The sequence below is a fragment of the Eublepharis macularius genome, chromosome 3 (assembly GCF_028583425.1).
Source record: "Eublepharis macularius isolate TG4126 chromosome 3, MPM_Emac_v1.0, whole genome shotgun sequence".
In the NCBI taxonomy this organism is placed as follows: domain Eukaryota; kingdom Metazoa; phylum Chordata; class Lepidosauria; order Squamata; family Eublepharidae; genus Eublepharis; species Eublepharis macularius.
The window spans coordinates 172316934-172388803 of record NC_072792.1 but is presented as its reverse complement, the minus strand read 5'-3'; the positions used below and the strand labels follow the sequence as shown (position 1 = coordinate 172388803).

Here is a 71870-nt window from a genome sequence, read left to right as displayed (position 1 = left end):
TTCATTGTTTGATAATGATTTCATAATGTCGCCATTTTCAAGTCCTATTTCATTATTTTTTTTACTTTTCCCTGCTGCATAGAGTGTAATGCACATTTGTCTAAGCCAAATTTCATTTAAATATCATCACTGTATATTTTCACTGTATTAAGCAATGATTCAAGTTCAATGGGACTCTTTGCATACAATTTCAAATCATCCATGTACAGGAGATGGTTTATTTTCTCAGCCTGATCAGAAATATAATAACCCATTTTTGTTTTCTCTAGGACCATTGTCAAGGGGATTAATGAGATGTTTAATAAAGGCGACAAGGCATCCCCTTGAAATATACCTCTTTTGATACAAACTTCCTCAGTTTCTTCACCATAGGCCATTAACATGGTTTCCCATTTTTGCATATTTTCCTTAAAGAACAGCTTGATGTTTTCACTAATTCCAAAAATTTCCAGGCAGGCATTAATCCAACTGTGTGGCAGTGAATCAAATGTGTTTGATTCTCAAACACATTTGTATACTCAATTCATGCCATATTCAAATTTGTCTTTCTTCTTGATTTTTTCAGTACCATTTTGTCTATTTGCAGTTGATTTTTAGTGCCTCTTGACTTTTTAAAATTGCCTTTCTGTTCAATAGGGTATATATTGTTTTCCATTAAATAATCGTGTACTGATGTTGCTAACATCCTTGTGAAAAGTTTGAATGCTGTTGGAAGGTATGTGACTTGGCAGTAACTGCCAGGCTCATTGCTCTTTCCTTCATCCTTCACAATCAGACATGTGCGGCCTTTTGTGAACCATTCTTCACTGGTAGAATTTGAAGATTTCATTGAACTTCTCTGCCATAAGTTGATGAAAACTTGTTAGATGTTTTAGCCTAAACTCATGTAATTCATCTGGCCCAGATGCAGTTCCTCACATTCTTTGCTTGCCTGGAAACCATTTCAGTTGTTATTACCACATCATTCATCCGTTTCCCTTTAAATTCTTTATTAATGTCTTTAATCCATAGGGTGTTTTTGTTCTGCTCTACTGAACTTTCCCAAATTTCTTGCCAAAATTTCAGGGCATCTTCTTTACATGGGATGATGTTCTTCTGCACTGTATTTTCTCTCAGTGACTATAGTATAATTGCTGATTACTTCGAAATTGCAAATTGTCTTTATACTGCTTTATTTACTCATCATAGCTTTCTATTTCCTTTGCTGTTGCTGTTACCGTTGTTTTAATTCTTCCATGGTTTCAGCAATTGTTTTCCATTCCAAATCATACTTTCAGCATAGGCCATCTTTTATCCTCTCATTTTTCAATTTTCCATCTTTCAGGTATTTCAGGTTTCTGATATCTCCACATAGTTTTTTAATCTTCTTTTCCAGTCGGATTTTCCATTTTGGTCTGCCAGGCTTTTTCTTTTTTGGCAGTTTGTAGCCATGTTCTGCTGTTATTGTGGCAGCTGTAGTATACATGAGTTGATTTGTTTCTTTTAATGTGTTGGTTGGACTTGTATCGATTACGTCATTGGCTACATTCTGTAAAGTTTTCACTTGTTTTCTTTGTATTTGGCAAATTATAGGCAGCCTTTGTCGTTCACTGTCTTGGTTGACATGACTCAATTTTTTTTCTTTCAGAACTCTTTGCTGTTCATTCTAATCATTATTATCAGGCTGATCCATAGCTTGCATTACAAATGTTGTTGCTATTGTTGTTATTGTTGTTGTTGTAGCCATTACCACTCTTGATGCCATCAGCAAATACCTAAATAGTTCATGTAGTGTTCTGTCAACATTATCTGGTGTTATTTCCAACAACATATAGTTTTATCTATATATTAACTTTAATAAATACATTCTAGACCCTGACCATAGCAGACTGTTCAGCGAGGACTTAGCCTGATAAACCTGTCTTTCTGTGTTTGATGTTGATCAGTAAATAATGTTTAAAACAGTACTAATGCAACCCACAGTGTTATATGTGTAGGGGCCAGGCATGTGCTGTGAGACTTGGAGTACATGGGGACAGCACTGCACAATATCATGCAACTCTGCCACATCACTTCTGGTCACAGACTGCAAGTGATGTCATCTCATCAGCCACGGAAAGAGGGGAATTCAAATAATCACTGGACACAATACAATTACTTGCAGTTTACAAATGGATTTAACAATGGTGTTGGCCCACAGCATTATGACCTGGCTCTCTCATGCTGAGAGAGATCAGTCATGCTCACAGAACACTGTACAATACATTTCCCTATAGCTCTTTGTGGCTTTAATCTCTGATCACATAGTGAGAACATATACAGAAACTGATGCTCATTCTATTTTTGCTGCATTAATAATAACATTCGATTTTTACAACACCTTTCAGGACAACTTAATGCCCACTCAAAATGGTTTACAAAGTGTGTTATTATTATCTTCATGACAATCACCCTGTGAGGTGGGTGAGGCTGAGAGAGCTACGAAGAAGTGTGACTGACCCACAGTCACCCAGCTGACTTAAAGTGGAGGAATGAGGAATCAAAACCAGGTCCCTAGATTAGATTCCTGCCACTCTTAACCATTACACCAAACAGCCTCCTTGTAGATGTATAGAGACATGGGCATGAACCAAAAAATTTTAACGAACCAGCGGTTTGCGGTTCAGTGCTGATGACGATCCTGAGATTGCGAACCACAACTGTTATGACCCTTACTTTCTCTTGTGTAGATTTTTCTTTTAATCTTTCCCTTAACACCCTCTGGGTAGTTTGCTGCCACCAGGAATATTATATTCCAAGATATTTTATTTAAGTTTTCTCTTTTGTAACGTGCCTAAGCGTCAGGCTCCTTCGTGGTTCTATGTGACACTGAGGATAGGAATGGGATATAGCAATGACAGCTACTCTGGGATATAACAAAACAAAATAAACTTTTATTTAGTCAAGAAGCATATCGGTTTCATAAACATAGTTCTCGGTTCTTAAAGTTACTTCCTATAAACTCATTCACACAGATCTCTTCTAAGGCTTCACACACAGTTTCTCAAACTCAATATTTCTCTCACAGAAATGCTTAAAACTCCTCAGGCAGCACACAGCTAGCCTTTCTTTCTCTGACTCTCATTCACAGAAGTATTAAACCTGCTCAGGCAGCACACAGCTGGCCTCGCTTTCCCTGACTGAGTGTTCTTTCAAAAACATGCTCAGTTCAGGTTCCACACAGGTTATATTTCTCTCATGAATATTTCAATATACTCAGGCAGCACACAGCTAGCCTGCTTTCTTCTGACTGAAACTTTTCTGTCTCCACTCTCAGGGCCAAGCTACACATGACGAATGACACTTGAACAGCAAGTGTATTTCTCCCTGTTCACTTGCCCTCCACTCAATCCACTTGCCGTTCAAGTGTCATTCGTCATGTGTAGCTTGGCCCTCAGTCTAAACTGCCTTCACTCTGCCCACACTCTCAGTCATCAACCAATCATATCACTCACTCATCCCTCTCTTTCACCCCCACGCTTCACCTATATCACACCAAGCCTTTAAAGACACATGCACCCATTTACTTGAAATCATTACAAATCCCCACCCCCACCCCCCGTCCTTAAGCGGAACACATCTCTTTTTCAGAAGAGTTCCCTCTGGCTTAGGGAATGTTTTACTATCTCTGCAGTTCCAGTTAGGTCCATTTCTCACTCTTCTGTGGTTTTTGTTTTAAAGTCTTGGATTTCTTTATCCTGTGTTCCTCCTCTGCTGGGGTGTCATCTTCCTCTCTGGGATGTTCCACTGCTGGGCTGAGGTCATCTTGGCTTTGGCCTTCTCTACTGGGTCGTTGTTGGCTTCTTCTGGTTGCTTATCAATATTCTGTTCTTTTCTAAACAGTCTATTTCTTTCTTGCGAACAGAGTTTGAGCTCAGTTCTTTACACACTGTCTACATGTTTGATGCACTGGGTGACTCATTTAGAAGGCTAGCATCCTTCAAGGAGTTTCCTTACTCTTTATACTGTTTTTTTTTGCACATGCTGAGCTTTTCTAGTACTTTACATTTGTCTTCAACCAAGTCAGCAACTTTACTAGCAAGTTGCTTCTCTCCTCCAATATAAAGTCTATTTCTAATTGACTGATAGCTTCTGTACATTAGTAGAAAGATCATTAAAAAGGCAACAATGGCAAAATAAATCACCATTTCTAAATGCTGTATCTTTTTGTTGCTGTTTTCTAGGGCTTTCTGCAGCCTTTGGTTTTCTATATCCAAACCTTCGTAACTGACTTCTAAACGTTCACCTGTCTTAAAAGATGTTTTCATATGCTCTAGACTTTTCTGAAGCTGTTGTTTCTCACTTTCCAGTTCTTTGTTTTCTAATTATAACTGAGCCATCTTGAGGTTCATACTCTTCAAAGATTCAACTGTTCTGAGTTCTAAATTCTCTTCATCAATTTGTGTATTCTGTTTCTCTAAGGACTCTAGCTGAAATCTGGGGTTTGTCTGGCTAGCAAGAGTCTTTTTCGGCGTTCTATTTTCTATGTTCAGATAAGAGTTTTCTTTCTCTGACATATCTATTTTTTCACAAATTAGCTTTAGGTTAGTAACCCTTTTCTGAAACAACTCATTTTCCCTTGCAAAAATGTCTGTTTCTGCATTCATCTCATTCTGCCTGGCCTCCTCTCTTATGTCCTTTAACTCAGGATCCTTCATAATTTCTTTTTAAACTCCTCAGAGTTTTTATTTATGCCTTCTCCTTTCTCTTGGGACATTTCAGCAGTAATACTATTGACAAAAGTTTGTGTCTCTCTTTTCCCCTCCGTAATGTAACAAATGTGTCTGTTGCTAAGATACCTAGAGGCTTGTCTTCTGCTCCAAAAAAGGCTTCTGCCTTTAAGGGGCGGGGGGTCTGGCTGCTCGCCAGTGGCACCCCCCATGGAAGGATTGGAGGGAGAGGAGATGTCGTTTGGAGGGGTCGGAGTGCTCCAGAGAGGGACAGGTTGAAAGAGGGTCTGTGTAGTCAGAAGATCCTAACAGTCACATGGCCTCCTCCGAGGATCCCACTGAGGAACTCTGTGGCAGCAGCCAGCATCAACCACCTTCTTGCCTTTGAGGAAAGGATGGAATAGGAAAGGACCAGAGAGGTCGTTGGGAGGGTATTGAGTGTTCTGCAGAGGGCGAGGTGAGAAGAGGGACCATGTACTTGTGTGGGAGAGGAGGGCCGAGCCCGAGGCTTCCTGGCCGCATTGTGCAGCAGAACCGAGATGGAGGGATCCCACATCCATCCTGAAGCAGTGCGCAGACTGTTGTGGCAGAGGCTTGTCCACTCCCTCTGTGTCACAGTGGGCTGTCACCAGGATCACTCACCTTCCTGCCTTCGTGGAAAGCACGTGACTGGTCGTGGCAGCATTACCTATTCACCCCACTGTGAATGGCCTCTGTGATATGCAATGTTATGCACAGCAGCAGTTAATCTGTCCCTCGTGGCCCAATGGCAAAGCATCATACAGCACCTACCATCCAGCCTTCACGGAAAGGGTGTGAGGGTGAGGAACCCATTCCCCCCTGCTCAGAGGGAGCAGCAGGTGACCACGGAAAGAGGGGTGACCATGCAGCACCACACTAACACCAGCAACAGCTCCTTAGCTGCCACTCGTGCCCAAAAGCAGCAGCAGCGGACCTCAACCACCTTCCTGCCTTCGCGGGAAGGACACATGATTGGTCTTGGGTCCCATTCCCCCCATGCACAGAGAGGACAGCAGGTACACATGGATAGGGGTGCACCATGTAGCTCAAACCTGTCAAGCTTGGCAAAAGCTTCTGAGCTGCCCCTTCGGGTCCAAAGTGGCGGCAGCAGAAAGCACCCAACTTCCGGCCTTCGTGGAAAGGGTGGGACCCATTCCCCCCTGCTCAGTGGGGACACCAGGTGCCATGGAAGGGGGGGTACTGTATGGTGCCACTCTCAAATTGGCTACAGCAGCAGAGCTGTTCCTCATGCCTTAAAGTGGCATCAGATGGCAGCACCACACCCTCCTGCCTTTGTGGAAAGGATGGGGTGGGAAAGAAAGAAGAGGTTGGGAGGCATCTGAGCAGATCCAGAGAGGGAGATCTGTCCCTCTTCCTTCCAAAGAGGGAACAGGAACTTGTCTGGGAGAGGAGGGCAAAGGGTCACCAGCCACAGAAGTGGCCTCGAGAACTGAGGGAGGCTTGAGCCCGCTGTGGATGAGCTGGGCTGGCTACAACCCCAGGGTGGCTCAGAGCCTGGGTAGGTCCAGGTCCATGGGAGGGTGCCCCAGTTGGTTGAGGTTCACCTTGATGAACGTCAACATGTCCACTAGGTCTGGGTGCAGACGTGTGTGGTGGGGATGGAGAAGGTCTCCCGGGTGGGAGAACACCTGCTCGCTCTGCACGCTGGTGGGAGGGCAGGACAGGACGTTTGTTGCTACAATGGACAGATCCAGCCATCGGACCAATTTCCTTGCCCAATACTGCAACGGGTTGACATGGGGGGGGCTCGGTGGGCTCAGAAAGGTACTCGCGCACCATGGCCCCTGCCGAATCCTCCACTGAGACGGATGCGCCCGCTGTGCAGCGGCCAACCATGCAGCCCACTGACGAGGCCCAGAGATCGAATGTGTCCATTGGGGTGGCTCTTCCCTGGCCTGGATCTCTTCCCACCTCCTCCCCTCCCCCTCCTCCTCCACTGCCTGCTCCTCACTGCTGCCCGGTTCCTTCTCTCCTGCCCTCTGTCTCTGGAAACGGAGCACCGCTCTGCAGAGCTCCTTTTTCCAGTGCTGCATCTGACCTGCCTGCGTGACGATGCTGCCCTTGATGTGAGGGTCACAGAGAGAGGCCAGTTGGTATGGCTTCTCGCAGCATAGAGGATGCAGGCATTCAGCGACGCAGGCCTGGATCCTCTGGACAAAGTCCTGGACACTGGGGAGCAGCTCTTGCCCTTGTTGGAGCTCCTAGGCCAGAAACTGGTCGAGGCCATGGAACAGAGGGAGGACTTGACCCAGGCTGGCCTAGTAGGAGCACAAGAGCTCAGTGGCATCCTTGAAGGGTTTCAGGATCTGGGACATCTGGGCAAGGACTCTGCAGTCCATGGAGCTGAGGTTCAACTCCTCTCCCCTCCTCAAGCACATCCAAAGAGGACAGGATGTCTTCCAACGTGCCCTTCTGCTCCACCAGACGACATATGTCGTTAGTGGAGTTCCATCAGGTGGGCAGGTCCTGGAAGAGTTGGTGCTCAGGGTGTCTCCTGCCTCCCCCTGCCTCTGTAACAGCTCGCGGGAAGACTATATGCTGCGGGAGAAGTGGGAAGCAATGCAACAGTAGCTGTTCAGTAGATTGTGCGTCCGCAAGGTTCCCTCGTCCCAGCTGTCCCCCGGCTTGCTCCCCAGCCCGAGCATGTCCCGCATCACGAGGTGCAGCTTGTGTGCCATGCACACCAGGCCCATGAGGGATCCCTCTTTCAGGGCTGCCAACATGTTGGCTCTTGTGTCCGTGACCATGAAGCCATAGACAAACCCTTCCACCTCGGATGTCCACTCCCTCAGAGCCGCCTTGATGGTGGTGGCAATGTTCTTCCCAGTGTGGACCTCATCCATCCCTTGGGCCTGAAGAAGAACCACCCTGTAGCCCGGTGTCAAGCTGGGCCCCTTTTTACGGCTGCCAGATCTTGGCCTGGGAAGGCGGAGGTCCTCTGGTTGCCACCAGTGGGCGGTGATGGCAAGGTACCCATGATGGCAGCTGCTTTACAGGTCAGCTGTGAAGTGGACTGTTCTGCCTTGGGCGGCCAGCAGGTCTCTGCGCACCATGTCTCGCACTGCCTCGTACAGGGCAGGCACGACTCGATGCCCAACGGTGCACCGTGATGGCATGGAGAAGCATGGGGCAAAGTTCTGAAACAGCAATTGGAAGCCCATGCCCTCCATGACCAATAGGGGGAAGCCTTGCAGTGTAATTGTCTGCACCACCACACAAATGCCTGCCTCCTTAGCCCTTTACCTCACCCTTTTCTGTGGAGCCACCCCTGATGCCAATGGAACAACTTCCCCCAGGGCGGCCTGCCTGACCCTTCCACTCCGACCAGCTGCACCCTCGAGGCAAGGCTTCTTGCTAGGGGTGCATTCCAGAGACTCTCCCATCGATCCCAGATCAGACGAACTGGTGGCCCTCGATCTCCCCCCAACGGATGTTACGCTGGCCGAGGACAGAGACCACAGGCTCGGGTGGTGCCTCTTCAGGTGCCAAGTCAGGGTCGTCGATGTCAGGTGCTTTGGGTCATTGCCCCTGCACACCAGGCCCTCACACACACAGCACCACACCACACGGGGGTCAGTAGGAGGGGACCGAAAGTGCATCCAAACATTGAGGTTGAACCATGGCCCACTAACGATTCCAGGGGAGGGAGGACGAAGGGATGCTGCTGGATGTGACATGGAGCTGCCAATGGAAGACGGAGTGATGGGTGGACTGCAAGCAGGGACAGCACCACCAGTAGTTTGGGATGGGGATGGGCTGGATGTTTCCTTGAACCCCAACGGATCCCTCCACCTCCTCCCCCCAAATTTTCAGGAGTTCCTCTTCTGCCGCCGGCAAAACCTCTTCAGCCTCCTCCACAGCTGCAACTGATGATTTTGGGGGAGTGGGAGTCCCTGCTGCTCCAGAGTCCTGCACAGCACTGTTTCCTGTGCTGCAACTGGGACAATCTCTGCACTTCCCCCCATGACCACGCTTGTCCTCCACACGAAGCCTCATTGTGCCAGCAAACAACAATTGAGAAGAAGAACGGAGATGACTCTGTGAACCCTCAGCCAAGGTGCCCAATGAGCTTGGCCCCAGGGCCTGGCAGCAGCCCTGGCAGCAGAGGGAGGGAGGCACTAGTGCCCTAGCCCACCACTCCCACTGACCTGAATGGATTAGGCACTAATGTGAGCCCTCAGCCGAGGTACCCACCAAGCTTAACCCCAGGGCCTGCCAGCAGCCCTGGCACCAGAGTGAGGGAGGGACTAGAGCCCTAGCCCACCACTCCCACAGACCTGAACAGATCAAGCACTAATGTGAGCCCTCAGCTGAGGTACCCACTGAGCTTGGCCCCAGGGCCTGGCAGCAGCCCTGGCAGCAGAGAGAAGGAGGGACTAGAGCCCTAGCCCACCACTCCCACAGACATAAACAGATCAGGCACTAATGTGAGCCTTCAGCCAAGGTATCCACCGAGCTTGGCCCCAGGGCCTGGCAGCAGCCCTGGCAGCAGAGGGAAGGGCAGCAGCCCTGGCAGCAGAGGGAAGGGCAGCAGCCCTACCCCACCACTTCCACAAACCTGACCCGATCAGGCACTGATCAATAATCAATGTGAGCCCTCAGCCAAGGTGCCCACTAAGCTTGGCCCCAGAGCCCAGGCAGCAGCCCTGGAACCAGAGGAGATAGATCCCTATCTTCCAAATCCAAGCTGAATTAGTCTCTCTCCCCAAAGGCTAGCAGTTGGCAAGCAAGACCTCCATCCCACTCCACTGCTCACTGAAAGTGAAACCTAGCCTGGGAGCCCATGGCTATTTATAAGCACAGGTCCCATTGAGCAACGCAGGAGTTCTGAGTTTGGCCGTCAGAGCTGCCTATCAGGGTTTGCAGGGATGAGATTGGAGTGCCCATGGCTACAGGACAGCCCCTCCCCTTCCCTCCCCTGGGTGTCTTCTCCCAACTTATAACCGCTTTGCAACTCTGTGGTTGGAAGGAAGACCTGCCGATCAAGGTAAGCTTCCATTCAGGTTTCCAGGGTGACAGAAGGAGCGCAGACAGAGTTCAGGCATTCCCCCGGCTTCATTGCCAGGGGAATTGATTGCTGGCGCCTGAGTGTCTGCCTTCCCAAACCGTGGCTGAACGCACCGAACCAGGCTTTTACTGACCGCTGGTTCGTTGGCCGTGGCCGATAACGAACCGCTGGATTGTGATCACGCGATCGCCATTTTTGTGGGTTTTTGAAGTTTGTATTGTGGTTCATGCCCATCTCTAGATTTATACACTGATGTATGTAGGCATTGTCTGGGGCCATACCAAGGATCAAAAGCTTCTCTGTGGCCATATAAAAAGGAGCTGTATTCTAATTAAAACCATAGCATTATAAAAATGGATTCTGTAATATCACAAAGGACATAGCTGGCATATCAGCCAAAGATGAGAAAAGGTGCTACGTGTGACCAGGAAGACCTAAGCCTCAGACCAGGATCCAGCTGCACCCCCAAACTGTAAATCTGTTCCTTCATGCGAAGTCTATCCCCCTCCAGGACACGCTAATTCTGTATTCCTCATACAGCTTTCCCACTGACTAATACCACCTCAGACTTGTCTGAGCTCAGCTTCAATTCGCTATCCTTCATCCATCCCATTACCATTTCCAGGCACCTTTTTATAAATTCCATCGTCTTACTTGAGAAATTGTATTGGGCATCATACGTGTCTTGGTGACACTTCATCCACAATAAAGTAGGTTAATATTATATATGTATATATTCATACAACTGGTTGTAATGTTGCAGATTATAAAAATCTTAAGTTTCCTAGACCCTTAAAAAGTTGCCTGCCTCCTCTTCTTTGACCTTTCTACAGTATAACTCCCATATTTATCAGAAGCAACTGGAAATTCCAGCAAAGGGATGGAGGGCCTTCTTCATTCAGGTAGGTGCTGTCTCCTCCTTTCCCCACTGTCCAGATGCAAGGCTTGCTCCTAACATGTGGGTACATGAATGTTTGTGTCCTCGAATTATTGAAAAGCTCTTAACAGTGTACTAAATACATCACCTTGAATCTATGTAACCACAGAGTACTATCTGTTTGCATAATTCCATCTCTTTTTCATGTATAACACCCAAATTTGCCATCAAGCCTAGAGTCTGTCATGGTTTTCATATTCTAAAATGAATTCCATACTTGCAAGATGCCTGGTCAAAATTGGTTTCTGAGCCCTTAGTCCAGGGGTCCTCAAAGTGGTGCACACGGACACAATTGTGCCTGTCAACACCTGTCCTAGTGCCCACCAAGTGTTTTTAAAAAGTGGATGAGGCCAGGTGGAGCTTTTGCCAAGTATGGCAAAAGCTTGGAGTATTGATTGGCTGTGCAGATTTTTAAAAACACTGTATTGGCAGAGGATGCTTCCACAGCACAAGGATCTTCACCGTGTGACTGTAGATATGCTGTAGCACCCATTTTAAGGCTGGCTCCACCACCTGCAGCAGCCATTTTGTGTCTAGCTCTGCCTCCTGCAGCAGCCATTTTGTGGCAACCATTTTGTTGCTGCACCCACCACACTTTGTCGGAATTCCAAAGGTTAGGGGCCCCTGAATTAGTACATTCCTCAAAGCCCTACTAGCCTATAAGATATTTTAAATGATAACTTATTGAACTTCTCTTCCATTAAAGGTAGTACACACAGGTGATGAATACAACATTAACATTAACAGTTCATCAGAAGTTCTCATCATCCCATCTTGGTATGGATGCCGTGGAACATTGGTCTGACAAGCTTCAAGAAAAGTTGATAAAGCAATTTGTGTTTCATAATGGAGTTTGGTGGTGGTTGCAAATCAGCTCAGTATTTTATCTGGCGTAATAAGGGAAAAGGGTACTTGATGGAAGTCTGTCTCTTATGTAGCCCTGCTGGTAGTAGATAACAAAGCTGGTTGTAAAAGCAATGTAAACAGGTATATCATAGTGGTTAGTGTAACATCCCCTTGTGGCTGTGGTTTCCTTGGTTAGAGTACTCCCTCAGGCAGCCATTCTCAGGTCCATTCAGTGGAGATGAGCTGGCTCAATTCAACAGTCGTTTATTTGCAAGGAGACAACTCCAACAACCAATAATTCCAGCTAACATACAAAACTGGAAACTGAAAACAAGATCTGCACCCAATAGGACCAAACTAACTCACACTGAAAGTAGGAGAGGAGCCCTGACCAGGAGAGCCCAGGAGAGCCTGATCTAGTCAGATCTCCGAGGCTAAGCAGAGTGAACCTTGGTTAGTAATTGGATGGAAGCGAAGACCAGGGTTGCAGAAGCAGGCAGTGGCAAACCACCTCTGTTTGTCTCCTGCCAGGAAAACCTCATCAGGGGTCACCACAATTTAGCTATGACTTGAGGGCACTCTCCACCACCACAGTAAGGGAGGAGCAGACTGTTCCATTACATAAATACACGTGTACAATAAATATACCACAGCTAGAGTTTTGGGCTAATATTGAGAGAAACTGGGTTCAAATTCTCTTTGCCTCAAATTGGGGAAATCACTCTATCTCAGTTTAACTTAACCTCAGAGATAGTTTCAGGTGGGTAGCCATGTTGGTCTGTAGTAGAAGAGCAAGATTTCGGTCCAGTAGCACCTTAAAGACCAACTACATTTCCAGGGTAGGAGCTTTCGAGAGTCAGATATCAGGTATCTGACAAAAAGGGAGCTCTCTGACTCTCGAAAGCTCATACATTGGGGATCTCATTGGTCTTTAAGGTGCTACTGGACCTGAATCTTGCTCTTAACCTCATAGAGTTGTATAAGAGCGGTGGTGGTTAAGAGTAGGGGGACTTTAATCAGGAGAACTGGGTTTGATTCTGCACTTCTCCACTTGAAGCTGGCTGGGAGACCTCTGACCTGAGGTCATAGCTCTTCCAGAGCTCCCTCAGCCCAATCCACCTTACAATGTGATTGTTGTTGTGGGGATAATAATTACATGCTTTGTAACTGCTCTGAATGGGCATTCAGTTGTCCTGAATGGCCGTATATAAATCGAGTGTAATTATACTTGGGGGTTGGACCATATCTACTGATCAGAATTCAATGGATAATGGGATAAAAATCCAATAGCTGAATAAGAGTGAAAGCACTAGTGATATTGCCTCCGCATAGATAACCGTATCTCCAGCCTGCACAATCTCTCAACTCAGTGTGGTAAATGATACTGAGAGAGGCAGAGAGGGGGGAAGCTTTCCTCAAGGCCACCCAGTAATATGGCTGAGCAGGAATTTGGACCTGGATTTCTCCCCTCAATCAGTCTCTCCAGTCAGTGCTCTTCACTAGCTGTTAATGAGGCCATTTTCTGTCTTTTCTGGCACCCATTTTGGAGAAGGGCCAAAGGTGATGAGTTCCTTGAAAGACTTGTGATTGAGTCTCCGTAGCATCTTTGATTTGCAAATAAGATTCAGGTGATGAGGATGGAGTTTGGCATTTACCCCACTGTCATTGTCATAATCTCAATGTTGATTAAAAAATCATATGCAGGCCCTAGAAACCTAATTAAAGGATTCCATGTTTGGGCCATTAGCAGAGTCTATTGGTTGGCATAGGAAGCATGATTATAGGTGGTTGCGAGCTGGTTCTGCTGGCTGGTGTGTGTGCAGGCGAGAAATTAACAAAAACATACACTTGCTTATATTTAGAAAAGAAATAAGAGATCTTTATTGTAGGAGCCCCATACTCTAATAGGAAAAAAGGAGAGATTGAACCTAGATACCTATCCAATCTAAGGATGAACAAGTTCTGCATCCATTCTGCCAAGATGGAAGGAGGAGAAGGAGAGATGTGTTGCCTAGAACAATGCCAGGAGGAGAAGAAGTGAGAGAGAGGAAGTTAGGAGGAGGAAATCCTGAGAATAGCAATCTACATATCAAAGGGCAGTCAGAGAATAAATAGTAATCAGAGTGCCCTGACCTCTCTATCTTTCTAACTCTCTGGTTTGTCCCCCTCTGAAACCTGAGGAAAGGGACAGCGCTGAATCCTCCTCTTCCAACTAGTTCTACCTCCTCTGCTGCAATTTACTCCCACAGGGGGAAACATACAGGATGCAGGCCTAGAGGGTAACCAAGGAGGTAGGAACAAAAAAAAATTGTTAAAAATAACTAAAAATATAAATTAAAACAAGAAGTGTATGCATTATGTGCTGTCAAGTCAGCTCTGACCTATGGCGACCCTGTGAATGAAAGACCTCCAGCACATCTTATCATTAACAGACTTGCTCAGATCCTGCAGACTGGAGACCATGGCTTTTACTGAGTCAAGCCATCTTGTTTTAAGTTTTTCTCTTTTTGTACTGTCTTCCACTTTTCCTAGCATTATTGACTTTTCCAGAGAATCTTGCCTTCTCATGATGTGGCCAAAGTACATTAGCCTTAGTTTAAAACAGAAATATATACATTGGATTAAAAGCATCAAATGGTTCTATATATATATGTACTAAAACCTTGTATATAAACAAAATAAAATCACTGATATACAGGTATAACAGCACAATTTATTGCCATATACACAAAACAAAACATAACAAAAAACCAGACTCTGGTGAATTCCTTAGACTTCTGCATCCGGAACAGCATGGAATGAAGTCAGGGCAAAGTGTTTTAATAGGTGCTGTAATTCCTTTTCTCCTTAAATCTTATACAGTCTGGTCAAGAATATAAAATTCAAGATGAAGTGCTGGATACCAACCAAAGATGAAACAGAAAAAAAAACAGCTTTTATATTTATATTATATTTCATCTCAGTGTCCCTTGTGTGCTAGGCCATATATGTTTCATTGATGTATCATTTGGCTTCTTCAGTCACTCCACTCTCCAAGCTATAAGGACAGATGGACTCACATTCTAGCTGTATCTGAAGAAGTGAGCTGAGGATCACAAAACTTCACACCCTACCATGAATTTTTGTTAGTCTTATAGGTGCTACTGGACTCATTCTTATTTATATATTTTATTATGGGTTGCTGTCGGTGATATTTTCATACCACTGACGAAGGCCATTGAGCCAAAGCGCCTCTTGTTTTTTCGTTCTGTACGTACAGCAATGAATTGTACTAATACATCTTTATATTAGTGATCTTATTTATTTATATACAAGGTTTTAGTACACATAGAGAGAGAAACATTTGACGCTTTTAATCCAATTTATGTATTTCTATTGAATTATTAAACTTTATACCCGTATGTTTAATTCACATTAATTCACCACCTCCTTGGTTACCATTGGTTTGCAAAACTGTTTTTCTCCCTTTCTCATTGTCCTTTCCATTCTGGTGGGCCATACACAACCACAATTTGCAGCCAAATGTGAGTACCCTGGGGTACCACAGTAGAGACTCCACAAGTTTGGTCCTCAATTGCCTGAGTGACACGGTCCATCAAGCAGCAGAGCAAAGGCTTCCTATCCCAAGCTGCACAAATCGGTCAAAGTTCAAATTCCTGCTCCATCACCAATGCATGAGGAAATCTGTGTAGCTTGCCACCCTGGGGCCGTAGCACTGTAAAATAAATTCTCTGTCATACCAGCATGTTACAGAAATAACTAGCCAAAATTACCTTCACATGATTGTTCCTGTTATCATTTTCACTACACAAATGGCTTCCTTCTTTTCCATTCTCATAATAAAAACTGTCTTTGAATGATATCTGACTAATTGCTGTTAATACCACTGGATGCAGTTCAAGAGTGGAGAGAAAGGGGTCAGAGAAACAACTGAGTTGGACGACAGGAATCAAGTGCTTCCTCTCCATGCTCCACATCCCAAATTGAGAAAGATGACACCCCCCCCCCCCAGCCCTGATGCTGTGTTTGTCCAGAGTCTTTAGGGCCCACTGAGGAGAAACCCACTGTTATTAAGAACCGTTTCCATTCCTTTTGTCCTATTGGAGAGACTGAGCCACAGTGACCAGAACCCAAGCCCCGACAAGCTCCTCTGAGTCCATCGATAAAACGTAGCAACTGTTGATGGTTCTCAACCTCCAGTCTAATGAAGAGTTCCAAGGAACCCAAAGGGTGCACACAATTCTGTCTTTTGGGGACTGGGCCAAATAAAAGGGTTCATGTCGCATTCGAGGCAGAAAAATAGTTCCTGTGGAAAGAGGGAGTAGACTTTTCTGAGCTGCAATAGCTTAGTGGTAGGACTTATGCGACACATGCAGAAGGAGCCAGAGACCGTCTGAAGAAAACTGGCAGCCACACTTGCCTGGTGAATGGTGTGATTCATTCAGCCAGAGTACAAGTTACTATTTCCTGATTCATTCTCCAGCCTCCATTGAGGTGGCTTATTGCAAGTGCAAAAGCGAATCTCACTTGGGTGTGAAAGTCAGGGATGGGTTTCTCAGCAATCAAGCAGACCTCATGAACAGAGGGGGCTCATTCCTGGCTAAGGGACCACCTATCATGTGAGAACCATCTTAGTCAGCTATTTCCAAAGCTCAGTTTTATGACTGCAACTGGGATGCCCAGACTCCTGAGGATTTAGATAGCCTTATAATCACCAGTCTTGGACATGCCTTTGATTTATAGAAGTCTGGATTGCCTAATGGCCGGACCATTTGTCAGAGCTTGCTGGGGGGCTGCAGAACACCACATACATTATGCCCAGCTCTCACATATGTACATTGTCTCTTTCAGCCTGATGGGGCTGCTTCTGACATGTAATTCTTTGCTCAGCAACGAAATTTAAATCTATCACGAGTGTTTTTCAAAATGAATGAATTTTAACTTAGATCCTGCTGTCCACTGTGTCCATTAATGATTTCCAGCATCACTGTGCAATTTTGCATATGAGCTCAGTATACAATTTCATATAAAGCAAGTAATGAATCTTCAGAAAAGGAACGAGTAGAATAGGGCTGCAATTGGGTAGCCAGCTGGGAGCCTTGGTGGGGTGGGAGCATTTGGAGGTCTGAGACTGGGGAAAAAGGAATAAAAAGATGCCATTTGTCCCCCTCCTGAACTCCCACCCCACCACTGAGCAAGGGAAGGGCTGGAGCAGTAGGGGAGGGAGGCTGCTACCACAGGCAGTACCCTGATAAGTCTTTGCTGCAATCATTGTTCCTGGGAGTAAGCTCATTGAATAACAGGGGACTTTCATTTGTGTAGACCTGCTTAGATATGGACTGGGGGGCCTTTTCATGGGGAAGGTCCTGCCCCTCTTCCTTGTTATGAGGAAGATGGGTTTGTGGTTTAGGGAGAAACACCAGACCCTCCTATACTGCTCAATCTTTTCTCTCAAATTTGTACTTATTTATTTTCCACTAGCAACAAAGCCCGTTGTGGGGAAAAAATACAAGTTCTAGAAACGGGAGGGCAGGTGGGCAAGCATTCGCTCCTCCTCCATCACTGATTCCAACTGGTAAAGGAGAGGGGTGGGCATTGTCATCTGCTCACACCTGCTGCCTGATCTCGGCCATGTGAAGGGGTGGTGGGCTTTGCTCCCTGCTCATTGCCTGATACATGCCGGGTAAAGGGGGGCATTGCCTCCTATTCTGCACCTGACTACAGCTGGATGAAGGGGGGCAGGCATTGCTGCATGCTTGGCTCCTGACTCTGGCAGGGTGAAGACAGGGTGGGGAAAGCTACCTGCTTTGCTTCTGATCCCAGCTGGGTGAAGAGGGGTGGGTATTGCCAAGTGATCTACCAGTTGAGTTAAGGTCAGAGGTGGCATTGCCACCTGCTCTGCTTCTAATAACAGCTGTGTTAAAGTGGGAGAGGAAATTCCACCTGCTCTGCTCCTAATACCAGCTGGGTTAAGGCAGGTAGTGGGCATTGCCACCTGCTCTTACTTAAGGCGAGGGTGGGAATTGCCATCTGTTCTGCTCCTAATACCAGCTGGATTAGGGCAGGGGGAGGGCATTGGCACCTGCTCCACCACTGATACCAGCTGTGTTAAGGTGGGGGATGGGTATTGCGATCCGCTCTGCTTCTAATACCAACTGGGTTAAAGTAGGAATTCCCAGCTGCTCTGCTCCCGATACCAGCTGGCTGAAGGGGAGTGGCCATTGCCACCTGCTCCGCTCCTAATACCAGCTGGGTTAAGGTGGGAGGTGGGCATTTCCAAATGCTCCACTCCTGATCCTAACTGCTTCAAATGGGGGTGGGCATTGCCACCTGCTCTGCTGTTGATACCAGCTGGGTTAAGGTGGGGGTTAGGTTTTGCCACCTGCTCTGCTCCTAATATCAACTGGGTTAAGGGAGGAGTGGGCATTGCCTCCTGCTCCACTCCTAATACCAACTGGATTAAGGCAGAGGTGGGCATTGCCACCTGCTCCACTCCTAATATCAGCTGGGTTAAGTTGGGTTGTGGGCATTGCCACCTGCCTCACTCCTAATAGCAGCTGGGAGAAAGCATTGCCACCTATTCCCATCCTGCTCCTGGCCTGGGTTTCCCACCATGACACGTTTTCTGGAGGGACATTTTGCTTTGTCTAGGCTTCCCTCCATAGCAGCACCCTCTGGTGGTGCACCAGGGTATAAAGTGAGTTGTCTGAAATACACTTACTCAATTATATAGTAAGATACTGTCATGACCTCCTTTAGATTTTGTCTTTAACCCTCTTCTTACATCCTCCGAGTAGATTGCTGCCAAAATAGTTAATTTAAATTTCCTCGGAATAATGTGCCCAAGCATCAGACTCCTTTGTGGTACTATGTGTCCCTGAGTATAGGAATGGGATATAGAGGAATGACATATATTCTTGGATGAAAAAAAACAAAACAAAAACAAAATAAACTTTTATTTTTTACAAGAAGCATATCAGTTTCCCACTATTACTAAAGCTTGATGGTTTCAAAGATAGTTACCGGTTCTTAAAGTTTCCTTACATAGGCTCAGTCACACAGATATATATAACTTCTCTCTCAGGTGCACACACAGTTTTCCTGCTTCAGAAAGAATGAATGTTTACCCTTACAGACATACACATTTCAGACTTCCACACAGGTTGCCTGCCTAAGCCAGAATCAATGTTTTCTCTCAGAAATACATAGACACTCTCAGTCATCAACCGATCATCTCACTCACTCATCCCTCTCTTTCACCCCACTCTTCATCGGTATCACACCAAGCATTTAAAGAAACACACACACATTTAAAATCATTATTCATGCATTACATCAATACAGTTTAACAATAAAAAGCTGCAGGCTGCAATTCTTTCCTGCTTTCTTGAGAACAAAAGCTACTGGATTTACTAGTTTACTTCCAAGTAAAGCATACACCTGGCTTGATAAGTCAAAAACAGGTCATGGAGGGGCACCATTAATGACAGTGCAATCCTATACAGAGTTTCTCCAATCGAAAACGATTAAGTTCAATGGGCTTAGACTGAAGCAACTCTGCAGAGGAATGGAATGTATGGATTCTATATCTTCATTTGGCAATGTCCCACCAAAGAAACTACATTATAAAAAAATCAGATTCATCTTCGTTCTTCTGTGCCTCCACACATGGGTACTGCGCACGCGCAGGCCAGCCACCGGAAGATTCTTCACCGCTTACCTAGCTCCGAAGGGGCAGTTTGCCGCACACCTCAGCGACCGTTTCCCGCCCAAACGGTCACATGTCTTCCCAGCGGCCAACGGCCCCTTCCCTCAGTTCTCTTCTTGCCGCCGCTTGAGGAGAACGTTTTTTCGCTCGTAGCTCCGTGCTTTCTGTGTCTGTTGGATTGCTTTTTCGTGCTTGACTGGATTCTGGACTTGACCTTTCTTCTGCCTTGTGATTTGGACTGACTGATTCTGGTAGTGTATCGACCCGGACTGTATTTGACGTCGCGTTTTGGCTTGCCCCTCGTAATGGCTTCTACGGCCCTGTTTAAACAGTGTGCCCAGTGCCGTGCTAAGATGGCCCAAATGGATGGGCATAGCCTTTGCCTGCTTTGCCTTGGGGAGGAACATGTAGTCCCCACTTGCAGGATCTGCCAGGGTTTCACGCATAAGGCCAGGCAGGAGCGGTCCGCCCGCCTCAAGGCTTCGCTGTGGCAGCGGGTCTTGGACGCCCCTGGGCCCTCCGAGGCGGAGAAGCCGGGGGCTGCGCAGAAGGCTGACCGAGTCCCCACCCATGCCAGGGGACAGTCAAGAGCGGGCTCTGTGGCCTCTTCCAAGTCTGTAACTGCATCCCGCCCGGCAAGCAAGTCGGCGTCAAGGGCAAGCTCGGTGGCGAGGTCATCGAAATCGCCGCATAAATCGGCTTCAGTGAGGTCGGAACCGGGGAGGTCGATTCCGAGGCCGGAGCCGAGTGGATCGGATCCGATAAGGTCAACCCCGGCGTCGATCGAGGGGCCTGCAGCAGTCCCAGGATCGGAGGCTGCACGGAAGGCGTCGACCAAACTGGCATCGGTTCCAAGGGCTTCCTCCGAGCCGGTTCCAAAGAAGAAGGCTAAGAAGACCAAGCATCGCTCTCGGTCCCCTCGGCGCCGGTCTGCAGAGGAAGTGGTCCTGGTGTCCCCACCTATGCCATCACCTCACCTGGACTCCCCTGACCGTCCCCTCCTTGAGGAAGAGGTGCCGGATCCGGGGGCCTATGTGGTCCTGTCGAGCGGGCAGCGTTCGCCTACGCCGGAACCGGGCCCGGCTCTGCGCCGTCGGATCCGAGAGGCAACTAGGGACCTGTCGCCTGCACATTCTGCCCGTAGCCAATGGTATTGGTCTGAGGGGAGTGTCGGATCAGAGCGAGTCGGATCTGAGTGGTCCGTGGCTACGCGTCACCAACAGGCTTCAGGTCTACCGGATGCCTATCGGTGCCAGTGGAAGGGGGCTCCACCTGGCTTCAGATCATCGGATCCGGGGCCATCGTCGTCTGGCCATTGTGAGTGGTTGCCCCCACCCTTTCCAGAGGGGGGAACGTCAGCGCCAGCATCTGAGGAGGATGTCGAGGACGCAGGGTCCGGTTACGGTTCCGAATCGTTCTCTGAGCCATCCCCGGACGACAATGTTGGCCCTTCCACCAGCTCTCCCTTCGAGGACCTGTGGATTTACGCAGACCAAATGGCCCGCATGTCCAAGGCCTTGGAGATTGACGTGTCTTCTGTGGTCCCGAAGACGAAGGACAAGTTGTTGTGCAGAATCTATGGGGAAAACCCGGCTACAGTAGGTTTTCCTATGCTGGAGGGCTTGGAGGAGATCATCGACAAGGTCTGGAAGTCACCATTGGACCTGCCTGCCACGTCCAAGCGCATCGAACAGATGTATAAGATTAAACAGGGGATGTGGCAGTCCCTCATCAAGCATCCTCCACCGTCATCTTTGATAGCTGAGGAGATTCAGCACAAGAGGTCGGGGCCCTCCTCCGTCCCACCGGATAAGGAGGGGAAGAAGATGGATGCACTGGATAGGTGTCAGTATTCGGTTGCTGCGTTAGCCCTCCGGATAGCCAATTATCAAACAATTATGGCGGGCTATCAACTCTACCTCTGGGAAAAGCTGGCGAACTATGTCACTGACCTCCCTGCTGACAAGAAGGCGGTGGTGTCGTTGGTACAGACAGAGGCAGTACGATTGTCAAAGCAGCAGATGAATGCTGGGAGTCATGCGGCTGACACGGCTGCTCGGGGCATGGCGTCAGCGGTGCTCTTGAGGAGGCACTCGTGGTTGTGGTCGACCGCCCTCCCGCAGGAGGTGAAGGCCAAGATTGAACGTCTGCCCTTCGAGGGTGACTCCCTCTTTTCTACCACCACCGACGAGGCGCTTAAAAAGAAGAAGGAGGACCGGCAGACGGCACGCTCCCTGGGGGTCACCCCGGTGGACAGGTCCACGTTCAAGTCTCGGTACTCTTCGAGGTATAATCCCTACCAATACCACAGCAGATATCAGCCCCGTCCATACTATCAGCAGTACCCTTCCTCGCAGTGCCAGTACACCCCGGCGCAGCACCAGGGCAGGAGGCGTAGGCCGTTCAAGCCCCGCTCGTCTCAGCCTCCGCCCCAGCAAAAAGAACTGGGAGACAGTTCTGAGGGTCCGGCCCTGTGGCAGCCCTGAACTTTTCGGACAGACTCAGACCCTTCTTGTCTGAATGGGAGTCAATAACATCTGACTCATGGGTCTTAACGATTGTTGATAAGGGGTACGGGCTGGAATTCACTGAACTGCCGATGTGTACTTCACTGCTGAGTGCGGTGAATAATACCTTAGTTGAGCTGGAGGATGAGATTAAGTCCCTCTTGGCTAAAGGTGCTGTGGAAGAGGTGGCCTTTGTGGAGTCTGGGAAGGGTTTCTTTTCCTGGTTCTTCCTGGTCCCTAAAAAGGATGGGGGTCTACGTCCCATTTTGGATCTGAGGGGCCTAAATGCCTTTTTAAGGGTGACCAAGTTTAAGATGATCACACTGCCTGCTGTAATTGCCCTTTTGAAGAGGGGGGATTGGTTCGCTGTCCTGGATTTAAAGGACGCTTATTTCCACGTGGGGATCTTGGAGGAGCACAGGAGATTTCTGTGCTTCGTTTATAAGCAGCGGGTATTTCGTTACAAGGTTCTCCCCTTTGGCCTTTCCACAGCCCCACGTGTGTTTACCAAGTGCGTGGCCCCTGTGGTTTCCTTTCTTCGAGAGCAGGGCTGTACCATCTACCCCTATCTCGATGATTGGCTTATAACAGCGGGCTCAGAGGTTAAGCTGCTGCAAGATGTAATATTGGTGTTAGACACTTGCGAACGCTTAGGCCTCCTGGTGAACTTTGAAAAATCTAAGCTGACACCTAGCCGTGTTGTGCCTTATATTGGGGCAGTGTTCGACTCATTGGAGGCCAAGGCTTTGTTGCCCCCAGAACGAGCACGTTCCTTGAAGGGCCTAGTGTCCTTGTTTAAACGAAATCGTTTTCAGCCTGTGCGCATGATTCAATGCTTACTGGGGCATATGGCTGCTGCCACCGCGGTGGTCCCCTTTGCGAGGCTGCGGATGCGCCCACTCCAGAATTGGTTTGTGAGGAGATACAACGCCTTGCAGCATCCACCAACTGCTAAATTCTCTGTCCCTAGGGCCATTATATCCTCTCTTGACTGGTGGTTGTCGGATATTAATTTGTTTAAAGGGACCCCATTTGGTTACCATCATCCCGAGTTCTCGGTGACCACGGACGCCTCCCTGCAAGGATGGGGGGCTTTCTGTGGGGAACTATGTGTTCAGGATGTGTGGTCTGAGAGAGAAAAGGGTCTCCATATTAATGTGCTTGAACTGAGGGCTGTTCGTTTTGCACTTATGTCATTCACAGCGCTCTTGCAGGACCATCAGGTGCTGGTGCAGACGGACAACACTACCGCTATGTATTACCTGAACCAACAGGGCGGCATGGTGTCCCTGATTCTCTGCAGAGAGGCCACGCTCATTTGGGAATGGGCGATCAGGAATGGGGTGACGCTTCGCGCCATTCACGTGGCTGGGGCAGACAATGTGCAGACGGACACCCTCAGCAGGGTGCACATGCTGAACCACGAGTGGGGGCTCAACGCAGAGTACGTTGGGCCGATCTTTCGGAAGTGGGGTCACCCGAGCATAGACGTGTTTGCGACATCAGCGAACACCAAGGCCGAGGTCTTTTGTTCTCGAGCAGGGAGCGATCCCCTCTCTATTGGGGATGCCTTCCAATTTATTTGGGCCCAGGGACTACATTACATGTTTCCGCCTTTCCCGCTAATACCCAGGATACTGTGCAAGGTGGAGAAGGACAACACGGACTGCATCTTAGTGGCTCCGTTCTGGCCATGGCAACTCTGGTTCCCGAAGCTGCTGGAGATGTCCGCCCGTACTTACGTGGCCCTTCCGCCCCGGCGGGATCTCCTCCTGCACGGGAAGCTCTTCCACCATGAGCCCAGGAAACTACACCTGACCGCTTGGCGGATTCGATCCCGTCCCTAGGGTTCTCTGCCGGTCGAGAGGGTCTTGTTAAACGCTAGGAAGCCCTCCACACAGCGTACTTACAGGGCGAAGTGGAGTAGGTTTGAGGCTTGGGCCGCCTCTAGGAAGGTGGCGCCTATGTGCAGCCCCTTGGGGATGGTCTTGGACTATCTTTGTGAGCTGAAGGACCGGGGCCTTAGTGTGGCGTCTCTGAAGGTGCACCTTGTGGCCATCTCCGCGTTCCACGACCGGGTGGATGGCTGCACTGTATTCTCGCACCATAAGTCCCGCCAGTTTTTGAAGGGGATGCTCAACCTTTACCCACCTGTGTCACCCCCTGTGCCCCAGTGGTCTCTCTCCCTGGTCCTGGCTAGGTTGATGCTGCCCCCCTTTGAGCCTTTGGCTACGTGCCCTGTGGACTTGCTCTCCTACAAGGTAGCATTCCTCGTGGCGATCACTTCTGCCAGGCGGTTCAGCGAGCTGGCTGCTCTTAGGGCGGACCCCCCATTCCTTCACTTTCATGCGAATAAGGTGGTCTTGCGACCATGTCTTTCGTTCCTGCCCAAGGTGGTGTCAACCTTCCACCTTTCACAAGAAATTTTGCTGCCTGTGTTTTTCCCTGCGGCGTCTACTAAAGGGGAAAAGGCCCTCCACACTTTGGATCTGTGGAGGGCACTGGCTTTTTATTTGGAAAGGACAAGGGTGTTCAGGAACAGCCCCCACCTTTTTGTGTGTTTTGGAGCGAAGGACAAGGGCTGCAGGGCGTCTGCACAGACGGTGTCCCGTTGGATTGTGACAGCCATTGTGAGGGCCTATGCCTTGGCTAAGGTGGACTGTCCTTTGGGTATCAGGGCCCACTCCACACGGTCCCAGGCGACATCTTCGGCACTGCTCAGGGGTGTGCCATTAGCTAATATTTGCAGGGCTGCAACCTGGTCGTCCTCTGATACTTTTGTACGACATTACGCTGTTGATGTAAATGCCAATGAGGATGTGGCTGTAGCTAGGGCCGTCCTCCACTCCTTGTTTCCCTAGGAGTATGCTGATTTAATCTGCTCCGATGGGGGAGGCGGAGGCGCTGTATATAGTTGTATATATATATATATATATATATATATATATATATATATATATATATATATATATATATATATATATATATATATATATATATATATATATATTATTGGATGTTGTGGGGTTAGTATGTTTCCACATGTGTATGTGTGTATATATGTTTGTTCTTGTTGTATAATAAAATTGAGTTGGATTTCACCCCACCTTCCTTATTGTGTGAAGCTTGGTACTCTCCCATGTGTGGAGGCACAGAAGAACGAAGATGAAGACAGGGTTAACATACCTGTAACTTATGTTCATCGAGTTCTTCTGTGCTGACACATAACCCTCCCTCCTGCCCCGCTGTGAACTCCAATGCAGGTTGTTGTACTTATATGGGCTATAACACGAGTTGCTTAGTTGAAGTTATGGCTCTGTGTTTTGAATGGGCGGCGGCAAGGGAGAACTGAGGGAAGGGGCCGTTGGCCGCTGGGAAGACATGTGACCGTTTGGGCGGGAAATGGTCGCTGAGGCATGCGGCAAACGGCCCCTTCGGAGCTAGGTAAGTGGTGAAGAATCTTCCGGCGGCTGGCCTGCGCATGCGCAGTACCCATGTGTGTCGGCACAGAAGAACTCGATGAACATAAGTTACAGGTATGTTAACCCTGTCTTATGTATTGTGCATACTTCCCTTGCTTTGTGTGTGTGTGTGTGTGCATGTATGCGTGTATGTATGTGTGTGTGTGTATATATATGTGTATATATATATATATATATTAAAAATCTTGCATCTCATTGGGAGATCACAAACATTATAGTATAAATGCAGCATAAAAGTCTGCGGAGAAGCGTTATGTTAGATTTCTGCCTCAAAGACCTTACAATCTAAGTGTAGACTTGGGAGGGGGGGCAGAGATGGAGATAGATGGAAAGCTTGAATGAACAGAAATTCATTCATGAAACAGCCTTAAAAATCTGAGCAACACCATGGTTTTCCTATGCAAAGGGGATTACAAGGTTCTCGTACATCTGAATATCATTTGGCCCTCCACCAATTAGGGTTGCCAGCCATTCCCCTGCTGGATAGCAAAGGGAGAGAATCATGGAAGAACACAGAAAAAACAAGCTCATAGAGCACCGTGATCAACTAACTAAATACATAATATTAAACAAAAAAATTCCAGAAATTCAATAAAGTCTAATATCAAGTTCATGTAAATGCAATACAATAGTCACAATACAGCTGAAGCTGCTAGAGTGCTCTGGCAGCTTCAGCTGTATTATGACTATTGTATTGCATTTATATGAACTTGATATTTGACTTTATTGAATTCCCCTGCTGGGGGCGAGGGATCCCCCACTCCCACCCCTCAACCCTTCCCCCTCTTATCTGGCTGGCAGGGGAGGCACAGGCCTCACGGGCGCATTCCCGGGCAGTGCGGTGCACACTCATGGGCATAAAATGGCCCGGATCATGCCTGAATCAGCCCAGATCAGGCCACTGCCAGGTGGGGGAGGGCTCTCCTGTACCGCAACCTATTCCAGGCTGATTTGGGCCCAATCTGGGCTGAATTCAGCCTGATTCCTTCCTGCTGTTCTAACATTAGTAAACTGGCCCTTTGAAACTCCTAATAGGTCCACTGTGAAACTTGTGTGTAGTAGGGTTGCCAGTCTCCAGCTGGGAGCAGGGGATCCCCCACTCCTACCCTCCCTCCCCCACCCCCACTTACCTGGCCTGCAGGGGAAAGCACCTCCAAAGGCGTGCTCCTAGGTGGCAATTTAGGCCCAATTTTCCAATTTTGGCTCCAGATCAGGCCACTGTGGAGCGCAGGGGCACTCCAGGGCCCGCCGCACTGCCCCAGCAGCACTCTTGCACTCCGCAGTGGCCAAATTCAGCCTGAATCAGGCTGCTGTGAAGTGCAGGAACATTCCAGGGCCCGTTACATGACCCAGGCAGTGCTCCTGCACTTCAGGGCCTATCATGCTGCCCTAGCAGAGCTCTCACACTCTGCAGTGGCCCGATTTGGCCCAAATTGGGCCACTACAGAGTACAAGAGCACTCGAGGGCCTGTTGTGTAGCCCTGCCAGTGTTCCTGCATTCCACGGTGGCTCGATTCAGCCCACTGTGGAACATGGGAGTGCTCTCTGGGGCAGCACATGGTTGGCATGATGATGTCACTTCCCAGAAGTGACATCATTGTGTAGGCCAGGAGTGCATGTGCAGGTCATGTAAATTAGTGTTGATTGGAATTGGAAAGTTTCTATCTGGAGAGTGTGACTAGGACTATTATGTGCATAGAGGAGGCCAGGATGAAGGGAAACCGAAACGAGCAACTCTAAGCTGGCGGGCTCGTTGCCACCTACCTGGAGATCCAGAGGGATCCTATCAGGCTCTTCTGACATTGCTGTGTTTGAACACTTACCTTATACTGACCATCCTGTTGGCATCACCACACATTTGGAGTGTGAGGACACGAGGAAGAATCATTCCAAGAACTGTCATTACTCCAGCAAATTTGTATAGGAAGTTTATAGAATTATCATTGTCTCTTTGCAGCTATTATGGGGCATATGTGTGTATTTATGTAATTGTATATGTACACATTGTAAATATTTGACTGATTGTATCTCTTTTATTCACATGGTGAGCAAGACACGAATAATAATATTTTGAGTAAATAATTTATTGATTTATTGGGTTCCTAGGGCATCTTGCCCTTGGTGGTAAAAAACCCTAGTATGTAGACACATAAATAACATGATTTTAACAATGGAGCCAACAGCAACTCTGCCTGGCAGTTCACAAATATAAAATTAGTGGGAAGGGTTTTTTTTCTTCTCTCTGCCTGTTTTAGCCACAAGCAGAAAAAAGATGATGTGTGTGCGGGAGGCAAAAAACTCCCATCACACATATGATGAGTATTCCTTGTGCTGTTCTCCAATGAATACAAGGGTTTGTCAATGTGTTGAAAATCAGGGTTGTCAGGGTTGAAAATATCATCCAGCTTCTCCACCCCACATTTTGCTCATTTAGAAATAATTCTTGCGTGATATAAGCTGATGTACCCTGTCCTGGGTAGCCCAGGTGAGCCTGATCTCATCAGATCTCAGCAGCTAAGCAGAATCGGCCTTGGTTAGTAATTGGATGAGAGACCTCCAATACAGACCAGGGTTGCAGAGGCAGGTAATGGGAAACCACCTCCATTAGTCTCTTGCCGTGAAAACCCTACCAGGGGTCACCATAAGTCAGCTGTGACTTGAGGGCACCATGCATTATCTGTAACCACATAAACTGATGTGGTTAGAGATAATGCTGAGAAGCTATGTACTGAATGCAGAGTTCTGTACATCTCTTCCCATAATCTGAAGTGGACAAACTGGTTTAGCAGCATGGTGGCACGAATTGAGGTAAGAGAACAATCTAGGAAACATGTCTCCTTATATACAGAGCTGGAGAAATCGATGTATCAACTGCAAGTCAGCTTTCCTCAAATGATTTTAAAATTTATTTATTTATTCCTGCGTTTCTCACTAGGACATGAAAAGGATTATGCAGTGAAAGTGCATGCAATCAATAGCTGGAACACTCAATAAAAACGGAATAGAATATGCTTAGCAGGAATTTGAAAAAGAAGCATAACATTCAATCCGGCCTGAGCCTGCGAAAGCGGGGAGGGCGGAATATAAATTTAATAATATGAATATAATAATAAATTAAATTACAGGAATACAAAGATGACACTTTGCTGGAACAAGATGTAAGTAACTTAATATGACTTTTAAGTGACATGCTCACTAAGAGCATCTATATTCACAGACGGTACATAGCAGTATAGTCTGCAGTCCCTATCCCTTTACCAAGCATTTCTCTGAACCATTTCCTTACAGCAAAGCTCTCCTAACTGTGTGAAAAAGCCCTCCTGAATACTTCAATTTTGCATAGTTTGTGAAAAGCCAAAGACAGTAGGAGCTTATCAGATAAATTGATATATTTAGCAATCTTATCCAAATCGTATGGGCCCCTGAGTGACAGAAGCAATTCAGTCCTTTAATAAGCAATTACTGTATGTCATGGGTAGAGATTACCGAGGGGAATGGCTTTTCGTGGAGGATTTCTGCAACACCAGTTTGTCAGGGGAAAGTAAGGACTTCTCCCACAGAGCAGCCTTTAAAAGAGAAGCAAAATCTCCCCTGGCCTTGGAAGTGAAACTTTGACAAAGTTTTCAGGCTGGAACATTATGACCTTCCCCCAAAGATTTGGACACAGTAGAGTCCAAATGCACATAGAGTTTTGTTATTTCATATTTGTTTTGCAAGTACAAAGAAGGTCCATGCTTGGAAGTGATGCTGGAATCAACAGGTAAATTTGAACGAACAACTTCTAATGCCTTGAAATTATGTCTTCACAGGTAGAACCCAGAATACAGAAGGAAGGTATCTGTGTGCTGGCACAGACACATAAGAGAATCTCAGCATTTGTGCTGATGCATGGTGGATTATGATAAATAAATCGTTATATAGGCCCCAGAAATCTAATTAAAGGATTCCATGTTTGGGCCGTTAGCAGAGTCTATCGTTTGGCATAGGAAGCATGATTATAGGCAGTTGTGAGCTTGTTCTGCTGGCTGGTGTGTGTGCATGGGGAGAAAATAATACATCCTACACTTGCTTTATATTTAGAAAAGAAATAAAGAGGTCTTTATTGTAGGAACTCCATACTCTGATAGGAAAGGAGAGACAAATTCTAACTACCTATCTAGTCTAAAGATGGACATGGATGCCAGGACAAAGCATGCATCCATGCTGCCAAGATGGAGGGAGGAGAAGGAGAGAGGTGTTGCCTGGAACAATACCAGGAAAAGAAGAAGTGAGAGGGAGGAAGTCAGGAGGAGGAAATCCTGAGAATAGCAGTCTGCATATTAAAGGACAGTCAGAGCAGTAAACAATAGTAAAAAGAGTGCCCCTGACCTTTCTATCTTTCTAACTCTTTGGTTTGCCTCCCTCTGAAACCTGAGGAAAGGGACAGCGCTGAATCCTCCTCTTCCAACAGATCAGTTATATGACCCCAGACAGGAAACAAACTTAAAACCAGCCGGCCTCTAGTGGGGTCCCTTGGGGATATGGATCCTTAAGGCTGCCCAGCAGCCTGCTGTGGTGCTGCAGCAGGCCACTGCCCTTTGTCACAGCAGGCCACCAGGCCAGACCGCCCAGCAACTGGCTGCAGAACAGCGGGCTGGGCTGTCCCATGGCGCCAGGCCTGCCTGCCCTGCACTGTAGTGGGCTGTGCCATCCTGTGCTACCAGTCCAGGTCACCCCACACAGCAGCAGGCCGCCGAGCTAGGTCACCCAGAAGCTGGCCATGCCACAGTGGACTGGACTGTCCCATGCTGCCAGGCCAGGCAGCCCCGTGCTGTAGTGGGCCAGCAGACTGGGCCACCCAGCAGCTGGCTGCGCTGCAGAGGGCTGAGCTGTCCTGCACAGCTGGGTTAGGCTGCCCTGTGCTGCAGCGGGCTGCCAGGCTGGGCTACTCAGCAGCCGGCCATACCAGCAGGCCCGGTTGGTCTGTTGCGGCACAACGAGCTGCTGGGCTGCCCAGCCTGGTGGCTGCTGCAGTGCAATTTGGCTGTTGGCGCCCTGCTAGAGCCCATTGTATTGACACACAACGGGCTCTAGCACCAGTTAGTATATAAAATAGAGGCCAGAGAGTGCAGAAGAAGGCTGTTGGAACTGAAAGATGATTGGTCAGTTTGCAAAGCTGGGTGCTGCTGGATTGGTGGATGTTCAAAAATGGAAGGGCTGGGGAGGGTCTGTTAAGGTCTGTTGGCTCAGTCAGTTTGTTAGAAGAAGTTGAGCAAAGGGCCAGAAAGGGAAGGCTGAGAAGGAAAGACTGCTGAGGAAAGATGCCCTGGACAGGCTTGGTGAGGAGAGCAGCTGCCAGAAAAGTGCATGGTGGACACCAATGCCACAGAAATAATAAGGTTATCTAAACAGGGTCTGTGCAGGGACAGGAGTTAAGTTGTTTTCCTGAGCTTAGTACTCAAGTAGAAATGTGCTGTCTCATATTTAAAGCTTAATAAATCCTTTACTGGAATCAATCCCTTCATAAATACCTTGATTCAATTTGTTACCAATAATCCCAAGGTATACTGGAGTGTATCTTTGAGGAAAAGGGGGGGGGGGGCTGAACTGGTTGCAGTATCCTGAAATCCTGTCTCACACCATCTGCCAAAACATGGATCCTTGTTCCAGGGAACCCTTCTTGCTTTGAAGGGAGGCCCCATCATTAGTAGCATGGATTCCTTGGATCCAAAATGTGTTGGACAGACAGAAAGAAAGAGTCCAGAAATTCTTTTGAAAACAATAGCAATGGCACTAAATTCATATCTTACCAAATAAAAATTGAAAAACAATCTCCCACCACTCTCATACAGTGTGTCCTTTAATTCACTAGTATCTAGGCTCATTATGTTAGGAGAGCGTTTCTGCCATTTACTGATTCTCTCCTATTCCTTAACCCTTCCTTAAAATTTACTCTGGATCTCCTTGGCACAAGGATCTCTCTCTCTCTACCATTCAGTATTTGTTAAGTATAGTAGACTTGGATGGAGTTTTTATTGCTATTAATAACTAGCAACAAAGCCCATTGTGGGAATAAATACAATGAGCTCTAGAAAAGGGAGGATGGGCAGGCAGGCATTCCCTCCTCCTTCATCACTGATCCCAACCGGATGAAGGCAAGGGTCGCGGGCATGGCCAACTCTTCTGTACCTGAGACTAACTGAGTGAGGAGTGGGGGCAGGCATTGTCACCTGCTCTGTGCCTGATTCCAGCCGGGTGAATGGGAGGCGGGAATTACCTCCTGCTCTACACCTGATCCTGGCTGGGTGAATGGGGGGCGGGATTACGAGCTGTTCTGCTTTAGATCACAGTTGTGTGAAGAAGGGATGGGCATTGCCTCCTACTCAGCGCCTGATTCTGGTTGGGTGAAGTGTGTGTGTGGGAGGGGGCAATGCAGCCTGCTCCACGCCTGATTACAGCAGGTTGAAAGAGTGGGCAGACATTATTTCCTGCTCTGTGCCTGATCCAGGCCAGAAGGGGGACAGGCATTGTCTCATGCTCTGTACCTGATTCAGGCCAGGTGAAGGGGGACAGCCATTGTCTAAAAATCCACTCCTGATCCTGGCTGGGTGACAGGAGCAGGCATTGTCACCTGCTTGGCTCCTAATCCCAGCTAGGTAAAGGGGAGGCAGGCATTTCCTCCTGCTTCATGGTTGATCCTGACCAGGCTAAGGGGGGGGCATTGCTTCCTGCTCCACTCCTGGGTGAAGGTGGATGGTGGGCATTGCCACCTGCTTGATACCTGATCCCAGCTGGGTGATGGCAGAGTGAGGGCATTGCCACCTGCTCTGCTCTGCTCTTGATCTCAGCTGGATAAAGGGAGAGTGGGCATTGCCACTTACTTTGCTACTGATTCGAGCTAGGTGAAGAGGGGATGGGCATTTCCATCTACTCCACTCCTGATCACAGCTGGATGATAGTGGGCGGTGGGCATTACCACCTACTCCACTCCAGATACCAACTGGGTAAAGGTGGAGGGTGGGTATTGCCCCTTGCCCCATGCATGATCCTAGCTGGGAAAAGGGTAGGTGGGCATTTCTCCTGCTCTAGGCCTGATTCCAATTGGGTGAGGCCAGTGGGTGGGCACTGCCACCTTCTCCACTCCTGATCCCAGCTGGGTGAATGCAGGGGGCAGGCTTTGCCACTTCCTCCCCTCATAATCCCAGCATGGTGAAGGCAGGGAATGAACATTGCCACCTGCTTTGCTTTTCATCCCAGGTGGGTGAAGGCAGGGGGCGGTCATTGCCATCTGTTCCACTTCTGATCCCAGGTGGGTGAGGGAAGGGGGCAGGCATTGCCACCTGTTCCACTCCTGTTCCCAGCTAGGTGAAGGCGGGATGGGCATTGCTGCCTGATTTGCTCCTGATCCCAGGTGGGTGAAGGTGAGTAGGGGTGTGCAGGGCCAGGTTGCTTCGGGTTTATCCAAAGCGGGGACAAATTCGAAAATACCATAATTCCAAAGCACCAACCCCACCCTCCACTCCCCCTGGGGCAACCCATCCCCCCCAGGGCAACTTCTCCACCCCCACTTACCTTGCGCTGGAGGGAGAGAGGGAGGGGGATCAGCTGAGCGGCAGCATCGTTTAGTGGTGGCCATGGTGGCGGCGGCACTTGGCCTCAGCACTCAGCCTCGGCGGTGGCCACAGCAGCAGCGGCGCTCAGCCTTGGAGGCAGCGCTCAGCCTCGGCAGTGGCCACCGCAGCAGCGTTTCTCAGCCTTGGCAGTGGCCGCGGCAGCAGCGCTCAGCCTCAGTGGTGGCAGCCACCAGCAACGCTTGCAGGGCCAAGGTAAGTGGGAGTGGGAGCAGGGGTGGGTGGGTGGAGGTGGGGAGGGGCTATTTTGATGGTGTTTAAAAGGCATGTTGGAATCAAAGCATTCTGAATGCTTCGGAAAGCTTTGATTACAGCATGCTGGCCCCGATCTGGAAACCCCGAATCCTTATCGATCCGGTCTAATTCAGAAGTTTTTCCCAAATTGGATATCTGAACCATACGCCCCTAGTGAGGAGTGGTCATTGACCCCTGACTGCTTCTGATCCCAGCTGGGTGAAGATGTGGAGCAGGCATTGCCACCTGCTTAGCTCCTGATCCCAGTTGGGTGAAGGGAGTGGATGGGCATTGCCACCCTCTCTGCTCCTGACCCCAGCTGGGTGAAGGCAAGGAGAGGAATTGCCACCTACTCCCCTCCTGATCCCAGCTCGATGAAGGGCAGGCATTCCCACCTGCACTGCTCTGCTTCTGGTCTCAGCTGGATGAAGCCAGAGGGCAGGCATTGCCATCTGCACTGCTCCTGATCCCAACTGGATGAAAGTGGGTGATGGGCATTGCCACCTGCTCCACTCCTGATCCCAGCTGAGTGAGAATGGGGAGTGGGCATTGCCACCTGCTCTCATCCTGATTCCAGCTGGCTGAAGGTGGGCGGGTAGGTTTTGCCACCTGCTCTGCTCTTGATCCCAGCTGGATGAAAGTGACCAGTGGGCATTGCTGCCTGCTCCACATCTGATCCCAGCCTGGGCTTCCTGCCATGGCAAGCTCTCTGGAGTTCTAGCTGCCACATCTGGGCTTTCCTCCACAGCAGCATCATCTGGTGGCACACCATGGTAGGAAGTGAGTTGTCTTGAATACACTTAGCCTTTTATATAGTCGGATAGTAGATAATACTTCATTTTGAGCTCCAATCTTATAGGGAGTTCAACAGCTGGAAGATGCTTGTCCCACTGTTAGTCTTGTAGCTGTTCCTCTTCTCAGCCTGTTCCTCTTGTGGAACTTCTGAATAGAGTGGAACCATGTACACAATTTGAGTTCTTTATAGAAAGGACAGGATATAAACATGAAAGACAGAATCGCTTTGGGAAAAGTTGAGTAATTTAGGCATCCCTGTAAGTTGACTCCTGCTCCGTTTACTGTCTGGAAGAAGCTGCATATTTAAGATGATTTAGGAGAAGCATGTTTTCTTTTCTTGTTCCCAGAAGCAAATGTCGTGGCGTTTCTCCTTGACGCCTCCCTCAAGGGAGATAGATCCCAGAAGCCATTAAGGCACGGTCAGCTGAGCAATTTCCAAAAGAAGATTTCATCAGATCCTGAAAGACTGCATTTCCTGAATCTCTAGGACCCTGTTCCAAGACTTACTCTTGGAACTGGCCCACGTTAAGGCTGTGAGAGGCCCTGTGGCTCTTCTCCCTTTGTCAATGCCATTTTTCCTACCTGTGTCAATATTGTTTTTTGCTAATTTTCTTTTCTTTTTCTTTTTTGTTAGCTAGAGGGTGCTGGGACCAAAGCAAGCTGTTCTTCCTCCTGCTTCCCCATCTCTCGCAACTAATTTCTGTTCTTTCCCATTCTTTCCTTTGAATTCCTTCCAATAAGAATTCAAAGCATAAGGTGGAGATGGTCTCTCCACTGTGTGCCAGTTTTTAAGCTTTAGATGTGACACATCTTGACTGAAGTGGAAACCAGTGCCAGCATACTGCTTACCATGGTATACATGCAACCACTCACACTTCCATGAGGTTTTACTGACATTGAATTAAGAGGCAGAACAAGTAGCCAGTCAGCATGGAAGAGGCCATCTTATTACTTGAATGTCTTAGTGAAGGACAAATCGCACTAAGCACATGTGAACACTGAGTATATTCTGAAACTTAACCATAGTTGTTGCTCAATATTTATCACCAGCTAGCCTTCCAGGAGGAGGAATTATACTAGCCAGGTGCAAGCAGGGACAGTCTTAGTATTTCTAGGGCCCTGGGAAGAAGTTCAGGATGGGGCCCCGAAACGATTGGCAACCATCCCCATGGCCCCCAGTGGGACAACTCATGCATCAGTTCCCTAACAGCCCCCTTTACCAGGGCCATCCCATGCAACCTGTTGAAACCACCCTATGTGAAGATAGGAGACCATGGTTGTTGAACCAGCTGCTGTAAACCCAGTCAGTGCAGGCACAAATGGGAACAGTGGATACCTACTTTTCTTCTTCTTTCCCCTTCTGTCAGTGAGCAGGTCAACTCAAGTTCCCCAATAATTTTAGGTTAGTAGCTGTTTTGGTCCACAGTAGAATGGCAGGACTGGAGTCCAGTGGCCAAGGGAACTCTGACTCTGAAAAGCTTACACCCTGAAAATCTTATTGGTCTTTAAGGTGTTTCTGGACTCCAGTCATGCTGTTTTCCAATGTTTACATCGCTTCACAGAATCCCAGAGCTGGAAGAAGCACCAAAAATTGAACACTCCAGACAGAAGCATAGAGCGAATAGATGATCTCAAGGGGCATCTTGTCTAACCCCTTGCATAATGCAGGACAATCATAGTTACCTCCCCCTACAGTTATATCCAATCCATCAGTGATGGAGCTACTCTATGCCCAGAAGCCTATAGCATCTCCATTTGACGACCCCCAGTGTGGGAGTGCTCAATCCTTCCTTAGGTAACTGGTTCCAATCTTGAACTGTCTGAAACCTACCTTCCTGTTAACTTCAGCCTTTAGAGCTAATCTTGTCCTCTAATGCACCAGAGATCAAGTCTGTGTCCTCTTCCATGTGACAGCCCTTCAGGTACTTGAGGACTTCAATAATATCCCCCTTCATTCTTCTACAGTTATGTCAACTTTTCATTATAGGATTGCTTGATCATATCAACAACACTCAAGGTTTTTATAAACTCTGCGGCAACCATCAGTCTTCACTAGCAACGCTTTGAAATCGACCTTTCACTAGCAACACTTCTACTTGAACACAATGACAGAGAAAGCTTTCACTCTGCTATTGGAATATTTATTGGGGTGGTAAGCAATACAGGATGATCAGTGTCTTTATCTCGATTCCCTCTTCATTGCATCAAGGGCATGCTTGTAACAGGTCAATCACTCTTCCTCAACATGTGTGTTATGTGCTAAGATATTGCTTCCGACTTATGGCAAACCTATGAAAGACCCCTCAAACATCCAATCATTAATAGCATTGCAATGATCATGCATAATGCAGGCATACTACTTGGAACGTGCCACATGCTAAGGTGATACCTCACTGCCTCCTAGATTCTTGGATAAAATTCAAGTTGGTGAGGTACCAGAAATTCCAACCCGAACTTCTGCCAGACTTTGGAAAATAGAGATGACGACAACACTGTGCTTATATACCTCCCTTCTGGACAGATAAGTTCCTCTCTCAGAACAGTCAATAGCGTTATTATTATCCCCACAATACAACTGGGTAGGTGGGGCTGAGAGCAGTGGCTTACCCAAGGCCACCTGCTGAACTCGTGGCAGTCTTGGAATCTGAATCTAACTAAACAAAGGGGCCCTGTGGGGATGCTAACAAGGAACAAGAAAAAAAGCCATGGAAACAGTAATACGTTTAAAGTGCACAGTGCCTAATTATTACAACTGTTTAATATCACCATTTAATGTCAGTAACTTCAAAGTCCTAGAGTCTAAAGTGCACAGTGCAAAAAATGAACTCATACAGTCACAAATCACAATTACAGTATGTTCACATCTGAGAATCTAAGCAGTTAATTACAATGTATTCATATCCTAGAATCCACATAATATTAAAGACACATCAGAGAATCGTTGAAACTCAATTACACAATTTTCTCTTTCTCAACTATTCAATAGAGACTTACAGTCCAACAAAATTCTTATAACCATGTCCTCATGTGATTTCTTTTCCAGGTGGACTTCCGCAACCAGAAGCAAGGTGGTTGCCGTCTTCCTGGCGGGAGAACCCTTAGGGACTCACAAGTCTTGATATGAAGGAGATAAAAGGAAATTAAACAGCTGTTCAGAACCACTCGACAGGAAGCCAGCACTTCTCCTTTTTCAAGAGTGTTCCACTAGCGATTATCTCCAGCTCCAAATGCTTGAAAAGTTTTTTTAGCTTCTCTTGACCCATTTGGGAACCCAAGTGGCTGAAAATGGCGATTTTGGGCCAGCTTGGGCCCGGACCAGGGCTGAAACAGTTGGGATTGGGTTGATGCCAGGTGGGGGAAACTTCTCCCTCCTGGCACTGACCGAATCCAGGCTGTTTCAACCTTGATCCAGGCCATTTCGGCCACAATTCTGGCAGATATGGGCCCAAAATGGTTGAAAACTGCAATTTTTTGCCCACTTGGGCCTGGATTGGGCCTGGAACCAGATTGGTGCTGGGTGGGGGAGGGTTCCCCCACCTGGCACCAACCCAGTGCAGGCTGTTTTGGCCCCAATCCAGGCCCAAACGGGTCCTAAGTGGCCAAAATGGCCATTTGTGGCCCATTTGGGCCCAGATCAGGGCTGAAATGGCCAGGACCACAACGGTGCCAGGCAGGGGAGATTTTCCTCACCTGGCACCAACCTGATCCTGGTCGTTTCAGCCCCAATCAAAGCAAAATGGCCCCAAATGACCAAAAATCAGGTGGGCAGGGCCACCTAACTGTTGAGGGAACTGCTGGAATGGTGTTCCGGCACATTTCCCCTCAAAATGAGCCCTGGGTGCATCCCTTTATTATTATACATAACAGTGTCAGCACAGTGATGCTAATCACATGTTTTACACCCTGTTTTAATTACTTTCTGTCTCCTACAGCAAAGTAGAAATTCCCAGGGATGGATGTGTAGAGATCTAGTAGAGAATAATTCAGGTTTGGTCAGCCTAGCCACACACAAAGCATACCAGAACATTGGAGAGAGAAGCATGTGCTTCAGAAATGGTCCTTGTGGGAGAAAGAAAAAAAATTAAAGGCAATGGGTGATACGAAGATAGACCATTGCATGTTATCCTATCTATGGAGGGAACACACTTTGACCATAAAAATCCATTGGCAGCTGATAGATTCCATGTTGGCAATCAAGTTACATAGCATGCAGCACAATCCTATGACATAGCAAATGGGAATCTGCAGAGTGATAGAATTCTGTCTCCACCACCATTATGAAGAACGGTAAATGATTCTTTCTTGCTTCACACCTATGATTTAAAGATGCTTAGCAGGTTATACTTGTGTACGTAACAGTGTCAGCACAGTGATGCTAATCACATGTGAAAATATTTGTTTTACATCTTGTTTTATTTGCCTTCTAGTTCTACAAAGTCTAAAGTCTAGTTTCTAGTCCTCTTTAGACTTTGCTGAATGTTGAGATCCTGCCAAGAGGCAAGAAGCTTTTGCTTGGCTCCTCCTCTGGCGCATGGGATGATTTTGCCATCGCCTTCACCAGTGATCCCCCCAAGGGGATTGGGTGGGTATTTAAAGGCAACAAGAGTGTTCAGCGTGGCATTCCTTTTGAAAGCCACGCCAGCAAAGCTCTCTTCCTTCCTGTCACTAGAAATAGGCAGCATACCTATTGACATTGGCAGGTGATACTTCCAAGGAGAGAACAGGCGAAGAATCCAATGAGGTCCTGGGACATGTGTCCTCTGACTCTTTTCCTCTTGGCAGCCTGCTTGTCCTCTGTTTGGCTGATGGAATGGAAGGCACTGGATGAATTTGTGAACCTCCCTGATCCTCATTATGAATATACATTCCTGCGGAAAGAGATATTTTACCTCTATGTTATTAGAATTAACTTTCATACCATCAATATGACCTCCCAGAAGTGGCTGGATGGTAAGTAGCAGGTGCTGGGTGGGAGAGACTTACACCTCTTGGAGTGGGAGGAGGGCTCCTTGTACAACTTGGTGACAAAGCCATTGGAATAGTGATAGCCAATGGGTGTGCAGTGAAAAATTAAGAGGCTTTGGCCTAGATCCTGTACAGAACCAAGGGAAAGCATTGACATGGGCAGATCTTCCATACCTTTACTTCACCCAGGTGCCAGGTAACGGGTGGCCGCAGAGTGAAGTTTCTATCATGCCCTCACGTCACTACAAGTCTCTTGCTGGGGAGGAAGGCAAGTGGAAAGGATTCATCCTATCTGACACCTAGTCTTGCCAAGAAGGATGGAAATTAGGAAAATATCTAAAATATCATTAAAATATCTAAAATCCCTCCTTCTACACAGACACAAACAATGACAAGGAGAGGTGGTATTTTGCCACATGCGCCATTCTTCTGAAGTGGATACAAGGGCTTAGAGTCATTACTTGGCTGAGATTTTCCATCTTATAAATGATATTCTCCCCTCTCCCATCTAGAGTTTAAAAGAAATGGAGGTGAGATTTTTCAGGGGATAATTTTGAGGCCTCTTAAAAATATCTTGGATAGAACATCAAGTGAATCTGAAATGATAAAACAGAGCAGGTGGAAGCCAGTGTCATGTTTCAATTTTAGTCTTCTGGGAAGGAGGGAGAGGGAGAGGAGAAAGGGAAAGGGAAAGGGGAGGGGAGGGAAGGGAAGGAGGGAGAGGGAGAGGGAGAGGGAGAGGGGAAAGGGGGGAGGGAAGGGAAGGAGGGAGAGGGAGAGGGAGAGGGAGAGGGAGAGGGAGAGGGAGAGGGGAAAGGGAAAGGGGAGGGGAGAGGAGGGAAGGAGGGAGAGGAAGAGGGAGAGGGAGAGGGGAAAGGGGAGGGAAGGGAAAGAGGGAGAGGGAGAGGGGAAAGGGGATGGGAGGGAAGGGAAGGAGGGAGAGGGAGAGGGAGAGGGGAAAGGGGAGGGAAGGGAAGGGAGAGAGGGAGAGGGAGAGGGGAAAGGGGAGGGAAGGGAAGGAGAGAAAGGGAGTGGGAGAGGGAGAGGGAAAGGGAAAGGGAAAGTTGAAAGGGGAAGGGAAGGGAAGGGAAGGGAAGGGAAGGGAAGGGAAGGGAAGGGAAGGGAAGGGAAGGGAAGGAGGGAAGGATTCGACTGAAAATATAAAAATCGGTACTTCCACAAACGGATTTTTATATGTTCAGTTGTACGCTTCTATGTTTTGCTGCTTTTTTTCCCAGGAGGCCAAAGTCACAATCAATATAGGACGCTTCCAAAAGACCTTAAAGGAAGGTGATTCCAGGATTTTGTTTCTTGTTTTTGCTGTGGCTCAGCAGCACAGCTACTACATGATGCAAAGGGATCTTTTCTGCCAGAGATATTTAGAGGAAATGCTCAGGAGTTACATCCTGAATTCTGTGTTTCTCTTCTCAGAGTCGGAAGTAGACAAATCAGTTTGGTCACATGAATTAACGATTGTTACGAGAAAAGGACAGAAAATTAAGGACTCATGCCTCCTCATAATTGCCCCTGGACATAATGACGCATCTTCTTCAAGTCACTTTCCCTCACAGTTGCACCTAGCAGATTTAGCATTCATGTCTAAATCGTAAGTAAAATGGGCCACTGAGTGACCAAAGCTAACTCATCCTATCTTATGGCTGGTATTCTTTCATAAAATTATGGAGTTGAAAAGGGCCTTACCGACCATCTAGTCCAAGGGTGTCAAACATCCAACCTGCAGGCTGGATCCAGCTCTTCAAGAGATTTTATCCAGCCCGTGAGCAACTGGGAAAAAAAGGAGGAGGCTGCTCTGTGGTGCAATTGCGTGTGCTTTTCAAAGAGCTGCTGAATGAAAGGAAAGTGTTGGGGTCAGAAAGAAAGGTCTTCTAGTGGGAAATTTGGGGCACCAAGGCACCTGACAGAGGACGGCTGCCTGGAGCACATGCTCGGTTGAGGTAGCATGTCAGGAGCTCTTGGGGTGGAGAAAACTCCGGCCTGTTGGAAACTGGTCTCAGTTGCTCCACCTTGCAGCCCTAGAGTAGGGAGCTGAGTATGTGGTCAAAGCGCGTGCCCTTCATCTGGGCAGGCCCCTTGCTTGACTGTGAGCTGCTGTCCGGCTCCTCCAACCTCACTGTCACTCCCCCTCCCCCAATGGAAGTGGGCCTGGCCCTTTATAAAAGCAGCACTCTGAAGCCCCAAGTGGAGCACTGCACCTGAGGAAGGCATGGCACGTCACTTCCCCACTGGGCTCCTTCTATGCCCCACTTGTGCTGTTTGCAGACAAAAGACGGGCAAGTGCAGGTGTGAGTGGCCCAGAGTAGGGGAAGAAGGGCGAGGCAAGATAAGGCAAGCTGTACTGATCATGGCTCCAAGGCTCCTTTCCTGCTCAAAGACTCAATCCACCCACTGCTTCTTAGCTTGCCCTTTCTCTCGTGTGGTTGGAGGGCCATGCAGGGTTTCCCCTTTATGCCACAATACAACAACCCCCTGAGGTGGGCTGCGCTTGAAGAGAGTGGCTGACCAGAGGTCACCCAGTGAGCATCACAGCAAAGAGTGTGTGTGGGGGGCGGGCGGGTTTAGGTCAGGCTCTCTGTCTCCCAGAACTGTTAGTCACACTTCCTCAGATGAAGGGCAGACTGCACATGTACAAAGGCCCAAGTCGCTCACCCAAGTTACTCTGAGGCTATGCTTTTATGCATAATGCTTAACTTGGGTCTGAAATCCATTAAACCAGGTGGGGCTACCTTGTGAGCAAAGGGATGGAGGAGTAGGAAACAAGGAGTGTAACAAACGAAGAGAGGATTGCTGGCTCACAGTCTTTCTTACAGACTCCAACTCGAATGTCTCCAGTCATAGTTTTGTGTATGTGTGTGTGTGTGTGTGTGTGTGTGTGTGTGTGCGTGTGCGTGTGTGAAAAATTACAGGTTTTGAATCCCAGCAGTGGGTATAGCCCTGTTGATCTGTAGTAGAAAAGCAAGATTCAGTTCCAGTAGCACCTAAGAGCCAAACTACAAGTGATGCCTTACACAGGTTGGACACTAGTCAGCTTCCCTCAAGTTTTGATGGGAAATGTAGGCATCCTGGTATTGCAGCTGTAATGGAGAGCCAAGCTGTAAAACCAGGGCGCCTACATTTCCCATCAAAACTTGAGGGAAGCTGACAAGTGTCCAACCTGTGTCAGGCGTCACTTGTAGTTTGGCTAAGAGACCAGCTAGATTTCCAGGGTGTGAACGTTTGAGAGTCATAGCTCCCTTCATCAGATACATGGAGAAACACTGTTGCAGGGATAATTTGTGATTTATCTGAGAATCTTAATAGACATCTGATAGAAAAAGCTAAGTCCTTTATTGCATTTTCAGTTATAATAGATGAAAGCACAGATGTTACTGATTTAGTTCAGTTTGAAAATTTTATTAGAGGTGTTAATGAAAAGATGAATGTTACTGAAGAATCTGTAGAAATAGTTCCAATGACAGACACGTACACAGGTGATGACATCTTCAAGAACATGGTAGAAGCTCTGAATAAAATAGGTGCCATCTGGGGAAAAAAGGTGAATCTGGCCACAGACAGACCACCACGGTAAGTAAAAAAGTTGGAGTTGCTGCAAAATTCATGGGAAAAAATGGTAGCTGCAAACCTACATCACCAGGGCCTTCAGAGCCACCTGCTCCACTCCTGATCTGAGCTGGATGAAGATGAGGATGGTCATTATAGGCTGCTCCATGCCTGATTCCAGCAGGGTGAAGGGAGGATGCACATTGCCCCCTGCTCCACTGCTGATCCCAGTTAGGTGAAGGTGGGGGTGGGCATTGCCTCTTCCCTGCTCCTGATCCCAGCTGGGTGAAAGTGGGGGGGTGGGCATTGCCACCTGCTCCGCTCCTGACCCTAGCTGTGTGAAGGTGGGGGCAGACATTGCCACCTGCTCTGCTTCTGATCCCAGCTGGGTGAAGGCATGGGATGGGCATTGCCACCTGCTCTACACCTGATCCCAGCTGAGTGAAGGCAGAGCATGGGCACTGCCAACTGCTCCTCTCCTGATTCCAGCTGGGTGAAGGGGGAGGGCGTAGCAATCTGCTCCGCTCCTGGTCCTGGTTGGGTGATGGGGGGGGCAGACATTATCACCTGTTCTGCTTCAGATCCCAGCTGGGTGAAGGTGAGGAATGGGCAATGCATCCTCCTACATGACTGATCCCAGCCAGTTGAAGAGGGGCAGATATTGCCATGTGCTCTTTTCCTGATCCCAGCCAGGTGAAGGGGGGCAGGCATTGCCATCTACTCAATGACTGATCCCAGCCAGGTGAATGGGGAGGCAGACATTGCCTCCTACTTGCACCTAATTTCGGCTGAGTGAAGGGTGACAAGCATTGTCTCCAGCTCTACCCCTGATTCTGTCTGGGTGAAGGGGGCAGGCATTGCTGCCTGCTCTGCATATGATCCTGGCCGGGTGATGGCAGAGGAATGGCATTGCCACCTGCTCTGCTCCTGATCCCAGCTGGGTGAATGCAGGGGGGGCGGGCAGTGCCACCTGAGGGCATTGAAACCACTTCCGCTCCTGATCTCGGAAGGGTGATGGCAGGGGTCAGGGATTGTCACCGTCTCCGCTCCTGATCCCAGCTGCATGAAGGCACAGGCTGGGCGCTGTCACCTGTTCCACTCCTGATCACAACTGGGCGAAGGTGGGGGGCAGCCATTGCCACCTGCTCCGCTCCTGATCCCAGATGCATCAAGGCATGGGGCGGGCATTGCCACCTGCTTCGCTCCTGATCTCAGCTGCATGAAGACATAGGGTGGGCATTGCCACCTGCTTCGCTCCTGATCTCAGCTGCATGAAGACATAGGGTGGGCATTGCCACCTGCTTCGCTTCTGATCCCAGCTTGGTGAACAGGAGAGGGCATTGTAATCTGCTCTGCTCCTGATTCCAGTTGGGTGAATGTGAAGGGAGGGGGGGCAGTGCCACCTGTTCCGCTCCTGATCCCAGCTGGGTGAAGATGGGGGGGCAGGCATTGCCCGCTGCTCCACACCTGATACCAGCCTGGGCTTTCCACCATGGCACGCTCTTGGAGGGATGGTCTGCCTCTTTTGGGCTTCCCTCCATGCTACCACCCTCTGGAGGCTCACGCTGGTAGGAAATGAGTTGTTTGGAACACTGTTATCCTTTTATATAGTAAGATGTTTAAAGTTCAATGCAGTATTGCTCACTGTATGGTTTAAGGACAGACCCTTTGAAAAGAAATTAACTAAGAAAATGAAGGTTTGTGCCATCTATTCTAATGTACCAACCAACCTTGAACTTTGATTTCTCTTCCAAAAAACTTTAATTGAAGCTTTCCTTACAGGGTTTTTTTAGTCAGTTCTGGCCACACAGAGCTTCGATGAGTTCTCCTGATTTTTTTTTTAGCTTAGTTTTCACTTCAGTTTTGAGCTTTATACATACTTTCAGTTTTATACAGGCTTAGCCAAATGTACATCACAAGGTTGTTGATGTGAGTATAGAAAGGAGGAAAGGGGAACAATCTAAGCTGCTTTATGTTCCTGTTGGGAGAAAAAGACAGAGTATAAATGATGTAAATATATACAATTAAATAAAGGCACCTTTTCTCTCACATAGTCACCAACTTGTGGAATTCACAGCCCCATGGTGTAGTGATGATGATGACCCCACATTTAGTTATCTTGAAATGGGGATGAGATTGCCAAGGTGAATGAATGGTGGATCCATGTTCAGAGGCAGAGTGTCTCTGAGTATCTGTTGGTGGGGACAATCACTTGGGGAGACATCGGTGCCCTCCTTGTAGGATTATAAGCAGCTTTTGGTTGGATGTTAGTGAAAAAAGGATGCTGGAATGGATGGACCAGTGCTTTTGATGCTCTTACCATTGAACTGGATCAGGCTTCTTGCAGAGAGAATGGTTCTTGTTGTATTATTCCAGAAGAGCTGAAAGGTTATTTCCAGATAACTAAAATTATCCTCTCATTAGCTTAACCAAGGGTTATGCTTTCCAGGAAAGCTCACACACTATGTGGAGTCTCTAGCTACACAGCGAAGGCTCGTCCTGTGACGAAATGGTCACTGCAGTTGTTATGTCCTCACAGGTGGGAGCAAATCACTCCACCCCCAGAGTGCCGTGTGCTAATGAGATGCAATGCGGGTGCGAAAACTGCCTTCAATGTCCAAGCCTTGAAGCTCTTTTGATCTTGTGCTTCCATTTTTGCTAAGATTACTCAGAAGTCTTTGATCACTCTCCTGCATTTGAAATGTGTGGTTCATCAATGAGGTTGCCAGATGGCCTTCCTAAAAATACTGGACGTGGAACCTTGTAATATTTCCCATGCGTGTTCAAAGCTCGCACATGCTCCCAGCCTGAGCGAGATAACATCACTAAAAAGCAGGCAACTTCCCTTGTGCTCTGGGCGGTTGGGCAGGCCAACTGGCCACTTCCTGGGTCCCACAAGGAGATGCAGCCAGCTGGCAGTTCCAGGGTGCACAGCAAGGAGGTCCATTAGGCCAGCCAGCTCAAGGAGGAAGCCCAACCAGCTGGCTGCTTCCCAGGTGCACAGTGAAGAGTCCAGTGGGCTAGCTGGCTGCTTCCTGGTCACATATGGATGTGGGCCAGCCAGCTGGTAGCTTCCTGGCTGCACAGTCCATCTGGACAGTTTGAGAAAAAAATGAACTGTCCAGGAGTAAATCAGATAACAGGCAACCATATTCATCAATGAGCCATAGATGAGGAACTTTATCCAATTCCAAACAATGTAATCCAGTGTAATAGTAATTGTAATTACAACTAGGTGTCTGATAGTAATAAAATCAAAAAGAGTCCAGTAGCACCTTTAAGACTAACCAATTTTATTGTAGCATAAGCTTTCGAGAATCACAGTTCTCTTCATCAGATGCATGGAGGGCCAACAGAAACTGGTCAAATATAGAGGAGGAGAGGGGAGGGGGGGAGGGGATCGATTGACACTGTTTCATGTCACTCCAAGTTGTCTTGTCTGCAACTGTTCTTTATTAAAAGGGTTTCCAAAGCTGAAAGTTCATTTTGTATTCACAAGGGAGTGACTGTTTTTTTTTTTTTTTTTTGTAAAATTTTTATTGGGTTAGAACATTAATATTTTTACATTACATTGCATTCAATTATCCCCTAATTTTTCGTTTCTAACCCCCTCCCTTTCCCCCCCTTTTGTTGACTTCCAACAGCTTTCCCACCCTCTGTCCCTTTTCCCTTACTTCTATTAATTTCCTCTGTCTAAAACAAATATACATTCTCCATTATATTAAGCAGTACATCTTTACCTCTTTTACTTACTATACATCCAAACTATACTTCTTTAGATAAACAATTTATCCCATTTTCCAGTTTTGAATATTTCTGTATGTCATAAACCATAAAAATTTCCCACATTTAAATCAAACAATTTGATTTGTTCTCTCTATATTAATCATTTCTTCTTTTTATAGTATTTCTATATAACTCATCACATAGTCAGTCATTTTAACTCTTCTATACATTCAGTTTGGTGCATATAAGTCTTATCAAGTAAAAAAAAATATTGTTAATTACTCAATCCTCATGTTTAAACCGTTAATTATTCTCTATCAATATTCTATCAATTAACCTTTACATATCTATATATATCTCAATCAATTAATTAATCTAACTGCTTATAAATTCACATTTCTCTTCCTCCCCCGGTAAAGTCACCCCTCTCTTTTATACTTTTATTGTACTTCAGTAGTTCTCAAACTGCCACAGTTTTCCTCCCACCTCCCACTTCTTCTCCAGATATTGTTTCAGCTTCTCCCAGTCTGTGTTAAACTGTCCTGAGTCCAGATCTCTCAGTTTTCTTGTCATCTTGTCCATTTCAGCCATATACAGCAATTTGTAGATCCAATCTTCAATAGTTGGCACTTCTTGTACTTTCCATTTCTGCGCATACAAAAGTCTAGCTGCTGCAGTCATATAAAATATCAACGTCCTATGGTGGGCTGGGATTCCCTCCATTCCCAAGTTTAGCAGCAGGAGTTCTGGGTTCTTATTTATTTGAAACTGTAAAATTTCACTCATTTCTCTTATTATTTCCCCCCAGAACTGCCTAGCTACCTCACACGACCACCACATATGATAGAGGGAGCCCTCATGCTTTCTACATTTCCAGCATTTATTAGAAGTGTTCAAGTTTCCTAGCGCAATCTTCTTTGGTGTCATGTACCAACGATAAATCATTTTGAAAATGTTCTCTTTAATATTAATACATGTCGTTGTCTTCATTGTAGTTTTCCACAAGTATTCCCATGCCTCCATTGTTATTTCTTTATTAAAATTTATAGCCCATTTCACCATTTGTGTTTTAACTGTCTCATCCTCGGTAGACCATTTCAACAGTACTTGGTATACCTTGGATATTCTTTTCTTGTCCTCTTTAAAAAGGGTCTGCTCTAGTTCCGAATTCTCTGTTCGTATACCTCCCTTTACAGAGTCCGAGTTATACAAATCTCTGATCTGTCTATACTGGAACCAATCGTAGTTCGGTGATAGTTCCTCTTGCGTCTTTATTCTAAGTTTAGACACTTCAGTTTTAGTTATTTCTTTGTACGTTAAACATTGTTGTTCATTATCAACAGCTCTCGGATCTATCACCTCGTATGGAACCACCCACAAAGGGGTTCCTTCTTGTAGGTAAATTCTGTACTTCTTCCAGATTGTATATAAACTTCTCCTTACAAAATGATGCAGGAACATCGAGTTGACCTTTACTTTGTCATGCCATAGGTATGCGTGCCATCCAAAAATTTTTTTATATCCCTCTAGGGCTAATAGTTTCTTATTCTTTAATGTCATCCACTCTTTTAACCAAACTAGACAGATTGCATCATGGTAAAGTCTCAGGTTGGGCAGTTGCATTCCGCCTCTTTCCTTTGCATCTTGTAGAACTTTTACTTTCACTCGAGGCTTCTTGCCTGCCCAAACAAAATCTGATATTTTCCTCTGCCATTTTTCAAATTGTTTAGAGTCTCTGATGATTGGTATTGTCTGTAGCAAAAACATTACTCTTGGTAACACATTCATCTTAACTGCTGCAATCCTGCCCAACCATGACAAATTCAGTCTATTCCATTTGATCAAGTCTCTCTCTATCTGAGTCCATAATTTTTCATAATTATTCTTGAACAAATCTATATTTTTTGCAGTCAGCTCAACTCCCAAATGTTTCACCTTACTAGTTACTTCGCAGTCCGTTGTTTCCATTAACAATTGTTGTTTCTGCTTAGTCATGTTTTTACATAATATCTTTGACTTATTTTTGTTAATGAAGAAACCTGCCAAGTCACCAAACTCCTTGATCTTGTCTATCACTTTTGGCATGTTCTCCAATGGATCTTCTACAATTAACATTATGTCATCTGCAAATGCTCTAACCTTGTATGAATAGTCCTTTATTTTTATTCCTCGTATTTCCTCGTCTTGTCGTATTTGTATCATCAGAATCTCCAATACTAAAATGAACAACAATGGAGATAACGGGCAACCTTGTCTTGTTCCTTTACTAATCGTCAATTTCTTGGTCAGTTCATCATTCACTACAATTGCTGCAGTCTGGTCTCTATAAATTTCTTTAATTGCTCTGATGAATCTTTCTCCCAATTGTAGCTTTTCCATAGTGGCAAACAAAAAATCCCAGTTTAAATTGTCAAACGCTTTTTCAGACAAGGGAGTGACTGTTGTCTCTCTGTAGGGTCATAGCAGTGCTGAGGCCAGTTCCTGCCCAGCCACTCACCTTCTATGTAAGTACTGAAGGGTGTCTCTTTCCTGAAACTTCCCTCTGACCCCCACCCCAAGCCAGTCAGGAGATTTCCCAGTATGCATTGCTGTTCCACAATGGTAGAGTCCCATCAACCATAACATTTCACTGGGGTAGGCTTTTCACGTCAATGCAAAATAGCATGCTAAGGTGGGGGTTCCTGGCAACTGCATTGCTGATGAAGTTCTAGTAAAGGGACCAATATCCTTTTACATGTTTGCTTCAGAAAAGCCCATTTTGCCAAAGGTGATCTTTTGCTTCTATGTTCCTTTGATTTCTTTTGTTCCAGAAACACCCATTAGGACGGGAGAATATTACAGGATATGATATAATGGCATATTCCTGGTGGAGGTTTATGAATGACTCTGATACACCCCCACACTGGCTTCTGCAATTCCCAATGGTCAAGGTAACCTTCACAGTTATGTCCTCCAAGGTTGGCTACTGATCCCAGAGAATTCATTGTTGCCTTCGCAAGTACCTTGTATTTGTCTGTCCCTCTTTTCGTGGCTACGGGACCCTGGCGTCTCAACCCAGCTGAGGGGAGGAGTCGGCAGTGTCCTATAGATCAGGTTCACACAAATTACAAAACTGACAAATGAGGGAAAGGTCCCCAAATGCCCTGCAAATTGCCACCAGTCCCTCAGTGTGTTCCCAAAGCCTTGGAGTGGAGGGACACCACTTTGAGCTTGTAAAGGAACTTAAGCAAAACCAAGTCTACTTTGCAAGAAGGGTTTTGCAAGTAGGGTTCACAGCAAAATGATTTTATGGTAGGTGGTTCTCGAGTATCTGCAAAAGTGAATTCAGCTAAATGATTTAGAGTTTTGAGACCCCAAAGTCAACAAACCCTCACAACAATATAATATATTTATTTTATTTAAAGTGCAAGGTCACAATAAAATACATGAGACAGAATGTGAGGATTAAAATAACAAAAACCTATAGCTTTGTAAGCTCTAACTTATACATACCAATATCATAGCAGAAAGCAAATCACCCAGTTATCTGGAATGCGGGAGGCACAGTCTCTGGTCAAGCATGGCTAGCGTGGCTAGGCTTCACAGCAAAGCAAAATGGATTGGCAACTGAACTCCCATCCCAGTTAGAACCGGATTTGAGACAATGGGCGAGTTACAATGGATTCACACTGGAACCCACCTAAGGTCTGAGTCTCCATGTTAGGGAAAGGATTTTTATGCCACTTTGCCACTCTCGTGGTGCGGGCCCTGCACCCAATCAAGTGGCAAAACGCTGATGTCATAGGGCCAAGCTACAAGTGATGAATGACACTAGAATGGCAAGTGGATTGAGTGGCACGCAAGTGAACGGGGGGGGGGAATACACTTGCCGTTCAAGTGTCATTCATCACTTGTAGCTTCGCCCATAGTCAAAAGAAGACGACGTGCAGAAGAGGCTGGGTGCGAAGGCTGCAGTCCTTGGCACCAAGCCCCATCTTGCAAGTGCAAATTAGTTCTCAAATCGGGAATGTTAATTGGTTCAACTGACTCTCCATGGAGGCTCAGTTGCTCACAGTGATGGAACACCTTGGCTGCTTCCACACACATTGGATAATCCACTTTCAATACTCTTTAGTGAACATTTGAAACTGATTTTCCATGTGTGGAACAAAAAATCCACTTCCAAAGGATTGCGAAAGAGCATTGAAAGTGCATTATTCAACGTGTGTGGAAATGGCCCTTACCTCATCTCCAAGGTCAGAGCGAGCCGAGAGTCTAGAGACAGCTCTGTTCTCAGAGAAGCTGCTAACAAGAGGGAAAGGGGGGGGTGGGGAATTGGGTAAAAGGAATTATTTAGCGAAACAAGGCTTCTTGACCAACGTTTCAGGAGACACGGCCTCTGCAAAAGTTGAGTAGAAAAGCACTTTGCGTTACACCTCTAAGTTGTTTGCGTCTTCAAGGGTGGACTAGGAAGTCAAAAATTGCCTGGATCCCATGTGACATGGGTAGACCATGTGTCCAGGAGTATCACATAATCCGTCCAAATCATAAGATGCACCAGGAGGTACTGAGGAACCCTTCACATGGCTGCTGCTTCTACTTCCTCACTGACCATGATGTACTCCTCAGAAAGACATGAGGAGGCAGAGGCTGCTGTGTTTCATTGCATTTGGACCATCTGCTTCACAGTGAATTAGAGGTGAAAACCATTGGCTCCCACTTATCCAGAAGTCATGAGCACTACTGTTGCTTCCTGCTCTCCTGTCTGCACACTTGGCATCCTTCTTCCTCCTCAGATCCAGGTGGTGGCACTGATTTAGGTTTGCCTGTTGCCCCCTCTTGTGCCACTGCCAACTAGGGGCAAGCCAAGTCTCAGCAGCCCTAAAAATCATGGGCTTGTCCTTCAGTAGCTGCAGTGGACCATTGAGGCAATTGTCCACTAAGATATTTTCTGCTAAGTTGAATGGCCGATAATCCAGAGAGTGATGAACAATTGAACGGAATTCTCCAAAACATGGTATATTATTGGCAGGAATAGATAAGATTATGATAAAAAGTGAACATGTCCAGATCCTCCAGAAGGAACATGTATTGGAGTCATGTTTCCACCAGGACTTCACAACACTCGTATTCTATCGTCCACTCATGGAAAGAATTGGAGCTGCCTGCATTTCAACAAAAAAAGGTCTGTTTTTTCCTCATTAACAAACAACAGTGGTTTGACTTCTGAATGTTTGTTCTATCGCTATTCGCTTGGTAGATCAGTAACATGAGGAGTTCCATGGAAACTGTTTTGGGGTGGTGTTTTCCTTAGGCAATGCGCCGGATAGGCAGCCTGTGTGCAAGAATCTCTTACCCGCATAAGGAGGCTATGCTTTCTCTTTCTCTCTTGCTCTGTCTCTGCAGGCCACAGTGAGAGCCATGGATACGGTCACAGACTACATGATGAAAACGTATCGTAAGAACATCACCCAGTTCACACTGGCAGGAATTTCCATGGTATGCGTGAGTGGCATCGTTGTTCACTGTCTCTTGTCTGCATTGTTGCTTGTATGTACATCACCCCTCCTGAGTATTCTTCTCTGATGACCCAATAATTGCTGTGCAAACTGTGTCTCTCCTCCTCCATCCCCTTCAATCTTTTACTCCGTCTGCTTTCTCCTTCCTACAGGGTGGCTGGGCCACTTGGTTGACTGCAGCAGTTGATCGTAGGGTTGTTGCAATTATTCCCATTGGCATGGATTTGCTGAACTTCACCGAGGTGAGAATCATGTTGCAGTCAGGTGTCCCCCGTCAAGCATATCCAGGGATTTTTTTCTGGGAAAAGAGGTGGTGGAACTCAGTGGTGGAACTCAGGACTGCACAATGACGTCACTTTGGGTCAGCTGGAACAAAAGGGGAGTTTTTTAAAGTTTAAATTGCCCTCGGCGGAAATAGTTACATGGCCAGTGGCACCGCCCCCTGATCTCCAGACAGAGGGGAGTTAGATTGCTATGGCACGGAGGGCAATCTCAACTCCCCTCTGTCTGGCGATCAGGGGGCGGGGCCACCAGCCATGTGACCATTTTCAAGAGGTGCCGGAACTCCTTTCCACCGCGTTCCACTGAAAAAAAAGCCCTGATGCATATCTATACAAATTGCAGGTCGATGGCAAGTAGCAAGCAGCAGCATTGAACTCATCATAAATTTTTTGCATTCTTTTAAAAACTGTATATCAAATGTTCGGTTGCGTGTATATTCTCCCACTGCTTTCCCACAGCAGCTTCTAGTTTCCCTGTCTGCTCAGAAAATACCAACATAACAAAAAAGTATTTCTGTTTTTGGTTCTATAACAGTGCAGTCCTAAGGAGAGTTATATCTTCTAAGTCCATTAAAGTCAAAGACCTTAGAAGGGAGTGACTTAGCTTACGACTTCATGGCCAGTCATTCTGAGTCTATGATGCAAAAAGGAGGGAGGTGAATCCCCCCTGTGGGATTCACCTCCCTCCTTTTTGCATCATAGTTTATTACAGGGACGGCCTAATTCTCTGTTTGAAGTCATTCTGAGTCAGCTGCAGTGGGGTGAGGGGAAGGTGCATAGCCGGCGTTACTAGTATTTCTCTCTTGCCCATTTTGCATGCCACAGCTGGCCATGTTTGTGTTAACTGCGTGTTCCTCTTCTGGGAAAAACAGTACATCAAATATCAATGAATTCAGATACAGTTTCACTTGTCCATCACTGATTCTGGGCACCCTGTAGTAGAGCAGGCCTAGCCGGTAGCTGTTTCTGGGGCTGGGTAGGAATTTTTTCCTCTGTTCACCAAATTGGCCTGGGTGAAGGTTTTTTTTTTTTTTTTAACCTACCTTGCTCTGCATGTAGAGGTTGTGGTAATTGGAGAGGTGGAGCCATGTTAATTAGGTCACTGGCAGGTTAAGGTTGGGGAAATGAGAGTGCGCTGGTGAGCACCCTTGGCACCTCCCCATTGGTGAGGAATTGAGGTCTATCAGGAGCAGCTGAGGCTTCATGGCGCAGCTGTTAGGGCAGACTGCCTGATGGGACCTCCCAGACAAATCCTTCCCTGAGGCTCCATGGCTTGGGGTGTTGAGGACTTTATGGAGGGAACCGTTCGCCTTGCCGGCTGGGCCCAAGCCATGCCTTATGGACAGCTCATGCCCAGACAGGTTCAAGGAGGAGGTCCCATGGTGACTCCTGGCTTGGCCTGTACCACTAGTTAGACGACCCCCCCACCGCCCTTTGCTGCATTAACTGTTCATGTTGTTGCCTCAATAAAGTGGTCCTTAGTACCCAAGCCTGTGTCTGCCTCTTACTTCTGACTAGGGTAGCAGTTATCTCGTGTCTCCTTCATCTTGTGCACACTGTGCTTCCTGGCCTCAAATATCAGGATATGGTTGCTGGAAAAGCTAGTCATGGGAACAAATGCCCTGAGCTCAGCGGAGGGAGAGCCCAGAACAGCACTGAGCAGGAGATTGAGAACTAGGACCCCCCCCCCAAAGAGACTTGTGAGCCCATCTGTGGAGTCGTATCTCTGTCCTGAATCAAGTCCATTGGAGTATTGCCGAGAAATTGCATAGTGGGGCCATGGGATCCATGCTACGGTAACTACAGGGAAGGCTGAGGAGGTGGGGAAGGAAGGAAGGAGAGAGCAGCACCAGCACCAGCACCAGCACCAGCACCAGCACCAGCAGTACCTCCTTTACCTGGCTGCCTCTGCTTGCTTGCCTTCTCTCCCTGGCAGGAGTAGTGATAGTTGCTGAGGAAAGGGAAAGCCAAGTTTTTGCTTCCTCATCCTGCTCTCTAACACCTTGTTTCCCACCAGTTTTCTTTTGTGGCTTGCAGTGACTCCTATCACCATCCAGCTTCTTCCCTGCCCTCACTTGCCCATCTGGTTCTTGCTTGCTGTCGTGAGAACTTGGGGTCCAACCCCTTTTGGGCCCCGGTGACATGTGTGATTCGTTGCTCAGTTGCCCCTCACCAAGGCACGTAGTGTGTGCAATCTGGCTTCTAAGTTTTAAACCCTGGACTATCCCTGATTATTACTCTGCACAGGAAAGTTCTTAAAGCTAAATCGTTTATTAAATGAGCAAAAGGTTACATGCAAGCCAACCAACTTAGGACCTTGGCTGGTAAATAACACAGAGACAGAGAAACCCCCTTATACCATCTAATGTGAAAGGACAAAGACTAACCCTTCCCCAGAATCAGGAGCTCTTGGACGGAGATGCGAACTGCAGGAGTTAACAAGTCTCTCTGCTAGTTGGCAAGTCAGTGTCAATTGCTCTGAGCCAGCTCTTTTTACAGGCTGAAAATCAAAGAGTTACATGGAACAACATCTTCATCAATTACGTTTGATTTGTTCTTGAAATGTAGATTTGATACATGGATGTACTAGAAGAATAAATCAGAACATTTCCTTCCTAAGGATAGACCGCATGTTTGATATACATGCTTGCCGCAATTATAAATCACAAAAGGAATTTCACACTTTACCAGCACAAGCTCTCTTGTCCTGTTCTTTAGAGAGATAAGCGGCAGCCCCGGGAGCCTTATCTCTCTGTCCTGTTACAATTTAGATACAAGGAGCAGAAGGCCTTGCAGATGCTGTGTGTCAATTAGCCTCATTATTACCTCCATTTTGGCAACTATCCCAAGGAGACTTCTGCCAACCTGCAAGAAACAGAAACTTGCTTTGCTGAGACCTTTGGAAGCTTATAGAAACCCTGTGCTGGCTCCATGTTACAGGGGGCCTATTTCGTGACCCAAACCCCAAAATTCTTTCCACAACTGCCCTCTCCTCATCTTCCTCTAACAACTGCCTTCACTCCAACTGGTTGAATTTCTTTACATCGTGCTCATTTGGTGTGTTTTTAACCCTCATTTTAAAAAGATGTTAGGTTTTTCTGCAAATTCTGAGCGTTCCCTAGGTTTATAGAAACTTCACTCTGTCTGTACCTGCCATTTCTGTAGCACTCCATGGACCAGGTTCACAAATGTAAAGATATGATTTTTGGTTTCTGTGAAACATTGTAGGTAATCTTATTGCATTGTTTTATGTACTGTGCTTTCTTGTTGCTTTGTTTTTACATCATGCAGTGCTTTGAGCTGCCGTGAGAAAAGTGGGCAATAAATAAAATACATAAATAACACATTAATAGTTTAATGTTCAGATAAATGTAAAAACCCAAAGAATCTTGCTCCTTTATCACATTTTTCATCTTTAAAAAGCAAACTTTTGCCTGATATCATTCAAAAATCCCAGAAATCCTGATGACCTCTTGAAGATTCCCCTATGGGCACATGTCATAAGTAGAGGTGGGCACGATCCCCCCAAAAATACCGATCAAGCTGATCGTGGATCAGCGCCGGAGACAATCCCGAATTAACAATCCACACCGATCATCTCCCGTTTCTGATCCGTGGATCATGGAGACAAAAGCAGAGGGGCGCCCCGCTGTTCCCAGCGATACAGGAACGGTGGCTGATGCCGGCAGCATCTGTGTTTGTGTTTGGCTGTCTGTGTTTCACCGTCAGAGCTGCCTATCAGGGTTTGCAGGGATGAGATAGGAGTGCCCATGGCTACAGAACACCCCCTTCCCCCTCCCTCCCTTGGGTGTCTTCTCCCAGCTGGTGACTGCTTTGCTGCTCCATGGTTGGAAGGAAGCCCTGCTGATCAAGGCAAGCTGGGCTTCCATTCGGGTTTCCAGGCCAACAGAAGGAGGGCAAACAGAGCTCAGGCATTCCCCTGGTTCCGTTGCCAGGGGAATAGATTGCTGGCGCCTGAGTGTCTGGCTTCCCGATCCGAGCACGATCGCCCCGATCAAGCCCCAATCCAGCCCCCCTCCCGACCGCTGGAATGTTGGCCATGCCTGAACACGATCCACTGGGTCCTGATCGCGCGATTGCCATTATCATGTGTTTTTTTTTATTGTAATGCGGATCGTGCTTATCTCTAGTCATAAGCCCCAATGAATATCATACATGACTTGCACCTATATTTTTAGGTGTAGACTAATCCTGGTGTGGCCAGGAGGTCACTTGGGCCTGAACAATCCCTTTACAAGCAGTCAAAAGTAGCTCTCTGTCCCGACTCCAGTGCTGCTAAGACCACATTCTTTTATTTCCCTTTAAACTTAACAAAGTAGCACATCTCCCCCACCTGCTGTGTGAAGGAGGAGGAGAAAAACACATACATCTTAGCTCTAGATAGGAACACAATAGTACCAGCACCTTTTCCATTGGCCTCTCTTCCTCCTTCATGCATGCACACATTCACCCTTGCTCTGGATGAGAAATGAGTGAGTTGCGAGTTTCCCCCCTGCTATTAGCCTCTACCAGGGAAAACACAGAGGTAACTGTATATTTTCCCCCTGTTGTGCAAGTTACTGTTTGAGTTGGTGATCGTTTGCTTGGGAGAACAGCGGAGGGACATTTCTGCACCCAAGCAAAGCAGATTGGCTCTGAAATGCTGTAATTTTTGTACATGCCACCATTTTCTGACTGGATTCACCCACTAAGCTGCCTTTTTGTTTCAAAGTTGTTGAAAAAAACTTCTTAGGTCTCAGAGCTATTGGTTCTGCCTTCTACTAGGATAATCTGTAATATTTACCAGGCTTTTAAAAAGGGAATGTCTACTGTTACAGCAATGGCATGTGCTTCCTGTATTGGCCAAACTGATTCTGGAACCTCAATGACTTAAAATGCTGGGCTCCCCAATCCAGCCTTGCTGAGTGTGTCCGCACAAACATCCAAGTCTCATGGTTCTAATTTTGTGCAGAATTTCCACCACCAGTTCCGAGCATATTGCGGCTGGTCTTATATGTGGAGACCTTTCTATGAGATGAATATAACTAAAGAGTTGGACAACCCCCGTTTCAGTGTTCTGGCTTCGCACGTGGACCCACTGGGTGAGCAAATATTTCATTTGCAGAGGTTTACTGAATATCTGCAGGAGAGGCAGCTGCCGTGGGAGGGAGAGTACTAGAAAGGCTGGTTGAAGTCCATCTGCAATGGAAGGAGTAGCACTTCTTCTGTGTTGTGCAATCTCTCTTCTCCCATCCTGCTCAACTGGACTCAGAACCAGAGAAGGACTTGACATGCACCTGCCATGACAGTAATCTTTGGATTTCCCCTTTCCAGCATACAATAAGCGATATACAAACATATCCAAGTATGTGATCATTGCATCAGGGGATGAAGTCTCCATGCCTGACAACTCCCATTATTACTTTCTCCAGCTAGAAGGCGAGAAGAATCTCAAGTAAGTTTATACTCCTTCTGAAGGCCAACTTTTTCTTCTTATTCCTAATGGAGGAGATGGCGGGAATGGCAAATTGCCTAAAAATTAGAAATGTTGTTACTGGTTGTAGTCCAAATTGATAGTGAAACAAACAGTATAGCTTAAGATGGTGTGTAGCGATCACCTTAATTTCCCAATAAATCAACCATCATCGGACACTTCCTTTTGTAAAAGGAATAAGGTTTGCAAACTTATCTAGTACACTGACCCTTTCACTCCTATTGATCAGTTTTATGGGCCAATTGTCGCCTATGTGCTATGTCAGTCTGCGTTCCAGCTCAATGACTCACACGACACCTTTATTGGGTTAGAAAAATGGCCACAACTTTATTGATTACAGCTTGATGGAGCATTGGCCAGGCATCTGGGCTCGGATCCCCGTTGGCATCGGTGGGCCCCCTGCCGACCGATGCATCCTCCGCTAGCCTCATGCTGGCCCACTGTAGCAAGGTATCATCCACCGCCAGCACATGCCAGGCGGTCTTCTCTTCCCAGTCCATCGGGGTGAGCAGACCCGTGGCCCATTCACCCTAATGGGATCCGGCCCAATGCCACAAAACCGCCAAACCCATAAAGTTGTGAGAGTCCTCTTCCCGTCCATAATATAGTGGTGGGCAGGAGGGAAACGTGCTGCTCCTGTCAAAGCTCCTGAGTGGAATGGCATCGCCCACGAGGCTGGATCTGAGGTGGGCTGGGCGTACCGCCCATCCTGGTTGACCCGCCTCCACTGCATCCTTCACCACGGCGACAATCCTGCCCGCCAGTGAGTCAGCGAGCTTCTCTTCACACCCTGCAATGTCAGCATAGAATGTCGTTCAGATGACTCAGTAATAGATCCTTGGCCACAAGTGGCTCCAACTGCTACTGGGACTTCTGGGGAAAGGGATTAAGCCTCCCTTCCCACACAGTTTCTTGACTGGAAACTTGCCAGGGAAGCTGTTATTTGCCCTGTTGGCTGATGGACCAGATGCATAATTTCCCCAGTGGGGCAAACATCAGCTTCTTTTGGCCATATTAGTTTGGGGAAATGGATTTTAGTAGAAGCTTAAGTTCCCACGCACCACCGTCCTGATCCAAGTGTGGCTTGTGCATGCCTGGGAATTAAGTCCTAAGCAAGGAACTTCCAGATCAGTTTTATTGGTAGTCCAGGTTGGGAAACAGCTCTGTCAGCTGGCCAGAAATATAGGTGCTGAAACTGGGAGAGAGGAAGAATGAGAAAAGATTGTGAAATCACATTAAACTGGATTTCTTTTAAAAAATCTTCCTCCAGTCTCACTCCAACTGCTCTTGGGATTGAAATATGAGGTATGGATATCCCAATGAGAGTCCAAGGGGTATTTACGCTTTAGGATTCCCACATACTCTTCCCCTAATGTCACTCCTTTACAGGCCTCAAACATGGTTCCCTGTCCTTTTCTTGATCCTATGGGTTTATCCTTGGTCATGCTCAGTAGTCCTGTCTTCCTAGGGTTGCCAGTCCCCTGATGGCATCCCCAGCGACCACCTTCCACCATCTCTTGCCACTAGTATTCTGGCTGGCTGAGGGAGAGAAGATGCAGGGAACTGACTAGAAGGTGAAACCCCTGGGAGGCCTGCAGCCAATTTTAACACACATGCTCTTATGTCGCAGGAAAATGACATCATTACTCACATGACACAGACACATGGGTTGTGCAAGGGGCTGATTATTTAAAAACCAGCCCCAAGTTTTTCCCTTGAGTCTCAGCAATCAAGCTGTGTCACAAATTTCTTCCTTTACTTTTCCAGCATCATTCCAAATGCTGATTACAGATTCCAGGGTGAAAAAACACTATTTAATCCAGTCCTTGATTTCTACAGTCATATCGTAAATAATGATCCACGTCCCTTAGTCTCTTGGCAGAGAGCAATGGTAAGAAAAATGAAAATAACCTGAAAAGTATTGTCAGGGACCTGCTACTTGCTTCATAGTTTCCTTTCAATGCCTCTTTTGCTCCCCCACTGGAAGGTGATGGTTGAGGTTATATTAAGGACTAGCAACAAAGGTGATGGGAAAAAATACAATGAACTCTAGAAAGGGGAGGGCGGGCAGGCAGGCATTTGCTCCACCTCTGTCACTGATTCCATTTGGTGAAGGAGGGGGTGGGCATTGCCATCTGCTCCATGCCTGATCTGCCTGATCTCAGCCATGTGACGGAGTGGTGGACTTTTCTACCTGCTCCATGCCTGATACATGACATGTACAGGGGGCAGGCATTGCCTCTTGTTCTGCGCCTGACTACAGCTGGATGAAGGGGGGCAGGCATTGCCGCCTGCTCTGACTCTGATCCCAGCTGGGTGAAGGGAGGTGGGCATTGCCACCTGCTCCCCACTGGGTGAAGGGAGGAACAGATATTGCCTCCTGCTCCATGCCTGATCCTGACAGGTGAAGGTGAGCAGTGAGCTTTACTACCTGCTCTGCTCCTGATCCCAGCTGGGTGAAGGGGGTGTAGGCATTGCCACCTGCTCTGCTCCTGATTCTGGCAGATAGAAGGGAGGCAGACCTTGCTGCATGCTTGGCTCCTGACTCCGGCAGGGTGAAGACAGGGTAGGCGTTGCTGCCTGCTCAGTGGCTTATTCTGGTAGGTTGAAGAGGGCGGGCATTGCCACCTGCTGTGCTCCTTATCCCAAAAATACAAAGATCCCTTAGGAAAATGCAATCAGCAATTATCCCAAATTCATATATTTAAGGTGCTAAAAGTGCTCAGTGCAATTAAGTCCATCATATGAATTGTTCCATCATACAAATTGTCATATAACAAATATCAGCGATGGTATGAAATCACAAATTTCCTTTAGACATCAACAGTGGTATACAAGTCACAAAATTTCTACAAGCAGTACATGTAAACAGTACATAAAGTGCTTGGAAGCCCTAATAGTCCCATATAAAGCCAGAATTTTCCACAAGAATGTAGCTTCCAGGTCATAGAAGTCTTCTCTTGAGTAATGTACGCTGCCATTAGCTCAGCATTTTACAAGCAAAAAATAACCAAGCAAATTACAACATATCAACTCACAGACCGAGTAACACTCAATCTCATTCCACCATTGCAATTCCTTCCAGTCAATCTAGTGTCGTACCTGGGTGTAACCTTCCCACAGCTTATATACAGTCTTTTGTTTAAAGGTACAGCCACGTAACAACCTCCAAAAATGTACAGAAAACAACTCCAATGAATCATTAAGCCCATAAGGAGTCAAGCTATTCAGTCTATGTATACACTGTGCTTCAAGTTGCAGCAGCCTCCGTTGGGCATCTAAATTTTTGCCTTGTAATACTTGAAGAGCCGTCACTTTAAATTCTGTCTTAGAGTCATGGTATTTAATAAAATGTGCCACAAGCGGTGCATCCATGACTCCATTCCGAATTCAAGACTGGTGTTCCTGAATACGAGTCTTTAAGGGGCGAGTAGTACTACCCACATACATCAAAGGACAGCTGCATTGAATCAAATATACCACGTGTGATGTTTTACAGTTAGAAAAGGCTGTGCAATAGAGAGATCTGTTAGTAATAGGATTAACAATCTCTGTAGTCTTAACAGTTACTGGACAAATGTTGCAGCTCCCACAGGGAAAATGCCCTTTTGGAAGCTGTACGTTGCCAACTTCTGCTCCCATTGCTGAGTGCACTATAATATCTTTAAGGTTCCTCGTTTGTCTAAATCCAGCAGATGGCACTTGTGCGCAACCTTCTATACTGGAGACCAAATGCCAATGTTTACGTACAATGCCAACAATGCCTGGAGCCAAATTGGTATAATCTAACGCCCATTTCAATTTATTGTCTCCCTGTTTCCCCTTAGGAGCCAGTAGAGAATTACAGGGGGTGTTAAAAGGTCTTATATTAGCCTCCTCTATGATCTTCATAGGGTAACCTCTAGATTCAAAACTTCTATCTAAAAGTTTCCTGTTATAATCAAAGTCCCTCATACGGGAAGAGTTACGTTTCAACCGTAAATACTGGGAAACAGGTATGTTCCTTTATCCTTATCCTTATCCCAGCTGGGTGAAGAGAAGCAGGGAATTGCCTTCTCCTCTGTGCCTGATCCCAGCCAGGTGAAGGTGAGTGGTGGGCATTGCCACCTTCTCCACTCCTCATCCCAAGTGGGTGATGGTGGGGGGTGGGCATTGCCACATGTTCCAATTCTGATCCCAGCTGGGTGAAGGGAGGTGGGCATTGTCAACTGCTTCACTCCTAATACCAGCTGGGTTAATGTATGGGGTGGGCATTGCCACCTGCTTGGCTCCTAATACCAAATGTGTTAAGGTAGGGGGAAATTCCACCTGCTCTGCTCCTAATACCAGTTGGGTTAAGGTGGGAAAGAGCCACTGCCATCTGCTCCTCTCCTAATACCAACTCAGTTAAGGCTTGGGGCAGGCATTGTTAACCGCTCTGCTCCCCAGCTGGCTCAAAGGGAGGCAGGCATTGCCATCTGCTTTGCTGCTGATACTAGCTGGGTTAAGATGGGGGTTAGGCATGGCCACCTGCTCCGCTCCTAATACCAGCTGGGTTAAGGTGGGGGTTGGGCATTGCCATCTGCTCTGCTCCTAACTGGGTCAAGGCAGGAAGAGAGCATCACCACCTGCTCTGCTCTTAATACCAGCTGTGTTAAGGTGGGGGTGGGCATTGCCACCTGCTCCACTCCTAATACCAGCTGGGTGAAGCTAGGAGGTGGGCATTGCCCCCTGCTCCACTCCTAATACCAGCTGTGTTAAGGTGAGGGTGGTCATTGCCACCTGCTCCTAATATCAGCTGGGTTAAAATGGGGGGTGGGGTGGGCATTGCCACCTTCTCCACTCCTAATATCAGCTGAGTGAAGGCAGGAGGTGGGCATTGCCACCTGCTCCCATCCTGCTCCCTGCCTGGGCTTCCCCCCATGGCACATTTTTTGGAGGGACATGGTTCCTTTCCTAGGCTTCCCACTGTGGCAGTGCCCTCTGGTGGTGCACCAGGGTACGAAGTGAGTTGTCTGAAATATGCTTACTCAATTATAGAGTAAGATGTTATTCATTAATTCTGGAAATGTTTATGCTGACTCTCAAGGATCCTGCCCGAGGTGGTTTATAAATAAAAATAAAATAAAGAATCATCATAAATGATCAATATAAAAACTTAGCAAGCCATAAAACAGCATAAAATATCCATAAACCTGACCACAAACCAGATAGAACCCCTTAGTTAAAAGCCTAAGTAAAAATAAAATTTTTGGCGTGACATCTAGTAGATAATATGGTAAGCAGTAGGTGAGTCTCGATGGAAAAGATATTGCAAAGGAGAGGTGTCACCACTGATCAGGCTGTGTCTGTGGTCAGTCACCTGCCTCAGCTTTGAAGATGGGGGCATGAAAAGCAGGGCTTGAGAGATAGATCTTAGCTGGCAGGCTGGACTGTACGGGAAGTGCTGGTCCTTCAGTTTCCTTGACCCCCAAGCCATTTACAGCCTGAAAGGTAAAAACCAGCACTTTGAACTTTGCCTGGAAACAAATGGACAGCCAGAGCAGACCTTTCTGCACAGGGGTGTCACTTTCCCTGTAAGCAATTCCTGACAATAGCTTGGCCAGCACAGTTTGGGCCAGTAGTGGTTTCCAGACCTTTACCAAAGACAACCCCATGTATATTACAGTAATCTAAACCAAATATAATGAGAGCATGGATCACTGTGGCCAGATCACAGTGGCTGAGGAAGGGGTCTAGGTGATATATCAATGGAAGCATATAAAATTTACTACATACTACAGTGGGGACCTGAGCCTCCAGTTGTAGGCCTGGTTGCAGCCACGCTCACATGCTATGAGCCTTCTTGGAGTTTGACTCACAGGTTTTGCTTAAGCCATCCTCTTGTCCTATATTGACAACGTTTCATTAGATGTGGGGTTATCAGAAAGATTGTTTTCCACTGACAGAAGGAATCAAAGAATCCCGTTTCTGCTGCAGATCATTTAGCTCTTCTAAAACACCGTTTCCAGAGGAGAGCGGGCATTCAGGACCAGCACAGTGGGGCAAAGTGGAGGGGAAAATCATCTCGATCTTTCACTAGCAAAATATAACCACTGGATTGTGTTCCCTGTTTTGTATGCTGTCTACAAAATACGTATCCTGTCCTTCTTCCAAGGAGTTCAGAATAATGTCGATAGTTCTCTTGTCCTCATTTTGTCATCACCACAATTCAGTGAGGAAAGCTAAGACAAGAACATCAGAAAAGCCCTGCTGGCTCAGATCAGTGGTCCATCTAGCTCAGCATCCTCTTTCACACGTCCATTTATTCGTGTGGGGGGGGGGGGTAGGCAGGTAGATCCCTAGTTTCTCCACAGCAAACACTCAGGTGTATTGGTTAAAGTAACTTTATTAGAGATCCATCAGGTACAAGGTGCTCAGACAACTGTATTGGTAGAAGTGATGTAATTGGGTTTGGTAGTGTTAGTTATAGGGAAGATTCCCACCCTCAGGACAGGGACCATTAGAGTTCTGGTGTGAAGGACCTGGTGGGAGGGGGGTGAAGGGGAGAAGATAGGTGTAGACTGAACAGACCAAAGAATGAAATCATCTCAGTTCCCAAGAAGGATACATCCCGAGCTGGCCGCAGCCGTCATTCAAGGACACTTGCTCAAAGCGGCAAGGAAAAAGAAAGTAAATACTTGCAAGATAACCTACTGGCTTAGCATCAAATCTTCCCATGTCCTCAGAGGATCAGTACCAAACACAGAACACATTCATGGCAGATATGCAGGCAGGCATACATGACAGGGGCCAAGAGCAGGGCGTAGAGGCTGAGGCCTCCCCTGATATTGCCTCCTGGCACTGGTACTGAGAGATTGACTGCCTCCGAGGTTCCCTTAGACCCCATGGCTATCACTATATCCTCTGGCAGCTAAATCGGCATTATAATTACTCTTTGTGTAAAGAAGGGTTTCCTTTTGTCCATCCTGAATCTACAGCCCATCAGATGCCCTCAAGTTGAAATATTTTGGGAGAGGGAGACATTCTCTCTGTCCAGTCTCTCTGCCCCATATATAATTATATAAAACCCTTCCATAGCCCCCCTTAGTTGTGCTTTTCTAAATTGAAAAGTTCCAGGTTCTTCTGCCTTTCTTCATAGGTATGGTGCTCCAATTCTTTTATCTTCTTGATTTCCCCCTTCTTTACTTCTTCCAGCTCTGCAAAGTCCTTTTTGCATACAGTATTCCAAATGAGGTTGCACCATAGATTTTTATTCCGGAGTTATAATATCGGCTGTTTCATTTTCAATCCCTTTCCTAAATCCTCAGCACAGAGTTTGCCTTTTCACTGCTGCAGCTCCCTGAGCTGACACCTTCATTAAGCTATTGACTACAGTTCCAAGGTCTTTTCCCCTCTCAGTCTCAGCAAGTTCAAACCCCATTAGTGTATACTTGAAGTTCAATTTTTTTGTTCCAATGTGGATCACTTTACACTTATCTAAACCGGACTTCATTTGCCACATTGTTGCCCACTCAATCTGTGGAGATCCTCCTGGAGCTTTCTGCAGCTGGCTTTGGTTTTCACCATCCTGAATTATTTTGTCAGGTCAAGCTGTGAGTGAACAACTGGCTCAGGGTTAGCCAGGAAGCATCAAGTACCTTGGCCTCCCTGAGAGCCAAAACAAACAAGACGAAATACCTAGATTCAACTCGTGTTCTCTTACCTCAAGGTTTGTCAGGAAGTGTAGGCATCCTTGCAGCTTAAAGTTTAGCATTTACAGAGCAGCAGGGAGGGAAGTGCAGGTGTCCTTGCAGCTTAAAGTTTAGCATTTACAGAGCAGCAGGGAGGGAAGTGTGGGCGTCCTTGCAGCTTAAAGTCTCCCGGTGCAGCCAGGCGTCGCTCTGCAGGGCCAGGCCAGGTGAGGGGAAGGGAAAATGCCGTGATGCACCTTGAGAGTGGGAGGAAAGGTGCCCCACACCTGCACTTCCCTCCCTGCTGCTCTGTAAATGCTAAACTTTAAGCTGCAAGGATGCCTGCACTGTAAATGCTAAACTTTTAAGCTGCAAGGACACCTGCGCTTCCCTCCCTGCTGCTCTGTAAATGCTAAACCTTAAGCTGCAAGGATGCCTACACTTCCTGACAAACCTTGAGGTAAGAGAACACGAGCTGAACCTAGGTATTTCATCATGTCTGTTTTGAGTCTGAGTCAAGCACTCAAACCACTCAAGCACTCACGAGTATCAGCCTCTAACAAGTGGAAGAGCCTTTGGTTTCCTTTGTCCCCATTAATGTTTTCTGCTCTTTCTAGACAAATACCTCTGGAATAATCTATTTCAAGACACTCTATGGCATCAGACCCTATAACGTTTTTTCGTACCATGCTGACAGTGTTGGTGGTACCAGGTAGGGTTCTTCCAAGCACATTGAAGTGCAATGGATACTTGGTCTCTAACAGAGAGGTTTTTTGGCAGATAACACACATCTCATTCTGCCTTTAACATACCAGGCGAGACTTCAGGATGAAGATAGCAGCTGGCAATTCTCCCCAGGACAACTCTGTAAAATGGATTAAGAGCGAAGTAGAGCATGTGGTGAGTATCTCTCAACATAGATTAGTGATTGAGGAATAAATGATTGCAATATAAAAGAAGAAGAGTTGGTTTTATACCATACACTTCACTACGTGAAGGAGTCTCAGAGCAACTTACAAGCCTCAGCTGTGAATTTACTGGGGGCCGGCATTGCAGGGCCACGCAGCAGGGAGAGGAGCAGGAACGGCGTCTTCCTCCCTGGCTGGCCCCAGGTCAGGCGACGCACGTGGAGGCAAGCCATGCCGCACAGTTTAAACAACTCAGCCAGCCAATCAGGGCAGCTGGCTGGGTTTTGAGAGGGTGAGAGCCATTGCTGAACCTGAGGGGAGAGGTTTCCCTCAGGTCCTCCCACCCTTTATATATTTTGAGGGCGGTCCGGGACCTGGCAGTCGGCTCTAGAACAGTGATCCCCGCCCACCCTCTGCTTTCTTGTTCTGGTTTTCCTCTTGTGGTTCATGTTCAATTTAGCGTAGTTTTTTGTTCTGTGTTAGAATAGGGTTGCTTAGGTTTGTTCAATTATGCCAGAATACCTGTGCATCCTAAAGGAGATGGCTCTTTGTTCAAGTCTTAGTGAGTTAGCCTGTCACAACTTGTGGTTGGCGGTTTGAGCGTTGGGCACTGATCCCTTGGGAGGGGGGGAACAGGGCCTGCATGCACTGTTTCCCCATAGATGGGGGTCCTCATAAGGGATCTTGGACCAGGCATGGCAGCAGCAAGCCCAGCTTGGGGGCTGATGGAGCATGCCTGCTTCCAGGTGATGGGGGAGCCATGCAGAGGCTACCGTCCAGTGTGACTCCCACAGGCATCATCCCGCGGTTCCCCTTTCAGCAGGCGGGCTGAAGGGGTAAGGGGTCATCGGCTGGCAGGCGGGTCAGCCAATGCCAGGATCCGTGCCCTACACAGCCATCACTCCTTATGTTTGGTAACCAATAAAAGTTGTGGCCTTTTTTCTCCAACAAAGCATTTGCATGCTTATTCCTGCATAGCATCCCTAGCTGGTTTAAGCTGGCACCACAATCACCTTCCCTTCCTCTCCCGATAACAATCACCATGTGAAGTGAGTGGGGCTGAGAGAGCTGTGACTGACAGAAGGCCACCCAGCTGGCTTCAAGTGAAAGAGTGGGAAATCAAACCCAGTTCTCCAGATTAGAATCCTGCCGCTCTTACCACTTCACCAAACTGGTGTAGAATATGGAGATGGCACTTAAAGGCTGTCTCTCCCAATAGGGCCTTGTGTCCACTGAGATCTTTCCAGCAATTTCTTATCTCACACCCAAGCTTATTGGACTGACCACTGCTCAATCATGTTTTCACCCCACCCCCACCATGGCTCTTTAGTTCTAGAACAGTCTCCTGGAGAAGGTCAGAAGTCTTCTTTTTTGAGGTGCTGCAAAGCAAAAGTGTTTAAGAGGGCCTTCAGTAGAGGTGGATACAATTTCTTGCTGCTGTCTTTCAGATTTTTGTCTGTATATTCATTTCCAGTAAATACATCCTAGAGTTTGATCATGTCAGACTGCTCAGCTGAGGACCTACCCTGACAAAGCTGTATGCCTTTGATTGGAGTGGATCATTAAATAATATTTAGAGCTACCCTAGACTTAGTGTTACATGAGTAGAGGCTAGGGTGGGTAAGGAACCTCTGTAACCTTTTCGTGGCAGGGACTGCATTCCACAACATCATGTGACCACCAGTCAGAAAACAGAAGTTGCATCACTGGGTTAGTCTGTTAATTTTAATTAATGTAAATGGTAAAATACTAACTGCCATTCTTGCTAACAGACTTCAAAAGCATATTACAACCTTGGTACATATAGACCAAAGAGGATTTATAGAAAGTAAGCAAAGTTCCAATAATCTTAGGCTGGTTGCTGTTTGGATTGCATTAAATCATCAGAGATGTGATTAAGTTGCTTAATCTCTCACTCGACCCTAAAAAAGATTTCCACAAAATATACTTGGAAGTTTATTTTTGCTATTGCGGCAGACCCTTTCTTGTAGGAGAGGAGACCCAGAGTGCCATTTATGCATGTGGAGAACATGGCTGGTTTTGCAGTGGAAACTAGAGATGGGCACGATCTGCATTACGATCGAAAAAAACCCACAATAATGGCAATTCCGCGATTGGGACCCGGCAGATCGTGCTCAGGCATGGCCAACAATCTAGCGGTCAGGAGGGGGGCTGGATCGGGGCTTGATTGAGGAGATCGTGCTTGGATCGGGAAGCCAGACACGCAGGCGCCAGCAATCTATTGCCCTGGCAACAGAGCCAGGGGAATGCCTGAGCTGTGTTTGCCCTCTTTCTCTCAGCCTGGAAACCCGAATGGAAGCCCAGCTTGCCTTGATCAGCAGGGCTTCCTTCCAACCACGGAGCAGCAAAGCAGTCAACAGCTGGGAGAAGACACCCAAGGAAGGGAAGGGGAAGGGGGTGTTCTGTAGCCATGGACAGTCCAATCTCATCCCTGCAAACCCTGATAGGCAGCTCTGACGGCCAAACACAGACAGCCAAACACAAACACAGATGCCGCCAGCATCAGCCACCATTCCTGTATCACTGGGAACAGTGGGGCACCCCTCCGCTTTTGCCTCCACAATCCATGATCCATGGATTGGAAACGGGAGATGATCGGCGTGGATCGTTAATTCGGGATCGTTGTTGGCGCCGATCCACGATCAGCTTGATATATTTTTTTTGGATCGTGCCCACCTCTAGTGGAAACCTTCTGCTCATTTTCAGGTTGCCCTTAGGGTAGCAAGTGTAAAGACTGTGGGTCACGCCTATGAGGTATGTTTTGTATTGTGTAGGAAGAGTACTGAGATCACTGAAACTGGAGGTTCAACAAAGAAGATTCATTTATGTAGAGGTAGTTTTTAAAATACCTTCCCATCAATATGACCTAAGTAGTAGTTATAGAAGGTAACTCCAGCATCGTGCACTAGCTGCAGAATGGGGCCATATGTGATATATTCATGCCGATAGTTGTAGTGTTGCTAGTTATAAAAGTTTTAAGCTTCCTAGACCCTAAAAAATGTTGCTTGTCCCCCTCTTCTTTGATCTGTGTGCAGAAAAGTTCTCTTTATAAGAAGGAATTGGAGATTCCAGCAGAGGGATGGAGGGCCTTCTTCATTCAGGTAGGTAACATGTTTCTTTTGCTCTCCCCTGTCCAGATGCAGGACTTATCTTTAACTCATAAAAACATAAACGTTTATGTCTTTGAATTATCACAATGCTCATAAGGGAATAGCAAAAATATAATTTTGTATGTGTATAACCACAGAGTGCTAACATTTAACCTAATTCCATCTCTCTTCCATGTCTAAAATCCAATGTCTCCATCAAGCCTTGAGGCCTTCAAGTCTTTGGTAATCCCAAAGGACTTCCGTATTTGCAAGTTGCTTGGTCAACTCTGAGCCATTATTCCATTTCTCCACAGCCCTATTAGGCTATCAAATCTTTTCAAGGCCACATTTTGAACAGAATTGCAATTTTATCACAGGCCATCTTCCCACAAGATGCAGTTGGTCAGCACTTGGTGTTTACATCAGAAATCCACACCATCCCGGAGACTTTCCCGTGTCTTGATTGCAACAGTAATGGATGCCGTGGAACGTTGGTCTGACAACCTCCAAGAAATGCCAACAAACCAATTCATCTTTCAAAATGGAATTTTTGTGGTGGTTATAGATCTTAGGTGATGTACCAAGGAAAAGAGTGCAAGACAGAAGTCTGTTGACGTTGTAGCTCTAGTGTTAGAAGATAGCCTTGCTTTGGTTGTACTCACAATGTAAACAGCTGTGTCATCCTTAGAATATTGGAAAAAGATTGAGGAGCCCTGAGATCAAATCCTCACTGGGCCTTGGATCTCCTAGCTTCAGCTTGGGGGAGTCACTTTCAGTTTGTCTACCAAAGATTGTTATAAAAATTAGAACTGGGAGTGGTTGCACCATGTATACTCCTCTGAGCTCACTGGAGAATGATTATTAAGTAAGAATAAAGATGTAACTGACATTTGCCTAACCATAGATACCCATATTCCCCTTTGAACTCCATTGTGTATCATCCCTCAATCCTGAGAAGTAAGTTAGACTGAGAATATCAGAGAGTGAAAAAAAAAATTCCTCAAGGCAACTCAGCATCTTGGCTGAACAGGAATTTGGACCTGGGTTTCCAACCCCTCAATGAATCTCTCTGGTTAGTGCTTTTCCCTGGGGCCATTTTCTATCTTCTCTGGCTTCCATCTTTGCTAAAACAAAACTAGCTGCGATACTGATCTAGAGAATAGCATTCGTGCTGGGAGAAGGAGTTTGGCTCTTACCCCACTGCCAGTTTCATCATCTCGATTCTGTCTCCTGCAGGGCTGCAATTTATGCCAATGGGGAAAACCTCCAAGATGCTGTCCTAGGGAGACAGTGGAAATTACCAAAAGCAAGACTGAAAACAGTGTCTCTCATAATGTGGCTCCATTCTGAAGTCGGCCATACACAACCACAATTTGCAGCCATTAAAGGGTATCCCATGGTCCCCAGTAGAGATCCCACCTGTTTGGTACTCAGTTGCCTTGAGTGACTTAGTCCACCAAGCAAAGGTTTCCCATGCCAAGATACACAAATGGGGAAAGTTCAAATTCCAGCTCAGTCACAGATGCCTAAGGACATCTGCACAGCTTGCCAACCTAGAGCCCTAGCATGGTAAAATGCACATTCTATCTTACTGGCATGCTATGGAAATAACTCGCCAAAATTACCTTTGTGCGATTGTTCCTGTTATCATTTTCAATATACAAACTGTTCCCCTCTTTTGGATTCTCATAATTAATAAAAGCTTTCTTTGCATGACATTTGAGTAATTACAGTTAATGCCAGTGGATATGGTTGAAAAGGGGATAGAAAGAGGGCAGAGAAAGAAGTGGGTTGGACAGCTGGAGTAAAGAGCCTCTTCCCCATGCCTCACACTACTGAACTAAATGTCACCTCCCCAAACTTTGATGATGCGCTTGGCCAGAGCCATTTGGTCCATTGAAGGGAAACCCACAGTCAATAAGAACCATTCCCATTCCTTTTGTACATTGTAGAGACTGAGCCACAGTGAGCAGAACCCAGGACCTGAAAAGCTCCTCTGATCTCATTGATAAAATGTACCAAAAACTAGAATAGAGAAGGTGTTGCTCAACATTCAGTTAAACGAAAAGTTCCAAGGAACCCAAATTTTGTCATATTTGAACTAGACCCAACAAAAGGCTTTATGTGGCTTTTTGAGCAGGGAAATACTTTTTGTGGAAAGACTGTTTAGACTTTTGTAAGCTGCTACAGCTCAGTGGTGGAGCAAGAGACCATCTGAAGATAACTGTGGCAGCCACACTTTCATGCTGAACAGTGTAATTCATACAGCCAGACTAAAAGTTACTTTGTCCTGTTTCACTGTACAGCCTCCAGTAAGGTAGCTTATTGCAAGTACAAAATTGAACCTTACTTGATGCGAAAATCAGGCACAGGTTTCTCGGCAATCATCCAGACACTGTGAACAAAGAGGGCTCATTTCTGGCTAAGGGGCAAACTATCACGTGTATTTGAGAACCATCTTAGTCAGCAATAAAACAGCTCTTCCAAATGTTCTTTTTCATTAATATAACTAGGATGCCCAAACTCCTGTGGGTTTAGACTGCCTTGTAATTGCCAGTTGTGGATATGCCTCTGGTCAATCAATAACCAAATTGTCTAATGACTGAGCCATTTGTCAGTTTATGGGATGGTGCAGAACATCACAAACACACCTGCCCAGCTTTCACGCATGTGTGCTGTCTCTTACAGCCTGTTGGCGCTGGTGCTAAGGCTCTGCAACCAAATTTAAATAAAACATGGATGTTTACAAAGTGAATTAGTTTTAAAGTAGGTCCTCCTGTTAATCATTTTCATTAATGCTTTCTAGTATAGCCATGTAGTG

General features: G+C 46.9%; 1 protein-coding gene across 1 annotated transcript; it reads left to right on the top strand.

Moving 5' to 3' along the window:
• Nucleotides 1-42255: 42255 nt before the first annotated feature.
• LOC129326325 (autocrine proliferation repressor protein A-like) lies at nucleotides 42256-58146 on the top strand. The gene is made up of 9 exons (XM_054974479.1): nucleotides 42256-42404; nucleotides 48562-48610; nucleotides 48917-49036; nucleotides 51492-51584; nucleotides 51757-51846; nucleotides 56858-56987; nucleotides 57220-57340; nucleotides 57805-57883; nucleotides 57988-58146. The coding sequence occupies exons 1-9, from the start codon at nucleotides 42256-42258 to the stop codon at nucleotides 58144-58146; spliced, it is 990 nt and encodes a 329-aa protein (XP_054830454.1).
• Nucleotides 58147-71870: the final 13724 nt, after the last annotated feature.

What these genes read in the sequence shown, in the direction of transcription:
- LOC129326325 (XM_054974479.1), top strand. Translation starts at nt 42,256, where the DNA reads ATGAATGTTACTGAAGAATCTGTAGAAATAGTTCCAATGACAGACACG. An exon ending in TGCAATTCCCAATGGTCAAG is followed by an intron (nt 49,037 to 51,491) that starts GTAACCTTCACA and finishes CTGTCTCTGCAG; the next exon opens with GCCACAGTGAGAGCCATGGA. An exon ending in GAAGGCGAGAAGAATCTCAA is followed by an intron (nt 57,341 to 57,804) that starts GTAAGTTTATAC and finishes ATCCTCCGCTAG; the next exon opens with CCTCATGCTGGCCCACTGTA.